The 72089-nt window shown below is 29.9% G+C and overlaps 5 protein-coding genes across 11 annotated transcripts in view; 2 read left to right on the top strand and 3 right to left on the bottom strand.

The window, feature by feature from the left end:
* Positions 1-7101, top strand: part of LOC127254494 (pleiotropic drug resistance protein 1-like) — an 11725-nt gene extending 4624 nt beyond the window's left edge. The window contains exons 5-24 of one of the 7 annotated variants that reach the window (XM_051279620.1): positions 1-111; positions 191-267; positions 342-395; positions 487-577; positions 1301-1602; positions 1686-1967; positions 2069-2385; positions 2474-2634; positions 2708-2815; positions 2971-2977; positions 3014-3153; positions 3232-3386; positions 3672-4004; positions 4088-4378; positions 4882-4965; positions 5061-5194; positions 5305-5532; positions 5718-5889; positions 6477-6731; positions 6841-7101. The exon at positions 1-111 is cut by the window's left edge and continues 49 nt beyond it. In XM_051279620.1, coding sequence (XP_051135577.1) covers positions 1-111; positions 191-267; positions 342-395; positions 487-577; positions 1301-1602; positions 1686-1967; positions 2069-2385; positions 2474-2634; positions 2708-2815; positions 2971-2977; positions 3014-3153; positions 3232-3386; positions 3672-4004; positions 4088-4378; positions 4882-4965; positions 5061-5194; positions 5305-5532; positions 5718-5889; positions 6477-6731; positions 6841-7101 — 3563 coding nt within the window. The other 6 variants (XM_051279615.1, XM_051279618.1, XM_051279619.1 and 3 more) reach the window with 6 other exon arrangements.
* Positions 7102-10214: 3113 nt separating this feature from the next.
* LOC127254513 (pleiotropic drug resistance protein 1-like) lies at positions 10215-21152 on the bottom strand. The gene is made up of 24 exons (XM_051279648.1): positions 20726-21152; positions 19833-19953; positions 19489-19577; positions 19294-19378; positions 18528-18687; positions 18372-18448; positions 18094-18147; positions 17909-17999; positions 17168-17469; positions 16804-17085; positions 16387-16703; positions 16139-16299; positions 15962-16065; positions 15619-15775; positions 13854-13925; positions 13670-13767; positions 12827-13159; positions 12453-12743; positions 11958-12041; positions 11729-11862; positions 11391-11618; positions 11038-11209; positions 10681-10935; positions 10215-10565 (listed from the first exon to the last, which is right to left on the bottom strand). The coding sequence occupies exons 1-24, from the start codon at positions 21028-21030 to the stop codon at positions 10305-10307; spliced, it is 4233 nt and encodes a 1410-aa protein (XP_051135605.1). The 5' UTR covers positions 21031-21152; the 3' UTR covers positions 10215-10304.
* An 11742-nt stretch (positions 21153-32894) lies between these two features.
* Positions 32895-42805, bottom strand: LOC127254631 (pleiotropic drug resistance protein 1-like). Its single transcript, XM_051279845.1, has 22 exons — positions 42459-42805; positions 41130-41250; positions 40116-40204; positions 39600-39684; positions 39329-39488; positions 39159-39235; positions 38477-38530; positions 37658-38050; positions 37278-37559; positions 36891-37204; positions 36652-36812; positions 36469-36572; positions 36219-36375; positions 35968-36140; positions 35553-35885; positions 35186-35476; positions 34896-34979; positions 34684-34817; positions 34384-34611; positions 34128-34299; positions 33417-33671; positions 32895-33173 (listed from the first exon to the last, which is right to left on the bottom strand). The coding sequence occupies exons 1-22, from the start codon at positions 42803-42805 to the stop codon at positions 32895-32897; spliced, it is 4293 nt and encodes a 1430-aa protein (XP_051135802.1).
* Positions 42806-49858: 7053 nt separating this feature from the next.
* On the top strand, positions 49859-52855 carry LOC127254632 (V-type proton ATPase subunit c''2). The gene is made up of 4 exons (XM_051279846.1): positions 49859-50060; positions 50154-50231; positions 52135-52305; positions 52397-52855. The coding sequence occupies exons 1-4, from the start codon at positions 49948-49950 to the stop codon at positions 52563-52565; spliced, it is 531 nt and encodes a 176-aa protein (XP_051135803.1). The 5' UTR covers positions 49859-49947; the 3' UTR covers positions 52566-52855.
* A 1750-nt stretch (positions 52856-54605) lies between these two features.
* Positions 54606-57879, bottom strand: LOC127254959 (caffeoylshikimate esterase). The gene is made up of 2 exons (XM_051280328.1): positions 57308-57879; positions 54606-55160 (listed from the first exon to the last, which is right to left on the bottom strand). The coding sequence occupies exons 1-2, from the start codon at positions 57845-57847 to the stop codon at positions 54708-54710; spliced, it is 993 nt and encodes a 330-aa protein (XP_051136285.1). The 5' UTR covers positions 57848-57879; the 3' UTR covers positions 54606-54707.
* Positions 57880-72089: the final 14210 nt, after the last annotated feature.

Raw genomic sequence — 72089 nt, 5'->3', positions numbered from 1 at the left:
CACAAAGAACTGCAGCATACATCAGCCAGAACGATGTCCACATCGGAGAAATGACTGTCCGAGAAACACTCGCATTCTCCGCCAGATGTCAGGGTGTCGGCAGCAGCCACGGTTAGCCACTCCTCCTTGTTCTTGTCCGAACTTTACCTTTCCAATTCATCGACTCATATGTACGTTTGTGTTTGTTAAGATATGCTGGTGGAGGTGGCCAGACGGGAAAAGGCGGCCAACATTAAGCCCGACGCCGATGTCGATATTTACATGAAAGTAAGTAAGACTCAGATTGAGGAATTTATAACTCTGTTCTTCGATTTTCGGACAAGGTTGTCTTCTTTGTGCAGGCAGCCTTCACGAAAGACCAGGAGGCGAGCATAACGACAGACTACGTGCTTAAGGTTTTGCACGACATTTTGATGTCTAGGATGTGCCGTATAAGGATGGAATCGATACTAATTATTTTTTATTTTTTGGCGCAATCAATTGCAGATATTGGGGTTGGATATTTGTGCCGATACTTTGGTTGGCAACGACATGATCCGAGGGATCTCGGGGGGTCAGCGCAAGCGCGTTACCACAGGTGGAACATTAGTTGTGTGTGTTAAATACTCCCCCAAAAAAGATTTATGTTGTTTAAGTCTATCCGCCAAATTAGATGTACTCTAATACTACCCCCATCCCATATATATTGTCTCAAAAGAATTTTTTAGTAAATTAAAAAAAAAAAAAAAAAATTGTTTGTTTAAAACAGAAAAGACTAAAGTATCTTTGGATTTAAAAGTATGAGATGTTATTTAAGTAAATAAAAATAAGAATGAATGTTAACTATGTAAATGAAAATGAGTTATTAAAATTGGACAATTCTAAATGGTTAGTGACATTGCTCATGTGAAACAGATGGAGTATATAGTTATAATAATTTTATCATTGTTATTAAAATACATGTATATACTACTCTCTTTGTCCTGGATAAATGGTTAGCATTATCTACACATAAATTTAGATAAAATATAATAATTAAGTAATTAACAAATGTATTAGTAAAAATGATTATTATATAATAAAAATAATCATAGATTATAATTTAATTAGAATTAGAAAAATTATGAATTTTAAAATATGATTCGTGAATCGGTGTATCAATTAAATTATTTTTTTTTAATGAATTACGCAAAATACCTCAAATGAAAATCTCAAACAATTTTTACTTTTACATTAATAGGCCATTTTTTCTCTGTTTTTGTACTTAACATAGCATAATTTTAAGGCGGACCGAGGAAGTATAATGGTCAGGACATTACAGGGGAGATGTTAGTCGGACCGGCGAAGGCGCTTTTCATGGACGAAATATCGACAGGGCTCGACAGTTCGACGACGTTCCAAGTAGTGAACTCCATCCGACAATCAAACCATATCCTCAAAGCGACTGTGCTCGTTTCGCTACTTCAGCCGGAACCTGAGACTTTTGAGCTATTCGACGACCTTATTATGATATCTGAAGGAAAAATAGTCTACCAGGGTGCGCGTGAGCACGTGCTCGAGTTTTTCCTGAACATGGGATTCAAATGCCCCGAAAGAAAAGGCGTAGCCGACTTCTTGCAAGAAGTAAACATTCTTAAAAACAACAATCGAACCATAAATTTATCTCAACCTTATGTTCATAGATCAATAAGCTTTGTCCGATGCAGGTAACATCAAGAAAAGACCAGCAGAAGTATTGGGCTGATCGCGAAAAGCCCTACAGGTACATCGCAATCGAAGAATTTGTTGAGGCGTTTAGCTCATTTCACGTCGGGAGGAGACTAATGACGGACCTATCCACCCCATTCGACCGGACAAAAAGCCATCCGGCCGCTCTTACAACTAAGGAATACGGTGTCTCGACAAAGGAGCTCTTGAAAGCTTGCGCGTCGCGAGAAATCTTGCTTATGAAACGGAACTCGTTCGTCTACACCTTTAGGCTCGTAGAGGTCTTATTACATCTTCAGTAACTACGCCCTCGACCATGTCTTCTTATTACGTTTTTGTAAGTTTAACTCACATATATCGATCTTTTGAATCTTTATTTTAGCTCGCGGTTAGGGGTATTATAGCTATGACGGTGTTTCTACGCGTAAAAATGCACCACGGCACTATGATGGATGGCCGGATATACTTAGGCGCTCTGTTTTACGCTGTCACAACTGTCACATTCAACGGCATGGCTGAAATAGCGATGATAATCCAGAAGCTTCCGGTCTTTTACAAGCAACGGAACTTTCATTTTTTCCCCGCTTGGGTTTACGCTATTCCTACGTGGTTAGCAAGTATCCCGGTTAGCGTAGTTGAGGTCGGAGTCTTTACGATACTCACTTATTACGAGAGTGGATTCGATCCAAACTTCGGAAGGTAAATAATGTGCTTGATTTCGCGATTGTAATTTCGATAACTCATACTTGATTTCGACATTTTCTTTTTTTTTTTGTGTATCGGATAGATTCGTGAAGTATTATTTGTTGCTCTTGATTCAAATCCAAACAATGTCTTCGTTGTTTCGATTTATCGGTGCAACCGGTAGGAACATGATCGTGGCGAACACATACGGGTTCTTTATACTTCTCCTTGTGTTCGCCTTGAGCGGGTTTGTCCTGTCACGAGGTAATCAACAATACGATGGATTTGTTATTCTCTTCGGTTAAATTCCGTTATTGATGAGCTTTCGACGTTGTAGATAATGTGAAGAAGTGGTGGATATGGGGCTATTACATCTCGCCGATGATGTATGCATCGAATGCCATCGGCGTGAACGAGTTTAGAGGGCATAGTTGGAGACATGTAAGTCAAGAGCTTGTGTTCATTACTCTACAGAAAAAGTATCTAATTAGCTACAATGTTTTAACTACGAAAAACTTTTATAGTTAAAACGTATAATTTAGCAGCAAAAATAAATTTTATCACTAATTACCTTACTCGCATTTTTTAAATACTCACAAGTTAATTTGTTTTTGGTTCTGGAAAAGGTTTTGCCAAACTCAAGCGTCTCGCTTGGAGTCGAGATTTTGAAGCTTCAAGGATACTTCGCGGGCTCGGAATGGTATTGGATCGGAATAGGAGCATTGCTCGCCATGATTCTTCTATTCAACATCTTATGCATCGTCGCCTTAACTTATTTGAATCGTGAGTACCAAGTCGCGTAGCTTTGATTCATCGTTGCTCTATGTTTTTAACTTAATACTCTTCGATACGGCAATGCAGCTCTTGGCAAGCCTCAAGCGGTGATATCAGAAGACAGCATAAGTAACGATAATATTTCTGAAACTGAAAACGACAATAGAAAAAGGGTAGTGCTTCCATTTGAACCACATTCCATAACCTTCGACGAGGTTTCATACTCGGTCGACATGCCACAGGTGACACTGAATTCTCGATACATTCACTACAATAAAAATAATATATTTTTAACAAAATTCTGTCTCTAAAGTTCACGTAGCTAATGTAATTTCCCTAATTCTGTCGTTAATGTTATTAGTAATAAAAAAAAAAAAAAAAGTGAATATAGAGACGAAAAAATTTCGTACAAAAAATAATTTTTTACAAAAATAATATTTTCTTAGTAGTGATTATTCGTGCCATTGTTAGCAAAGTTCGACATTGTTAGGACATTGGAATGACTAACAAGATTATCCATAATGTAGGAAATGAAAAGTCAGGGTGCTACTGAGGATAAACTGGTGTTGCTGAAGGGTGTAAGCGGGGCTTTCCGACCAGGAGTTCTTACTGCCCTAATGGGAGTTAGCGGCGCTGGAAAAACTACGCTTATGGATGTCTTGGCGGGTCGTAAAACAGGTGGATATATCGATGGGAACATCATGATCTCCGGATATCCGAAGAAGCAAGAGACTTTTGCTCGGATTTCCGGATACTGCGAGCAAAACGACATTCATTCGCCTTGTGTGACGGTGTACGAATCCTTAATTTTCTCAGCTTGGTTACGTTTGTCACCGGAAATAAATTCAGACACACGAAAGGTTTGCCCCTTTCTATTACGAGTCGAATATGTCCCTCTCTGTTTTTGTACTAATTACTCTCATTTGATTCAAACATTTTTCAGGCATTCGTTGAGAATGTGATGGAGCTTGTCGAATTGACTGCGCTAAGAGACGGACTAGTCGGGCTGCCAGGGATTAACGGTCTGTCGACAGAGCAACGAAAGAGGCTAACCATAGCGGTCGAGCTAGTGGCGAATCCGTCTATAATATTTATGGATGAACCAACTTCGGGTTTGGACGCTAGAGCAGCGGGGATTGTAATGAGAACGGTGAGGAACACGGTGGACACCGGTCGGACAGTCGTGTGCACTATCCATCAGCCTAGTATCGACATATTCGAATCTTTCGATGAGGCAAGTCACTCATGGTTAAGAAAAATAAAAAAGGGAAAAAAATTATTTTAATTCCATGAATTGCATCATTTAGGATCGTATATGTCACCCATAGTCGTTTTGACCATCTAACCTAAAAGCTTAAGTTTTAGCTATATACAATTCTTGTACAATGACGAATGAATTGTGGTGGGACTTGAACCCTGACATTCTCGCTCTAAGTTAAATGATGATTTTAAATGAGACGGTCATTTAACATATTCATCCCGAGTTAGAGTCTCATCGCCAGTCATTAGTTATTGTTTCGTATGTGGTGTATATCTACCTTGCACATGAGAGAATTTGTTGATTGACTCCTATATAAATAAATAAACTATACAAATTCTTAACACTTAAATTTTTAGGTAAGATTTTCACTTAACATGATATGAGAGCTCCGATTTTATCCGTAGAAGTCTAGGAAAAAACACTAGTTAAATGTTTTATTTTCATTAATTTGATGGGTAGTTTGTTTCGGTCCGCAGCTATTCTTGATGAAACGAGGCGGGCAAGAGATATACGTAGGACCTCTCGGCCGACATTCTTGCAATCTCATACAATACTTTGAGGTAAAATCGAGAAGACTCACAATGTCGTAGAGAAATGTAAGTACTTTATTTTCTCAATATATTTGTACGTAATATGATTATTTATTGGGACATAGGGTATCGAAGGAGTTGCGAAAATCAAGGATGGCTACAATCCGGCGACATGGATGTTGGAGGTAACGTCTTCAGCCCAAGAGATGATTTTGGGTATCGATTTTGCTGAAGTATACAGAAACTCGGAACTTTACAGGTCAGTGTTCATTCATGGACTTACAAGTCTTCAAAAGTTGTAGTAATTAACGTGTTAATATTACAAAATGCAATTCTAACATTATAGTACATCGACTGAACAAACTATAGGCGAAACAAAACACTCATTAGCGAGCTTAGCATGCCACGACCGGGTTCGAAAGATCTTCATTTCGATACACAGTATTCTCAGCCTTTCGTCATTCAATGCATTGCTTGCTTATGGAAGCAACATTGGTCGTATTGGCGCAATCCCCTTTACTCGGCTGTAAGAATTTTGTACACAGCCTTCCTCGCCCTTATGTTCGGATCTATGTTTTGGGACTTAGGCTCGAAAAGGTACAAAAATATTTGTTATAGGTGTTTCAAATTTTTTAAATGGACATAGAATTCGTTCAATTATAAGATCGAAATGAAGCAACAAACTTTCGAAAGACTTTCAAGGTTTCTTGGGCTTTCCATGTCCGTGTCGATTGTTTACTACCTATGCGATCATTGTTCCTTACTAACATGGACATTTGTAGGAACACTCAACAAAACATTTTCAATGCCATGGGTTCGATGTATGCTTCCGTGTTCTTTCTTGGCGTGCAAATCGCTTCATCGGTGCAGCCGGTGGTCTCTGTTGAACGAACGGTATTTTACCGCGAACGAGCAGCCGGGCTATACTCCGCTCTACCGTATGCATTCGGACAGGTTATCTATTGTCTTTTATGATTCGATATGTTTTTACTCCCTCCTTCCACCAAATTATGTACGTATTTCCTTTTTTTTACTATCCACTAAACTTATATACTCCCTCCGTCTACTAAATTTATTACTATTTTTTTTTTAGTCCATCCGCTAAATTTGTCATATTGCTAATTTTGGCAAAGTCAACTAATCAATATTTAATTTTTACCCTTCATTCAACACTTATTTACAACAAACACTCAACTAAATCTTTATTTTTATCATATTTTTAATAAAATATTTATTTTTCTTAATCTCCGTGTCGGTCCAAAATGTGTTAATTTTCATGGACGGAGAAAGTACTTTTTATTTATAATAATACTTAATCTACTTAAAATACTACTATGCTTCTTTTAGCTTGCAAATAATAATTTTGTCGCTAAAAAATACTCACTTATATCACTCATTTAATAAACTTTTCAAAATACTTACTTAGTTTTTACCTATTCCATTTTTATAATAAAATATTATTATTATTGGTCATATATATTTACATAATTTTCATGGACCGAGATTTGATTGTTAAGATCGGTTTTCTTTGATTTTTTTAGGCGGTAATCGAGGTTCCTTACGCATTCGCTCAAGCGATCATATACGGAACGATTGTGTATGCTATGATAGGATTCGAATGGACCGCGGGAAAATACTTTTGGTATATATTCTTCATGTTCTTCACTCTATTGTACTTCATTTTCTACGGAATGATGGCTGTTGCCGTGACGCCCAATCCTCACATCGCCAACATAATATCCTACTCGTTTTATGCCTTGTGGAATCTCTTTTCCGGCTTCCTAATTTCTCGGCCGGTGAGTTTACAATAGTAGTCAATCCTATGCATGTTTTTTTTTTCGACAAGATTATATAGATAAGTCATTTTTTATACGATTTTTTTTTCTTTCTTTTTAATATATATAGCGAACGCCGGTGTGGTGGAGATGGTTCCATTGGGTGAATCCGGTGGCGTGGTCATTGTACGGTTTAGTTGCATCGCAATTTGGGGACATAACTGATGAGTTGGAAGACACGAAGGAACCGGTTCAATGCTTCCTCAATAGCTACTTCGGATTCAAACACGATTTCGTGGGCGTCGTGGCTGCCGTCATCATCGGATTTGGGCTTGCCTTCGGTTCGATGTTTGCATTCTCAATCAAGGCCTTTAATTTCCAAAGGCGATAGTAATTATCAGGCCGTCTCGGATTTTTTCAGGGTTATGAGCAAAAAATAAATGATAGGCCCTATAAACAATTTTTTTTTTCAAAATACTATAAACGACAAATATACTAATAAATTCCAAAAAAGCAAAAATTATATTAATCATATATACAATAAATGAAATATACGTGTTCCGTAAATGATGACGTGCTGGTGTGGGGTAAACTGACCTTGATAGATATATTGATTATTATAAAATTTGACAATATCTTGATTATTATAAAATCAATAACTCAATAATAATAATTACAAATTCTTAATGCATGGAATATACAATTATTTTAGAAAAGATATTGTTAGAGTTTATTAGAATTATAATTGGTTTGTGTAATTGTAGAGAAAAATATGATATAAAATTTAAATTAAATTTTAATATATATAATAATAATAATTGGTTTTTAAAATATTTATGAATTCTAAAGGTAAAGACATGGAAGGTGGAATTAATTTTAGAAAATTTTTGTTATAATTTAATTTTATAATTAAACTTAGATCGGGTAATTATTGAAAAAAATATAAAATAAAATATTAATTAAATTTTAATATATGTAATAGTAATGGACTAAAATTTAAAAACATGAGCTCTCTTGACTAATAAATATCCATATGGTATTAGTAGAAGATATCATAGACTCATAGTGCAACTATATAACTTATGGATGAAAATTTTTCTAATCCATCCCTATTTAACTTGGTAGAATAGTGAACAAAAGAGAGAGAGAGGTGAAGAAGATTAATTAATAAATGTTCACTACCATAAATTTGATGATTCTCTTCAGAAAATTGATTTGGATATTGAATTGCTTCCGAGACAAAATTTGAAAAACTTCAGAATTTGCTTCCGAATAATATCCTGAGAGAAAAACTAATTGTTGGGATTCGGAATTTTCAAAGCTATATTAAATTGTGTCGAAATTTTCGAGACCAAATTTGAATAAGCCCACTGTCGGGCGCGTGATCAGTGCAAAGTTCAAAGACTATCGGAATTTCCGAAGCAATTTTTATTGGGAAATGGTGGATCGACAAATCTGCTTCGAACACCTTAAATAGGGCCAACTTCCATTGAAGCTCAGTTAACTCACGTAACAACAGCTCACTGACAGCACTATAAATACTTGAGCAGAAAAGCAATAAATGAGCCAAATATTTGTTAACCCAGTTCCGTTATAACAAACTACATTTGGGGATCTCAATTCAGGAGATACTCCACTATAATCAATACTGAAATTAGTACATAACAACCTTAAACTCATTTAACCCATATCCTCCATAAAGGCTTACCTTGCATTCAATGCACAGGTAGTGGAAGTCACAAACACCAGTGTATACAACAAACCTGAGTAATGCAGTCAACAAGCTGATTGTCATCTCCTTTGGATCTCCGAGAACTCCTTTCTCCGGCAACTTCTTCGGTGGGTTTTGTGTATCAAACACAGGTGAAAATCATGGAGATAAGAAGGGACTCGAATGAGAGGTTCTACAATAATTTCTCTTTTAAGGATAATCTCTCAAATGTGCTCTCTCACTAAACAGAAGGTGTCCTATGTTGTGTATGCAGCAGCCTGATTTGATTGTAAATTAAACAACAATTAATTCTTTTTGCACATAAATGAAATGGGACGATTCTCAAGATAAATCTGACATTCCTTTGACTATCCTCATTCTATCAAACTTGTCTTCATGTCTTGTATGGATATATACACATATGAGACAAAATGGATAAGACAACATAAATAAACAGCTGTTGCAGGTGAGAGTATGCCCTGCGGTCTATGTTTATCTGGAACTAGAGCTGTTAAACGAACCGAGCTGTTCGTGAACTCGGCTCGATTTGGCTCGGTTAAAGCTCGTTCACGAACGTTAACGAGCCGAACCGAACAACATAAACAAACTCGTTTGGTTAACAAACAAGCCCGAACTTTGTTCGCGAACGTTCGGGAATATTCGTTTAAATAATATATTTATTATAAATATTATATATACATATAAAATTATAATTTATAAATAAATATAATATTAATTTAAAATATATAAATAAAATAATTTTAAATTTTCTTTATAATTTATATATAAATTTTAAAAAATAAGACAAACGAGCTCGAACAAACTCGAACGAGCTTAATCGAGCCTAAACGAGCCGAACACGAACACGAGCTCAAACAACAAAAATTCTTAACGAGCCGAGCTCAAACACTACGAACGAGCTCGAAAGCTTAACGAACAAGTCCGAGCTTTGTTCGCGAACGTTAACGAACACTTAAAATTTGGCTCGACTCGGCTCGAGTCGGATCGTTAACAGCTCTATCTGCAACAATAGAATGTAACATGTTGTTTTTGGTATCCGACGATAATGGGCTGTGCAGAAAATCATTTGTCTATATGCCAAAAGTAGAAATATGAGGATTTTTTCATTTAACAATTTTCAAAATATTTTAAAAAAAATTAATTCAAAATTAGATCACCTGAGGAATTTTCCGGCGACTTCAAATCAGAATTTATACTTTTTATCTTTAAAAAAAAAAAATTAAAAAACCCAACAACTAGTGGCGTTTGTGGTGCTGTGCTGGCAAACGTCTCAGGGACGGCAGCAACATCTCAACGGCTCAGACAATCAATTTGAACATTTTAATTTATTAAAATATAGATTGTATGCAAATATTTTAATTACTTTCAATATTATTTTATGAATAACGTCAAAGTAATATTTTGCTAAATTTAAATTTTTATAATTAAAATTATAAAAAAATTATTTAGATCATTTCATATCTTAACAAATATGATATTTATATTATTTTTTTGTTAAAAAATTAATATTTAAGAGTCTTTAATATTATTATTATTATTAGTATTATAAATTTACAAACATTAATATTTAATATTCTCTCTATCGACTCCAATGTCTCATTTACTTTTGCGTTATTGTAATTAACATTAAAAATATCGTTATATTTATATATTTTTTGCACAAATATCATTATAATAGTATTATAAATGATAAAAATATTTTTGTTATTTTTTCTAAATTTGTACTAAGTTTTCATATAATAATTAATATTTAAATATGAGTACGTAAAAAATAAATGGGAAGAGCTACACGACTCGTCACTTACTACACTAAATATGAGAAGCACCCAACCTACATCGAACATAATAACAAGTACTATATATTATCGCCTTTGGAAATTGAATGCCTTGATCGAGAATGCAAACATCGAACCGAAGGTAAGCCCGAGGCCGACAACAACGGCAGCCACAACGCCGACGAAATCATGTCTGAACCCGAAGTAGCTATTCAGGAAGTGTCGAACCGGTTCCTTCGTGTCTTCCAACTCATCAGTTATGTCCCCAAATTGCGAGGCAACTAATCCGTACAATGTCCACGCAACCGGATTCACCCAATGGAACCATCTCCACCACACCGGCGTTCGCTATATATTAAAAAAAAAAAAAAAAAAAAAAAAAAAACTTGTATTGAAAAATGACTTATATGTATATAATCTTGTCTAAAAACATGCATAGGATCGAGTAGTATTGTAAACTCACCGGCCGAGGAATTAGGAAGCCGGAAAAGAGGTTCCACAAGGCGTAAAACGAGTAGGATATTATGTTGGCGATGTGAGGATTGGGCGTCACGGCGACAGCCATCATGCCGTAGAAAATGAAGTACAATAGAGTGAAGAACATGAAGAATATATACCAAAAGTATTTTTCCGCGGTCCATTCGAATCCTATCATAGCATACACGATCGTTCCGTATATGGTCGCTTGAGCGAATGCGTAAGGAACCTCGATCATCGCCTAAAATAAAATCGAAAAAAAAAAAAAAAAAACTTGACAATCAAATCTTCCCTTCCAATGAAAAATTTAAAACATATCGAATCATAAAGGACAATAAATTACCTGTCCGAATGCATACGGTAGAGCGGAGTATAGCCCGGCTGCTCGTTCGCGATAAAACACTGTCCGTTCAACAGAGACCACCGGCTGCACCGATGAAGCAATTTGCACGCCAAGAAAGAACACGGAAGCGTACATCGAACCCATGGCATTGAAAATGCTTTGTTGAGTATTCCTACAAATGTACATGTTAGAAAGGAACAATCATCGCATAGGTAGTAAACAATAGTAAACAATCGACACGGACATGGAAAGAAAGTCTTTCGAAAGTTTGTTGCTTCATTTCGACCTTATAATTGAACGAATGCTACGGCCATTTCAAAATTTTGAAACACCTATAAGAAATATTTTTGTACCTTTTCGAGCCTAAGTCCCAAAACATAGATCCGAACATGAGGGCGAGGAATGCCGTGTACAAAATTCTTACAGCCGAGTAAAGAGGATTGCGCCAATACGACCAATATTGCTTCCATAAGCAAGCAATGCATTGGATGGCAAAAGGCTGAGAATACTGTGTATCAAAATGAAGGTCTTTCGAACCCGGCCGTGGAATGCTAAGCTCGCTAATGAGCGCTTTGTTTCGCCTATAGTTTGTTCATAAAATGAACTATAATGTTAGAATTACATGTGTTACTACTAACACGTTAATCGCTACAACTTTTGAAGACTTTTAAGTCCATGAATAAACACTGACCTGTAAAGTTCCGAGTTCTTGTATAGTTCATTGAAGTCGATACCCGAAATCATCTCTTGAGCCGAAGACGTTACCTCCAACATCCATGTCGCCGGATTGTAGCCATCCCTAATTTTCGCAACGCCTTCGAAACCCTATGTCCAAAGAAATAATCATGTTATGTACAAATCTACTAAGAAAAAAAAGTACTTACATTTCTCTACGACATTGTAAGCCTTCTCGATTTTACCTCGAAGTATTGTATGAGATTGCAAGAAAGTCGGCCGAGAGGCCCTACGTATATCTCTTGTCCGCCTCGCTTCATCAAAAATAGCTGCGGACCAAAACAAACTACCCATCAAATTAATAAATAAAAAAACTTAAGCTTTAAGGATACGCATCATCTATTTATTTACACGGAGTCAACTAACGCAGTGTCTCACATGTAAGGTAGATATATGCTATGAATCTTACATGTCTCGGCTCTGATAGCATGTTAAATAACCGTCTCACCTAAAAGTATCATTTAACATGGTATCAGGGCCGAAACTTCCAATGTCTGAATCCCACCATCACATATTTGTCATCATTCAGGTGCAAAATTATTAAACGTGGCTAAAACTTAAATTTTTAAGTCAGATGGACAAAACAATCATGGGGTAATATATACTATCATAAGAGATTCAATTTACGGAACTAAAATAATTTTTTCTTTGTTTTTTTGTCTTAACCATGTGTGACTTGCCTCGTCGAAAGATTCGAAGATGTCGATACTAGGCTGATGGATGGTGCACACGACTGTCCGTCCGGTGTCCACCGTGTTCCTCACCGTCCTCATTACAATCGCCGCAGCTCTAGCGTCCAAACCCGAAGTCGGTTCATCCATAAATATTATAGACGGATTCGCCACTAGCTCGACCGCTATGGTTAGCCTCTTCCGTTGCTCTGTCGAAAGACCGTTAACCCCTGGCAGCCCGACTAGTCCGTCTCTTACCGCATTCAATTCGACGAGCTCCATCACATTCTCGACAAATGCCTGAAAAATGTTGGAATCAAATGAGAGTAATTACAACAAAAACAGAGGGGGACATATTCAACTTGTAATAAAAATGAGCGAACCTTCCGTGTGTCTGAATTTATTTCCGGCGACAAACGTAACCAAGCCGAGAAAACCAAGGATTCGTACACTGTCACACAAGGCGAATGAATGTCGTTTTGCTCGCAGTATCCGGAAATTCGAGCAAAAGTTTCTTGCTTCTTCGGATATCCCGAGATCATGATGTTCCCATCGATATATCCACCCGTTTTTCGACCCGCCAAAACATCCATAAGCGTAGTTTTACCCGCCCCGCTAACTCCCATTAGAGCGGTAAGAACTCCCGGCCGGAAAGCCCCGCTTACACCCTTCAACAACACCAGTTTATCCTCAGTAGCACCTTGATTTCTCATTTCCTACATGATGGATCATCTTGTTAGTCATTTCAATGTCCTAACAATGTCGAACTTTGCTAATAATGAGATGAATAATCACTACAAAAAAATATCATTTTTGTAACGAGGTTTTTTCGTCACTAAATCCACTTTTTTCGTTACTAATTACATTAGAGACGGAATTAGGAATGAAATTACATAGCAGCATACACTTTAGGGACATAATTTCGCAACAAATATACTACTCCCTCCGTACGGCTCTAAAGGTCTCATTTACCTTTTACTAGTTAACATTAAAAATCAATTTATATTTGTATAATTTTTTTGCACAAATATTGTCCTAATAATAGTATTATAAAATACTAATAGAAGTATTTTTTGTCATTTTATCTTAAATTATACTACGTTTTCATATAATAATTAATATTTAAAAATTAATACGCAAAAAGTAAATGGGACTATCCGAGCTGGACGGAGGTAGTATTGTTTATTTTATTTTTTGTAGTGAATGTATTGAGAGTTCAGTGTCACCTGTGGCATGTCGACCGAGTACAAAACCTCGTCGAAGGTTATGGAGTGTGGTTCAAATGGAAGTACTACATCCCTTTTCCCCCTTCTCTCGTCCCTCCCTAATTTTGATCGACTGTGAATATTTTCTTATTGAAAAAATAAAATTAAATTGAATTTTTTGGGATAGGTTTTCATGGTAAGTTACCGTCATTTTCAGTAACAGAAATATTTTCGTTTGTTCGGTCTTCTTGAAGCACGGCTTGAGGCTTTCCAAGAGCTGCATTGTCGTTGAGAAAAGTATTGGTTAAAAAAGAATCGAACATCTTGCTAAAAAATGGAATAACCGGGAAGAACTCCTGAGAAAAACAAGTTGTTTTGTTTGTTTGGAGTACTTCTACATACTTTTATTATTCATCAATTTATTTTTTTTATAATTTTTAGGGTAAACTGTTTTTAGTCCCGTAACTGGACCCTTTATCATTTTAATCCCGTAAGTAGACCCTCTCGCAAACTAGTCCCATAAGTGAAAAATTTTCGTTGTTTTAGTCCTCCGGCGCCGGAGATGCCCGCGTAGCTCGTCGGAGGTGATGTGTCAATCAGGTATCGCTGACCTGGCGGACACGTGGGTTTTTTATTTTTTTTTTCATTTTTTAAAATTTTTATTAAAACTTATTTTTAATTTATTTTAAATTTTATTTGTATTTTTTTTATTTTTTTTAATTTGGTTCAATTAAAAAAATTAAAAAATTAAAAAAAATAAAAAATAAATAAATAAATCCACGTGTCCGCCAGGTGTAGCTGACCTAGCGGGTCACCTGGCGGACACGTCACCTTCGGCGAGCCACGCGGGCATCTCCGGCGCCGGATGATTAAAACAGCGAAATTTTTTCACTTATGGAACTAGTTTGCGACATGTTTCACTTACAGGACTAAAATGATAAGGAGGTCAGTTACGGACTAAAAAACAGTTTACCCTAATTTTTATTATATCAAAAATTAATTTTAATTAGGACAAATATTATTCATCTCTTTTTTCGAACATCTCTTCCAAAGATGTTTGAGAGATTCCTATTTTTTAAATGATATGTATATGATATCAAGAGTATGTTATAAATGTGTATATATATTATATTTTGCAATCTATTTTAAGTGTGATTATATTTTAATTTTATAATATTTTTATTATCACTAAAATTTTATATTCTACAAAATAATTCTAATATTAAATATATTTTTGTTAATTAAAAATGTAAATAATATTTTCAAAATTAGTAATAAATTAAATTTTAATAAAAATTGATATGAATTTGTTACTAATTAATTGTAAAATCAGTAAAATAATAAGATTTTTTTAAAATAATATATATATATATAATAATAATAATATGGAAATAAAAATAAATAAAATATTTAGATGAATTTCTTTGTTATTGGTATAAAATTAAAAAGAAAACCGACCAATCATCTACAGTTTTATGTATTTAAACTTTTTATTTTATTATTTTAAAAGTATACTATGACTGAATAAGAGAGAGAATTATGTGAAAAGTAAAACGCACTAGAGATACTCCGACCTTGATTTGTCCATCTATATTCATGTCCCTTAATTTGTCCATTAATTTTATTTTAGTTCGTCCACATTATTTGTTTTTTTTTTTTTGAAATATAACTGGACACTTTATTCGTATTTTAAAATTTATAATTTATAATTTTTTTATTTTATTTAAACTATTTAGTCAATCTTGACGTTAATCTATAATTATTTTTACTAAATCATAATTATTTTTAATAATATACTTCTTAATCATTTACTGATTACCTAAAAATTCGATGCCTATGCTAAATAGGACAATTTAGCCGGTAAAAAAGGAGTATCTTTTTAGCGAGAGTAAACTTTTTTGCTAAAGCTTATATAAAACGAAAACAATATTGAAAACAAAGTAATCAAAGATACGTGACTCGGTACTCACGATTCAAGTATGTCAAGGCAACAGCGCATAAGACGTTGAATAGAAGCATCATCCCGAGCGAGACTCCTATTCCGATCCAATACCACTGCGAGCCCGCGAAGTATCCTTGAAGCTTCAAGATCTCGACTCCAATCGAGACGTTTGAGTTTGGCAAAACCTTTTCCAGAACCAAAAACAAATTAACTTGCGAGCATTCGAAAAATGCGAGTAAGCTAATTCGCGATGAAATTAATTTTTATTGCTAAATGATACGTTTTAACTGCAAAAATATTTTGTAGTTAAAAATATTGTAGCTAATCAAACACTTTTTTGGTAGTGTAGCGAACATGAGCTCTCGACTTACACGTCTCCAACTATGCCCTCTAAACTCGTTCACGCCGATGGCATTCGAAGAATACATCATCGGCGAGATGTAATAGCCCCATATCCACCACTTCTTCACATTATCTACGACGTAGAAAACTCATCAATAACGGAATTTAACCGAAAAGAATTAAAAATCCATCGTATCGTTCATTACCTCGCGATAGAACAAACCCGCTCAACGCGAACACAAGGAGAAGTATAAAGAACCCGTATGTGTTCGCCACAATCATGTTCCTACCCGTTGCCCCGATAAATCGAAACAACGAAGACATTGCTTGGATTTGAATCAAGAGCACCAAATAATACTTCACGAATCTATCGGATACCCAAAAAAAAAAAAAATGTCGAAATCGAGTATGAGTTATAGAAAGTCACAATCGCGAAATCGAGCACATTATTTACCTTCCGAAGTTTGGATCGAATCCAATCTCGTAATAAGTGAGTATCGTAAAGACTCCAATCTCAACTACGCTAACCGGGATACTTGCTAACCACGTAGGAATAGCGTAAACCCAAGCGGGGAAAAAATGAAAGTTCCGTTGCTTGTAAAAGACCGGAAGCTTCTGGACTATCATCGCTATTTCAGCCATGCCGTTGAATGTGACAGTCGTGACAGCATAGAACAGAGCGCCTAAGTATATCCGGCCATCCGTCAAAGTGTCACGGTGCATCTTTACGCGTAGAAAGACTGTCATAGCTATGACAGCCATAATAGCAAGCTAGATGAAGATTCAAAGAGATCGAAAGATGTGAGTAAACTTACAACGATGTAATAAGAAGATAGAATCGAGGGCGTAGTTAATGAAGATGTAATAAGACCTGTACGAGCTTAAAGGTGTAGAGGAACGAGTTTCGCTTCATAAGCAAGATTTCTCGCGACGCGCAAGCTTTCAAGAGCTCCTTTGTCGAGACACCGTATTCCTTAGTTGTAAGAGCGGCCGGATGGCTTTTTGTCCGGTCGAATGGGGTGGATAGCTCCGTCATTAGTCTCCTCCCAACGTGGAATGACCTGAACGCCTCCACGAATTGTTCGACTGAAATGTACCTATACGGCTTGTCGCGATCAGCCCAATACTGCTGCTGGTCTTTCCTCGAGGTTACCTGCATCAAACAAACTTATTGACCGATGAACATAAGGTTGAGATAAATTTATGGTTCGATTGTTGTTTTTAAGAATGTCTACTTCTTGCAAGAAGTCGGCCACGCCTTTTCTTTCGGGGCATTTGAATCCCATGTTCAGGAAAAACTCGAGCACATGCTCGCGCGCACCCTGGTAGACTATTTTTCCTTCGGATATCATAATTAGGTCATCGAATAGCTCGAAAGTCTCGGGTTCTGGCTGAAGTAGCGAAACGAGCACCGTCGCTTTGAGGATATGGTTCGACTGCCGGATGGAGTTCACCACTTGGAACGTCGTCGAACTGTCGAGCCCTGTCGATATTTCGTCCATGAAAAGCGCCTTCGCCGGTCCGACCAACATCTCCCCTGAAAATTTCCTGACCATTATGTACAATTATTTGCAAACAAATATCCAGGCATAAGTATCTCAGATTCAGCAATGTGTTGAATACCACACACGTAGCTAACAAACAGCACACCGTAATGTTAATGATCATTTATATTAATATAATACAAACTTAGTACATGAACTAACAGGACATACTATAGTCTCACACAGCACATGCAGTAGTTCATTTCAACACATGACATATACTTATATAACAACCCGTTGTAATTATAAACAAACAGCACAAATCATTATTACAAACAGCACGTGTTGTCTCTAATAAAAATTTGTGATTTTTCAGTATTTTATGGGTACTGATTTGGAAATTTAGCAAATCAGCACGATAACCTTCCCCTATAAAAAAATAAGCATAAGTTTCGCGGAAGGAGTATTTAACATGCACAACTAATGTTTCACCTGTCGTAACGCGTTTGCGCTGCCCTCCGGAGATCCCTCGGACCATCTCGTCGCCGACCAAAGTGTCGGCGCAGATGTCCAATCCCAATATCTGCAATCAATCGCGCCAAGACAAAAAACATTAGTATCGATTCCATCCTTACATCGCAAGTCCTAGACATCATTAAAACATCGTCGCGCAAAACCTTAAGCACGTAGTCTGTCGTTATGCTCGCCTCTTGGCCTTTTGTAAACGCTGCCTGCACAAAGAAGACAGCCTTGTCGGAAAATCGAAGAACAGAGTTTTACATTGAAGAGAGTCCTTATGTTCTTTTTGTTTTTTTTTTTTTGTCGCACATACATTTTTCCAAAAAAAAAATTAATACATTACATACATTCATTATTTTATATTACCTACACAATTCTCTATAATTCACATAAAAAAATATCAATTTTACAAAACAAACACACCATTCTGTCTTACTTTCATGTAAATATCGACATCGGCGTCGGGCTTAATGTTGGCCGCCTTTTCCCGTCTGGCCAACTCCAACAGCATATCTTAACAAACACAAATGTATATATGAGTCGATGAATTGGAAAGGTAAAGTTCGGACAAGAACAAGGAGGAGTGGCTAACCGTGGCTGCTGCCGACGCCCTGACATCTGGCGGAGAATGCGAGTGTTTCTCGGACAGTCATTTCTCCGATGTGGACATCGTTCTGGCTGATGTATGCTGCAGTTCTTTGTGGTATGAACTCCTTCATTCCATGTCCGTTGTACGTAACATTTCCTGAAACCTGATATAGATATATATATATATATATGTATACGTTCATCTTTATTCATATTTCTGATGAAATTAATATATGAATATTTTGAATATAAATTAACAATAAAGACTACAGAAATGTAGCATTAGTCCACAGACAATATCTACACTGATATAAAATAATGCATAAACAAATATAATTTAATAAATTTTATTATCAAACAATTATATTAATATTTATTACTCCACCATCTCTTGTGTATATATATATATTGATATATTATACAATTACCAATTAACATATGGAGAGACTGAGTCCTCAACAATATTTATTTTTCATTCAATATATTATACAAAAATTTTAAATATAAAAAAATATAACTTATTCTTTTATTTAATTTCAAAAATCACGCGGAAAACATTATTATAACTACTTTTAAACCTCAAATTCAAATGAATATATTTATAAAAAAAAAACATTCCAAATGTGTTTGTTATATATATATATATATATATTAATTTATTACTATTCTTATCATCTTTTAAATAACCCCGAATCACAATTTTTTTCGACGAGTTATATATATATATATATGTTGAAAATGAAAATAGTAAAGATGTCCATAGGCTTGACCTTGAGCTCGGGATCAATCATCCCGGCCAATGCCAGCAAAAACGTTGTCTTCCCTGAGCTCGGGGGGCCTAAAAGAAGCGTCATGCTGCAAAAAAAAATGTGAAGAACTATCAAAGGGATACAATAACTTTAGTAGATATCATAGCCCATCGACACGCAAAGTAATCTAATTTGGCGCGAATAATAGATGTGTACCGGCCTGGCTTTATGATTCCACTGACATCGTTGAGGATCGTTACCGGCTTCTTTCTACTTGGAAGAATATGAAAATAATTTGACAATCCCTTCACGACGAACACCCCGAAGGTTAGATTGAATTATTGTGAATGGATAATAGACTAAGAAAAAAAAATTAGAGCATACTTAATTTAAATTTTTTTTAAAAAAAAAAATTAAATAAGAAACAATAATTAAAATATCAATTATAGTTTTTAAGTTGACCTATTGATAGAAAGTCCTTGTTTGCATATATTTATTGCTAGCAAAGAAAAATAAAAATTGAACATTTCAAATAAAAATTAAACTTATAATTTTCTCACCTCCAAAATATTGGTGAAGAAGTTCACAAAAGAAGGCAGAGCCCGACTCCCCACATAAGCTTCTGTTTCGACTTTTAGATGCTCGAACCGAACCTCTATCGTTGGTAATTCTATCCCGACTCTTCAAAGAACCCAAAATATGGGTAAACGTATATAAACAAAATTGTGTCACTCAATTATAACGGAAACTTGTAAATTGGCTATCGAAAAATTTGTCGATTTTCACAAATTTACATATATATATATATATATTTCGAAGGCTGAAGGGGCAATCAATGAAACTAATATAAACTTTATTATTTTTTTTACTTTAAAAAGAAAAAACGTGAGGATTGGAATGACAAATTAATGAAAACTATATAGTTTTATTACATTTTACACTAAATATATAGGCAAGCAAAAATAAAAATTCTAGGATTGAAACGCCAAATGAATAAACTTATTTCTTTCATCTGCCTCTAAGGTCACATCTATTTTTTTCGTTATTGTACTTAACATTAAAAATATTCTTATATTTGTATAATTTTTTGTACAAATGCATTTCTATTAGTATTATAAGACACTAATTAAAGTATTTTTGCAATTTTTTCTTAATTTGTACTACGTGTTGATATAATAATTGGTATTAAAAGATCAAACACTCAAAAAGTAAATGAGACCGTTAGAGCCGGACGGATATAGTATAATTTATCATTCCTTATACTAAAATATATATTTTTTGGGTAGTTGCCCCTAACCCTCAAATACTTCGGTCTCGGATGAAATGTTTTGAAGCTTCAAAAATTTTTAATTAATTAAACAACGGTAAAAAATAAAATAAAATAAAATAATACAAAAGTTTGGAACAGAGAGAGTATATAATCAATAGCAAAATATGTGCGGCCGTTAGTTACCTATCAATTCGATTTTTGAGCTTCAACAAAAACTTCTCATTATCGTCTTGCGCAACCCTCACAAGCCTCTCGAGCAGCTTGGTCCGGTCGTGCAAGCCGAGGTCTTGCACGTCGACCTCATCGGCGGCGCCTCGCGATCCCACAAGGATGCCTTTTCTTAGGCGGTCAAAAGTCGGGAGCCGCTCAAGGGCAGCCCACTTTAGGGCCTCCTCGTCATCCTCGTCCCTCGACGAGCCCGAGAACAGCTCGATCCCATTGTTCCTCCAGGCCGAAGCAGTTCTTCGGAAGCTACTTCCGATCTCCATGCATACGATCGATCGAGGATATTCGGACAAGTTTAATTAAGAATAAGAAAATTTAAATAAAAAAAAATACAGAACCCTGAGATTGATGAGCACTGTCTAAGAAAGACAATCCAATCTTAAATGACACTAAATGCAAAACGGCGGACAAGAGAGACTATATATATAGAAGAGACGTGGCAAGAATCCGATCTTTATCTAATGAATTATTATTTTTCTTATTATTGTATTATATATATATAGATATAGTTATTATACATGTATGGATAACGTGTTAGTTACTGTTATAGGACGGTATGATATGCCAAAAAATTTATGTTGTATTATACTCGCCCCATCCTCAATAAAGTATTCATTTAGAAAAATTATTATTAGTCAATAATTAAAAATATATATTAATTAAAGTAATTATGGTATAGTATAAATAATGATAGACTAAAATTAAAATAATTAATTAATTAAAATTTAAAAATTATAATTTATAAAATTTTAAATGTGATTAAATTATATAATTATTTTTAAAAAAATAAATAAATTATGCGAGACCGATAGATATAAAAATATTTGACAATTTATATGAGACTGGGAGAATGTATTATATTTAGGGATATCAACCGGGCGGGTTCGGGATGGGTTCTGCAGGCCCCGAGACCCGCCCCGCCTCACTTCTACCCGGCCCCAGGACCCGCCCCGCCCCGAACCCTCCGGATTCGGAGCCAACCCGGCAAACCCGTTTTTTTAAAAAATATATAATAATAAATATTTTTTTAATACTCGAATACTAAAACAAATAGCATTAAAAGCACAAAAAAAAATCTAAAAACAATCAAATATTGATCCATAAAAATAAGATAAATAAATAAATAATATATTTTTATTATATAAATATACATATATTAGGTATAATAATTTTTAAAAATTATTTGGAGCAGACGACTAATTGAATTTTATATTTAAAATTATTTAAGTAAATAAATAATATATTTTTATTATATAAATGTATATATATATTAGTTATAATAATTTTAAAAAATATCCGGATTCGAGTCCGGGTCCGGGTTGAGGCGGGTTTTTAGTAAAACCCGTAACCCGACCCAAACCCGACCGGATTTAAAATTTTAAATCCACGAACCGTCCCGAAACATATTATTTAGACCCGAACCTGCCCCATTAAAAGCGGGTCCGGGGCTAACCCGCCCCATTTGACATCCCTAATTATATTGTAAATATTGGTATGAGAAAATATTATATAGATATTGTAAATATTGGTATGAGAAAATATTATATAGATATTGTATACAAAAAAATCAATATATCGAAATTTGCAGTAGAAATATTTTTATAGTAATGCTGCATTAATTCATTTTTCAGTGTTGTAACCTATAGAAAAAAATTATATCAAAATTAATGGTGTACAAAATATACTAGAATTAGTGGTGTACAGAAAAATTACTAGTATATATACTATAATACCTATAATACCGATATAATATCAATATATACAACTATCATGGTATATATCAGACTTTACATTAAAAATATACCATAATATATAGAATTTTATTATCTCTCCGTCCCAAAGTATCCATTTTTTCATTTTAGTCCGTCTCATAACAAAGTATTCATTTTCTTTGTTAGTAACTGTACTATCTACCTAATATTACAAATACCCTTACAACTTACAATATATTACACAAATGTCATTACTTTTATATCACACATACTAATAAGGTTATTTTAGTCATTTCTATTTTATTCCTACTATATTCTAATATAATACTAATATTTTTAAAACTACGTGCAAAAAGCAAATGGATATTTACTTATAGAACGGAGGAAGTATTGTTTTTTCATCCTAGTTGATTCATTAAATTAATCGGTACATATTAAATCAAAATAATTAAAAGTTAATATAAATAGTTAAAATTAAATAGAAGTATATCTATATGTTAACATATATTTTTTATATTCAATTATCCAATTATATTTACTTTTATCTCAATTTGCAAAAATGCTATCACATACGTTCCTCACGTGTAAAGGGATATATATTATCATACGAATTTTGCACGTGGACAACGACAATTGAAAGCAGTGGTATTTGAACACGAGATTTATGGCTATTATACCATTTTAGATTGTTAGATTTCGTAGAAAAATTATAAAATTGTATTATTCTAAAAAAATAAGACTATACAGAAATATATATACACGGGTTTGGGCTTAAATTAAGATAAATAATACAAGATATATTGGATACACATCATTGAATAGGTATTATATCAAATATATTAAATAATGAACTAAATAGAAAAAGTAGTGACAAATCGATTATTATATATTAAAATAAGAGTAATAAAATTGTGATGAATTAAATATTTGAATAAATTATGCATAAATATAGCTGATAAAAATATATGCATGACATAATTGCAGAAGAGGAGGTATTAAATTATTACTTTTACTTTTTTATCCTTTATTTAATAACGACATTATTAATTAACAGTTTTTGGTAAAATTCGACAGTACCGAAAATTATCCAATCTAATTGTTTCGACCTGTGGAGGGGAAGTAATTAATAAGCAACAGATAAATTTGAGGGGGTCACAAACTAAATTAAAGCCACCTCATTTTACACGCGCATTGGAAAATAAAAATAAAAATAAATTAAATAAAGTAATTTGTAGGGTGAGTCTAATATTTATTATCTAATAGTAGAATCTACCTAATTAATATATACTAGCTAGTATCTAATACCTATTAATTTACTATATTATTATTATTATTATTATTATTATTATTATTATTATTATTATTATTATTATATAGTTAAGTGTCTACCCAAAGCTTAGCCAATGTGTGATGATCTGATAATCTATATTTTAGGAAGAACAAAATTCAACGGGTCTGTATCTCATAGACATATTCATACATATCTTTAGTAACACCACACTAGATTTTATTTTATTTTATTTTATTTAAACACTGTTGAGGATTTCAAGAAACTAAGCCACCGCCTCCTGTAGTATTTTCTTTTCTTTTTTTTTTTCTAAGTTTCAAGATATGTTGATGAATAAATTAATAACCCTCTCCAAATAATAATAATAATAATAATCAGATTTTGAATTTGAGGTTTGCAACGACAGGGTGAGTCTGTTCATGTAGCATTAAGTAGAAGGATTATTTTGTAAAGATTACTAAAAATATACAATTTTTCAACCGAATTTAATAGGTTATGACACTGGAGGTTTAGAGGGTTTGATGTTATGATTTGATTGTCACGAGTTTATTTCGTATCGCCAGATTATTTCTTACGAAATAATGAAAAACATTTTGTAATATATAATTAGTACTTTATTTTTCCTTATAGCCAAACAAGTTGACAATATATAATTAGTACTTTATTTTTCCTTATAGCCAAACAAGTTGACGGCCGCAGTTAGGGTGTTGATTGGGTCAAATCACCGTAATATTAATTTTATCCAATCAACATGTCGGACAATTCATGTTTTTATATAGTACAATATATATTGTGTTGTATAAAAACATATGTTGTCCAATTTATATATTGTATTGCACTGTATAAATATATTTATTATCATAAAATCAATAATACTTCATCCGTCGCAAAAAAGTTATTTAGTTTTTTTTTTTTATTTTTGTCCGTCTTAAAATAATTTTCATATTTTTTTATTTAGTAATCGTGGTAAACTGTTTTTTTAGTCTCGTAAGTGGAGTCTGTCGCAAACTAGTCTCATAAGTGAAAAATTTTCGTTATTTTAGTCCTCCGGCGCCGGAAACGCCCGTATGGCTCACCGGAGGCTACGTGTCCGCCAGGTCAGCGACACCTAGCGGACATGTGAATTTTATTATTTTTTTTCTTTTTTTTTAAAAAAAATTATTTAAAATTTACTTTTAATTTTATTTGTCTTTTATAATTTTTTTATTTAGTCCAATTGAAAAAAAAAAATTAAATCCACGTGTCCGTCAGGTGTCGCTGACCTGGCAGGACAGGACACCTGACGGACATGTGGCTTCCGGCGAGCCACGCCGGCGTCTCCGGCGCCGGAGAACTAAAACAACAAAAAAAAATCATTTATGGGACCAGTTTGCGACATACTTTACTTGCTGAACTAAAATGATAAGGGAGTCAGTTACGAGACTAAAAAAATAGTTTACCCTATTTATTTATTTAGTTACCGTGGTCCTCACTATATAACAAAATTAACTCTATTTTTTCCACAACTACCGATGATTATTACTTTAATCTATTTTTTTTCAATTTGATTATTTATATTTTACTTTATAAACACTTTCAATTCAATATTATTATTTCTTAAATTTTGCGGCCACTCTCAACAAGACACCTCTTTTGCGACGAAAGAAGTATATTGTTTTACATGAAATTATATCATGTGTCGTATATTGTATTATCCTATGCTACTAAATATACATATTATATACATGTATTGACGTGATCAAATCAGCATTATTGATTAACCGAAGCACAAATTTTGTTATAATTAAAATTCGATATCGATCACAATCAATGTTCTATTAAATTATATGAAATGTTCTATTTATATATATAAAAAGAGTAATTGACATGGGAGTCCATTTAGATTGAGATCAATTATTGAATCATGAATAGAAGAAGAAAAATTGACTTTTAGAGCCCCCAACTGTTGATGACTTAAAAAGATGATAACATTCTTAACGTCACAAGGAGATAATGTTGCATATTGACCGACGGGAATTGCCGTACAACTTACAAACCACTTCAAGCTGCAATGACATAAAATGGTGTTTTTTTTTTTTTTTTTTTTCTCTTTTGGATTGTGAAGATTTTATTTGTTTTTTTCTTAATTTAAATAATATTTTTTTAGAAGAAAAAAATATATTTCAATTGTTCACAAAATTATATTTGTTTGGTTCAATACAGACTCTAAAAAATAATAATAATTTTAATATAAAATTAGTAGGATAGATAAAAAATAAAAAATAAAAATAGAATATTATATTAAATTTATTAAATAATTAATTAAAAAAATAATGAGATAAGTAGAAAAAATAGTATTATTTGTTGAAATAGGAGTAATAAAATTATTGGTGGTAAATTATGTATAAATTTAGGGTTTATTCACTTCGTGTTTTGAGGTGGCACAATTTTCTACAAATATTAGTAAAAATATAATATTTATACACATTAGTACAAAATATTATATATATTTTTATCCAATTATAAAAAGATAATAAGTCAATATAAAATACTCATTTTATCCCGTTGTCGTTTACTTTTTTCACATAAATTTTTTAATATTAATATTATATTGGATTGCAGTAAAAAGGGCAAAAATATTTTTATAAATATTGTAAGTTGGAAGAGTATTTATTACGTTAGTAAATATACAATTACTAAATTAGAAAATTATAATCTTGTTTTGGGAAGGATGGAAGTAGAAATGACAATATTTCAATTGGAGGAGAGAGTATTATTTTTTATATTACCAATATTATTCTTCATATCTAATATAAAAAAATATATTTATCCAAAAAACATATAAGTTTGGTAGATCATGTTTTTAGAAAAATGCAGGGTCTAAGTAATAAATTTTAAAAAAAAAAATGAAAAAAAATGAAAAATGAAAACACTACGCTGACTAAACTCAAATGAACTCTGTCGAGATGACAAGAATTCATCTATAGCAAGTCGGTTCGCTTATTGTTCTGATCCTACCATAATGTTGTATAAATCTATGTTGTTTGATCGTTATAATTTAAAAGGTTGAATTTTTGTAAATAGTTGAGGGTGTGTTTGTTTGGGGGATTGGATTTTAAATACACTATTCATCCCTTTTTTTTCCTCCAAAAATATCAAATCAAATACCTATTTTTTATTTTCTATATTATACTAAAAATCAATTTTACATTCAAAACATCACATCAACACCTATTTATATCACATCATACAACTATTCAAATTCAAAATTTTTACTATTCAAATCTCAATTCAAAATTCAAACCTCCAAACAAACACAAACAAAGTCATTTGTCGATTTCAAACAATATAAATATAAAAATTTGTAATGTGTAGTTAGTATTGCTATTGTTTGTTAGTTATGAATATTTTTAGGGAGAGGTGTTAGGGTGCTAATAAACAATATTATGTGTTGTGTTTCAACAATATCCGTATGTTGATAGTTTTAGAATATAGCAACTCAAAAAATATAATTGTCCGAAAAGAAATAGATATGTATCATTATATATATATATATATGTATAAGTAAATTGTGTTATATTAAAGTTTTGAAGAATTAGCCTTCCCTTTGATCCGAATTTGCTTCCACCACTGTATATATATTGTAGTCATTTTAACCAATTTAATTTTACAACCAACGATATATCATTAAGGGTGCGTTTGGTATATAAAATGGAATCAACTATTGTGTCGAGTGAGAAACAACCACGTAGCATGTATGTTGTGCATGAGGCCAACGTTTATCTGGTGATGAAAACGTGTTTCTCAAAACAGTTTAAGCCTAGTAGTTTAATTTCTCCAAGGACTTGATCTTCGATTGCATTATTAAGTTTGAACTTATGAATTACTAGGTGCTTAATTATTAAAAGTGTAGCAATATGATGACTTTTAAAACTAATGTTATCATGTAGTAATTATAATATCTCATGATACATAAACTAAATTGTTCATTCGGATTATGTTGTTTCAATTATAGCAGTCTATACTTTTTATTTATTTATTTTTCAATATTAGAGGAAATTATTACATATAAGATTTTCTATTAACTTAAAAAATAAAAATGAAAAACCCTAGATTGGGGGTATATTTGTTTTGTGAAGTAGTTTGAAGTTATTTTTTTTTTATGTGAAATATAAAAAATTGTGCAGGTAATATAAAGATAATAAATATGTGTGATATATTAATTTTTTAAAAAAAATATATGAAAAGTTTCACTAAAAGAACACACCTTGGCAGTGGCGAAGCTACTTTTATATTTTAGTATTTGTATAATTTTTAAAGTTTAAACTGACTACTCCTATAAATTTAATCAAACTATTATTATTTATATTAAATTCAAACACTTCAAAAAATTTGGTTCAAATACTTCAAATATTTAGAAATATCCGAAGAAAAAAAATCAGATAAAACAAACTAAAAAAACTTATTTGTAATTCTTTTTAAATTTTTGTTATATTATATTATTTTAAAATTATTTTTATGTATAAAAAAAAATTCGGCCCCTATCAAAAAAAATTCTGGCTCCGCCACTGCACCCTGGGTTCTTTGTCCTTTCTTATACATTTGCTCTACATATTATATATTCTAACATCATCCAAATTAATGCACAAATTTTTGGCGGGAAAAAAATTTCAGCCGAACCAAATAACATGCAAACTAGGCTCGAGAGTTTGAACTCATAATTTCTTAATCAAGACTTAATTTTTCTATCACGTGTACATTTCCATAATTATGTTATTTTTCAAAAATTTCTACCCCACATCACCAAATCATTTTTTACGGACAGGTCATCATCTAACATTTTGAAACAATAAAAGTATATGTGGTTGTTTTAACAATTCGTATATAGGCATTTTTATTTTAGTGAGTCAACAAATCATATGAAAATTAGTTTTTGCCAATTTCATACAATTGGTGTTTTATTTATGATATAAGTGTACTCATTTCCATTTTAGTCATTACTTTGGATCTTATCTAGAAATAGTCACTAATGTCATTTTGTTGAAGATATTTTCACTTCTTTGGGGACAGAAATTTGCTTGTGACGCTGGCATATGTTGACTTAATTAGACATGTTGATATGAGACCAAAATATAAACAAAGATATTCTATAGAATTTAATATGTTTATATATTTAATTTATACCATTACTATCATATTTATATAGTAACCACAGGACAACTGTGTTTTTCTGAAGTGTAAATTTCTTGTCAATTTTTAAGTTCTTTGTCATTAAATTTGGAGGACTTGGCCTCTTGCATGGTTTTCGATAACCATTTTCCAACAGATTGAAAGCGATTAAAATTGTATAGTAAAGAAAAAAAAATTGAAAAAAAAAAAAAAGCGAGGGAGCTAAGATGTTACTCCCTCCGTCCCATGTACTATGTCCACGTTGCCGTTTCTGTTCGTCCCACATACTATGTCACTTTTCTTTTTTGGAAAATGATTACACATTTTAATCTCATTTTAAACTTTTTAATTTTTTTTAAAAAAATTTTAATTAAACTAATTAGTTATCTTAATCTTAATTTATAATTATTTATATTATAGGATAATTATTTTCACTAATACATTCTTAATTATCTACTAATTACACTCCTCATAAAATACCGTGTCTACAGTGTAGTAGACACGGTATGTGAGACGGATGTAGTATTTAATATGGTTTTTCTTCAAAAGCAATATTCTGACTTGCTTTTAAATATCTTCATATATGGTTAGCATAGCCTTAGGAAATATAAGTTATATTAAATTGGAGTTTTTACCTATATATGGCCTCTCGAAAGCTAATCGTCGTAGACCTTAAAAATGAAATACAACAATGCATTAATTAAGATGACAACAAAGTCACACCATTATTAAAGAAGCTACAAATATATTTATATATACGGGTGAGTAATGGGATATATATATATAGAGAGCGATCCTGCTGATAGGGACGTTGATTTGACTCAATCAGCATATATATATATAAGACAGACTTAGCATATTATTTCATGTAATACCGTAACATTTTGTGTCATATAAAAGCATGTTGAAATTATTATATATTATACTATGATGTATAAATATATTTACTATGTTGGAGACTCAATTTATCAATTTTTTTTTTCACACTGAAAATAAAAAATCATAATAAAAACATAGTATTAATTATCTATTTAAAATAGTATCTACGTCCAGCTCTAAGGGTCTCATTTACTGAGTTGATATTTGAATATTAATTATTATATCAAAATGTAGTACAAATTAAAAAAAAAATTATAAAAATACTTTCATTAGTGTCTTATAATACTAATAGAATAATATTTGTACAAAAGAATTATACAAATATAATGATATTTTTAATGTTAAGTAAAATGACGCAAAAGGTAAATATAACGTTTGAAGACGGAAAGATAAATTATTATATAAATACATATATTTTATTTAAGATATATAGTGTGTTTGTTAGTAAGATTGTTTGAAGAAATATATTTTTATATGCGATATAGAAAATTGTATAAATAATATAAAGATAATAAGTGTGTAATATATTAAAAAAAATATGTTTATGACAAATTGTGGAAGAACAAACAATCTTTTATCATAATGAAATTTTAAGGATGAGATGGGAACAACAAATGCCTCACCCCAATTTTATCAGATTCTGAATGAATGAATTAAACATGTATTAGTCATTTAATGGATCCATGGGATCGAACCCACGGGCGGACCTACACGGGGCAGCTGACCTCAGCTCCTCAAAATATATGTATTTTTTAGTTAAAAAATAACAAAATTATGTTTTAGTAATTTGTTCCTCCTAATTTTTTATTTTATAATATAAAAAATTATAAAAAATTTTGCTCCTTTGTTAATTTACACTTTTAGCCTTTAAATTTTATTTTTTATAGTAAAAAATATTAAATTTTATTGTAGTTTTGTTGAAAATTTTTTTTAAACATAAAAGTTTTCCAATTTTTTTTTGTCCGGGTGTGCTATGAATAAAAAAAAATAATAACATTGAATTGATAAAATAAAATTAAAAAAAAATTGATATTTTAACCCGGGATTATTACTATTGGTTCCGTCACTAATCGAACACCCAATGTCTAGCATAACAAGGAATGATTCAACCGCTTAAACTAGAAACTCTTGACAAGATAATTGATATAGTTAAAAATCAATCATTCGGACATTCAGCTTGACTTGGGTCATTAATAAATGGATTTAAAAAAGTAGATAATATGATCAAATTAAAATATTTAAGAAGAATCTTTAAAATAGTACAAATTAAAATATTTTATATTAATATTTTGTGATAGTAAAAAGTATATATCATTAATAAATAGCATAAAAATTTTCAAAAAAGATTTATATCAACGGAGTCTTTCGGGAAATACTCTTTTCAATACCGGCATGCTTGGAAAAAATTTTAAAGTGTGGTTTAAATTTGAAATTGATGTTTTCATTTAAGATTTAAATAGTGTTTTAATTTAATGTTTTATAAGAAAAAACTAGTATATTTTTTTATTTGAAATTGATATTTTTATTTAAAATTTGATTTAAATAGTATATTTTTCTTGACTTTACCAATAAGTCTTACTCAAATTGACTTCCCTTGTTAGAGCACAAATAGTGCCCACCTTAATTAAATATCTCTACACTTCTCCTCCGACAACATAGAGGGTTTGAACCCATTATTTCACGGTCATAAGTTCATTGATCACATCACCGTATCATTCCTTATGAAACAATTCTGAATATTTTATTAATGTAGTAAAATATGGTTAACGGATAGATGATGTGTTTTCTTCAATACTCCACTAGCAAAGAGTACAGTAGTCTACAAGTTGGCATCTTCAATTTCTCCTTCTTCCGGTAACACTTACAGCGAATGTAAGAAGTATAATACTTTTTAGAACATGAAGAATAAGTTGGACAAAGTTGAAAGCAAGAAATGGATTTTCTGTCACTAGAATAATTTTTCATCCACACCCACTCGTCAACTTTGTATCTCAAACTGATTAAGCAGCCTCAAAGCTGACTTTGTACATCGAGACAATTAATTTTCTTTGCATCAAAATGACATAAGGTGTTTTCAGGGTAATTCAGACAACGTTCTAATTAATTACCCCAACCATAGATCTTGTCTCTTTTGAGCACATATACGATGGGACAAAGTATACACTAGAGTCGGTTTGCAAAACTTTCTCTCCTCTTGCACCAACGAGGATAGACTGTATAGAGTTGTTGTTTTTGTGCAAGTCCGAAAACACATCAACAAAGTGGGAAAAAGAATAAATGTTAAAATGAAAAATAAGAGACATTTTTATTTTATAATAATATAACAATGAAAACCCGCTATAAAAACGGTTATATATTCCCCCAATCCGCCTCTAAAGGTCATATTTACATTTTGTATCGTTGTATTTAATATTAAAAATATCATTATGTTTGTACAATTATTTGTACAAATATCTTTTTATTAATATTATAAGACACTAATAGAAGTATTTTTGCAATTTTTTCTTAGTTTATACTACGTTTTGATATAATAATTAATATTCAAATATCAACACGTAAAAGTAAATTGGACCCTTAGAGCCGAACGGAACTAGTATTATCTAAGGCAAATAAATAATATTTTTCTTCATTCGTCAAATGTATTCTCACTTTTTTTAGTTTGTCTTTTAAATTTACTCGATTATTAATTTTGGCAAAATAAAAAATCAATATTGAATTATTATACTCCATTCAAACATTAATCTACAACAAATGACCATTTTTTTATTACATTATTTCTTCACTTTCTTTTAATTATTAATTAAATTTTTAAAAATATCCCAAAAATCTTATTATCTTTATCAAGTTTTTAATAGAATTTTCATTTTTTTTAATCGGGTTTAACAATACGATTGTCATACATCATATAAAAAATTACTTCAAATTAAAACGCTAAACAAAATTACCTTTCTATACCAAAAAATACACTCGTTAATAATAATAACGAGTTAGGTACATTTAAGCTCAAATTTCGAACAAAAAAGAGAAAATTGAAAAAAAAAAAAAATCCTATGATATTGCAACTATGGTTTTCTCCGAAGATTAGTGAACTACTATTCTATCATCGCTTTTGAAAATTAAATGCCTTAATGGATAGAGCAAACGAGATGGCGAAAGCAAGTCCAAATAAGAGAACTATAAACATTACAACACCAAGAAACTCGTGTCTGAACCCAAAGTTACTTCTCACAAAATCTGCAACTGTTTGTTCAGCGCTTTCGAGCCCGAGCTCGAGCTCGAATTTATCTTGCAGATCGCCGAATTGGGACGCGGCCAAACCGTATAAGGTCCACGATACGGGACACACATAATGGAACCATCTCCACCATACCGGTGTTTTCTACACCAAAGTTTCGATTCATAATAATTTTCCAAAGAAAAAAAAAAAAAAAAACGAGTACTTAGGGTGTGTTTGTTTTGTGAAATTGATATTTTTATGTGAGGTATAAAAAACTATGTAGACAATACAAAAATAATAAATATATGTAATGTATTAATTTTTTTTTTAAACATGTGTATGAGAAAAAAAAACAAAAAGAACACACCCTTAATCAAAACTCGAATAGAAAAAAAAACGACTTACCGGCCTTGGAATGACGAAGCCGGAGAAAAGGTTCCATATCGAGTATAATGCACTTGATATGATACTTGCAACTTGTTGGTTCGGCGTGACAGCCACATCAAACATGCCGTAGAAAGCAAAGTATAACATCGTGAAGAATATGAAGTAAATGTACCACAAGAACTTCTTCGCCGTCCATTCGAACCCAATCATAGCGTAAACAAGGGTACCGTATATGATAGTTTGCATAAAAATGTACGGTATCTCAACCACTGCCTACACAATAATGAGATGTGACTAAAAATTGGAGCTCGAGATTATAAGTATACCATTTAAGTTTGAGGGGAGGATGTCAGAAATATTTTCTATATTTTATTATGATTACTTATATAAGTGACTTTTATTTGGTTATCTTTATTAGATTAGAGAATTATTATTTGAATCTATTCAGTTTGTACTATACTACTCTATTCGTCCGCCTCTAAGGGTTACATTTATCTTTTACGTCATTATATTTAATATTAAAAACATCTTCATATTTTTATAATTTTTTGTACATATGTCCTTTTATTAGTATTATAAGACACTAGTTGAAGAATTTTTGCAATTTTTTCTTTATTTGTACTACGTTTTGATATAATAATTAATATGCAAAAATCAACACGCAAAAAGTAAATGAGACCCTTAGAGTCGGACGAAAGTAGTATTATTTATATGCCTCTGATTTCATACCTGCCCGAAAGCAAAAGGCAAGGCGGAGTACATTCCGGCCGCCTTTTCTCTATAAAAGATCGCTCGCTCCACGGCGACCAAAGGTTGCACGGCCGATCCACCTTGCATTCCGAGAAGAAAAACGGATATGTACATCGATCCCATGGCGTTGAAAATATCTTTTTGCGTGTTCCTACACGGATACGGTTTTTGTTAGGACGAGATTGTTTCACGGTCAGGTACAAGATCTTGAAGGATTTTTTCACGCGCAAATTACCTTTTCGAGCCGAGATCCCAAAACATCGAACCGACTACGAAGGATAGCAAAAATGTATAGACGATTTTTATCGCGCTATAAAGAGGATTGTGCCAATAGGACCAATGTTGCTTCCATAGGCAAGCCTTGCATTGAGTGAGGAAAGGTTGCGCGTATCGCGTCGGGAAGTGAAGATCGCTCGATCCCGGCCGAGGTCGACTCAACTCGCGAATCAAAGCTTTGTTTCTCCTATAGTATCGAAGCATTGTTAGGAAGTACACAAACTATTATGTTGTTTTTTCAAGTGTAGTTTGAGCTCACTTGTAAAGTTCCGAGTTTTTATAAATCTCCGCAAAATCGATCCCCGTGATAGTTTCTTGCGCCGAGGATGTTGCCTCGAGCATCCACGTAGCCGGATTATATGCATCTTGGATCTTCGGCACTCCCTCGACCCCCTAATCACAAAATTTTGATCAAGATCACGACGAGAAAAAATTTTAAGGGATCACAACTCATTTAACGCCTAAACTTGCCTCGAGGTAGTTAATAAGATCACGAGAATGTCGCCCCAATGGCCCGACGTATATCTCTTGCCCCCCGCGCTTCATCAACAATAGCTGCACATTTAAGAACGATGTTACGATCAAGTTAACTATTCATCCACTACAAAAATTTCACGTTAATTTCATCCCTAGTTATGTCTCTAATGTCATTAGTAACGAAAAAATTGATTTAAGGACAAAAAAACTTTGTTACAAAAATATTATTTTATTGTAGTGATCAATGAAGAAAAATGTAGCTAATATTGTCGATCTTATCTTGCCTCGTCGAAAGATTCAAATATGTCGATGCTCGGTTGGTGAATGGTACAAACTACGGTCCTTCCCGTGTCCACGGTGTTTCTAACCGTTCTCATCACAATGGCTGCAGCTCTAGCATCGAGCCCTGAAGTCGGCTCGTCCATAAAGATTATCGACGGATTCGCTACCAACTCGACCGCGATAGTAAGCCTCTTTCGTTGCTCGGCTGACAAACCACTAACTCCCGGAAACCCGACTATTCCTCGCCTCAACGGCGTTAGTTCGACGAGCTCCATCACCTTCTCCACAAACATCTGTAATAATGTCGTCATTACTCGACGTTTATCCTTAGAAAGTTATAACATTCGACGAACATTGTAAGAAATGAACCTTTCGAATTTGAGCATCGACATCTTGTGGCAAGCGCAACCACGCTGAGAAGACGAGCGATTCGTGCACTGTTAAATACGGCGAATGAATGTCGTTCTGCTCGCAGTAGCCAGATATTCGAGCGAAAGTTTCTTGCTTTTTCGGATATCCCGATATCATGATGTCCCCTTCGATATATCCACCTGTTTTTCGACCTGCAAGAACATCCATAAGCGTCGTTTTACCCGCGCCGCTAACTCCCATTAGCGCAGTCAAAACGCCCGGCCTAAACGCCCCGCTTATGCCCTTTAAAAGAACTAATCGATCCTCGGTTGCACCGCATTCTTTCATCGCCTACATTTAGTTCGAACGATAAACATATAAAAAATTCATCGAAACAATTTACGATAAGTAATAATAACTCGCTCTCGCTCACTTGAGGCATGTCGACTGAGTACTTAATCTCATCGAACGTGATCCAATGTTGTTGGAACGGAAGCACAATTCGTCGACTTCCATTCTCGTCGCTTTGCGCATCTAAAACATTGCTTGCATTCTCGTCGCTCGGTGAATTATCCGTCATCAATATCGACTGAGGCTTTCCCAAAGCTAAAAAAAGATCTAACATGTTACTCGACAAAACCAACACATTTTCAAAACTCGGAAGTTAACCGTTTAAGTACTCACGGTTGAGATATGTTAGCGCGAGTACAAAACACAAGTTGTACAGAAGCAACAAACCGATCAACGCCCCGAAACCGATCCAATACCAATACGCGCTCGAGAAGTAGCTTTTCGACTTCAAAATCATGACGCCCAACGACATATTCGCCTCCGGGACAAACTTTACATACGCAAAGTTACGCGCATATATTAGCTCAACTTATTTCAAATCATCAAGGATTTGTAACTAAAGATCAATAGAAATCGAACACACCCGCCCCCATTTGTGCCCGGTGAACTCGGTCACGACGAGTGCATTTTGCGCATACATCAACGGGGAAGTCCAGTACGACCATAACCACCACTTCTTTACGCGATCTAGTCGAAATACAAAGAAGTTAAACAAGCTTCAATCACGAGCATACGAATATGTAAAGCATATGTAGTATAAGAGTACCTCTTGCTAGAACATAACCGCTCATTCCCAAGAACAAGAGCAACACGAAAAAGCCGTAAGTGTTTGCCAGAACCATGTTCCGACCAACTACCGCAATTACTCGAAACGTCGAGGACATGGTCTGGTTCAAGACAAACAACACCAAGAACTGCTTGAACAATCTGCAAGATCGATGAATTCTAATAACATTAGCCAAATCACGGTAAAGATTCGAGCAAAATTTGTACTAAGAAACCTACCTCCCAACGTTTGGATCGTATCCTACTACGTAGTAAGAAATCACCACATAGACCGCGGCCTCAATAGCTTGCGCCGGAACCTTAACTAGCCACAAGGGAAGACCATAAGCCCATGGCGGATAAAAGAAAAAGTCGCGCTGCTTGTAGAAGACGGGAAGCTTTTGCATAGTCATGGCTATGTCCGCGATACCACCAAACGCGATCGTGCCCACCGAGTAATAAAGAGCTCCGATAATTACATACGCATCTCTTACGTTGCGATGAAACCTCGTCCGCAAGAACAGAGTCATCGCGACGAATCCCATGAAAGCAAGCTATAAGGAAAAAGCATGTAAGATTACTACAAAGTAGCGATGTATTCGAGCATGTGTCCGAATGTGAACTAACCCGACAAATCCTGAAAATATATACGAAGGAGTTACGCTTCATCAGCAAAATTTCTCTTGCGAAACAAGCTTTTAGAAGCTCGATTTTGCCTACGCCGTACTTCCCCGTTGCCAAAGCAGCCGGATGGCTTCGACTCTTGTCGAACGGGATCGACAATTCGGACATTAGCTTTTGTCCAATGTGGAAGGATTTAAACGACTCAGCGAATTCCCCGACTGCGATGAACCGGTAAGGCTTGTCCTGATCAGCCCAATATTGCTGCTGATCTTTCTTCGATATAATCTATGTTAAGAAAATAAAGTAATGTAAGAATTATAATCCAGAGCGCACACGAAGAAAGAGCAGGGTAATTATTGAAACTTATGAGAATTGTTGTCTACTTCTTGCAAGAAGTCGGCGATGCCTTTTCTATCGGGACATTTGAACCCCATGGATTCGAAGAACTCGAGCACATTCTCGCGAGGGCCTTGATAGACAACCTTCCCTTCGGATACCAAAACGATGTCGTCGAATAGGTTGTATGTCTCGGGCTCGGGCTGTAAGAGGGAAATGATGGCCGTGCCGTCGAGGATGTGGACGAATTGTCTGATGGAGTTGACAACTTGGAAGGTGGTGGAGCTGTCCAAACCGGTCGATATCTCGTCCATGAAGAAGGCCTTTGCCGGGCCGACCAGCATTTCTCCGGTCGTGACGCGTTTCCGCTGGCCGCCGGAGATTCCCCGGAGCATGTGGTCTCCGATCAGGGTGTCAGCACAACCTTCCAATCCTAAAATCTACAGACTAAGTATAGATTAGTAGAAAGAAAATTTGTTTGTCTTTTTATTAAAAAAAAAAAATTATATTGTATAAAATATCTATTTTTTATTTATTCTATTATATTCCCTCAGTACCATAACTAAGTATCTATTTACTTTTTCATGTTAATTTTTGGATATTAATTATTATATCAAAACGTATTACAAATTAAGAAAAAATTGGAAAAATATTTCTATTAGTGTCTTATAACGTTAAGTACAATGACGCAAAAGGTAAATAGATACCTTGTTATGGAGCGGAGAAAGTATTAAATTTTTATTTTGTATTCTTAATAATATATTAATATATTTTTATATTTAAAATAATTATTTTAATTCAAAGTTTTACTATTTGAAATGGTAATCCGGTCATTTTACTATTACAGCAATAAAATTAAAACATACCTTCATGATATAGTCTGTGACAACATTGGCATCTTGTCCGCCCATAGCTGCAATCTACATAAATTATATGAATATAGGATTTCTACTCACAAAATATCACATTTAAATCAAGTAGTCAAACAAGATCAAAACAAATCGAATCATATTACACTTTATTTATATATTTTTTCAAATTATTTTGGATATATTTATTTACTTTTAAATTTTATATATATATATCATATTAAATTTTTATTTTTTTTTCAAATATATCGAATCAAATATTCATATTTTATTATTTTTAAAAAAATTCAAAACTCCTAGCATTCTCTAATATATATTTAAACGGATTATTAATCTTTTCTGTTATTTAACAATATTACTAACAACCATTAGTCGGCGTTGATGATAGGATGTATATTACGGATGGATTTTTCTCTGTAGGTGACGGTATCTTTGAAATAAAATGGTTATTAAATATAATATTTTTGTATGAAAATTATATACATTTCTAGAGAGAATGAAATCTAAAAATTTGACTGTCTAGAAAAATGATCACTTTATATAGAATTAATTTTCTTTCTATTTTTAATGATTGAAAGAAAAAAATATAAATCTACAAATATTGATTTACTTGGAAGTGAGTCGAGTAGCATTCGAAATATTATGTATGAACAAAAAATAAAATAAAACAAAATCTTACTTTCATGTATACGTCGATATCAGGATCGGGCATTACATTCGCTGCCTTTTCCCTTCTCAAGAGCTCCTCAAGCATTACTACATGTAATTTTTATTTTGTTATATCTCTCTATCAATAACATAACAAAATTAAAGTCGAATTTATATATATATAGTTGCGAACTAACGTACGAAGGTTGTTCCCAACTCCTTGACATCTTGCTGAGAATTCCAATGTTTCTCTTACGGTCATTTCACTTATATGGACATCGTTTTGGCTTATATAAGCTGCACTTCTTCGGGACACAAACTCCTTCATATTATGCCCATTATAACTCACACTGCCAGAAAACTGAGGAATCGAACGAATATTTATTCCAAAAAAAAATAATAAAATAAAATTACACGATATATTGTCATATTTTGTTTAAAAAAATATATATATATTCTTCGACAGCCGAACCTTTAAATGAGGATCGAGCTTCCCAGCCAAAGCTAACAACAATGTTGTCTTCCCCGAACTCGGAGGACCTAAGAGAAGCGTCATTCTGCCGCCAAATATATACAAATACATGTATATAAATATTTCATCGATATATTATTTATAGATACATTTAAATTTTCTCATATTAATTAAAAAATAATAATATTTTACATACGGTAAATATGTTAAGTAGTGTATAAAGACTAAAGTACCGTTTAGTTGTACTAATAAAAAATTTATTTTGAAATATTTGTTTAAGTATTTTTTTATAAAATGATGAGAATTATTATTATTATTATTATTATTATTATTATTATTATTATTATTATTATTACGAGATTTATATATATTGTGAAACTAAACTTGCAATCATTGGCTTTATCTACTTTGATTTTTATTTTATTTTTTTTTTACTATGCGATAATATTACAAGTTAGATATGATTATGATCATTTTAATATATTGGGAATAAAATTAAAAAAGAAAATTATATACCTGCCAGGCTTCACAATTCCGCTGACGTCATCAAGGATAGAAATATGCTTCTTTCTACTTGGAATTATATGCAGATAGGTAGCAATTCCCTCGAAAAGTTAATTAAAAGAATAAAGATTTATCATATATTAAATTAATAACAACAATAATAATGTTGATTATATATAATATATATATATATAGAACCATATAAAAATTCAATCAATGTTGAACTAAGTTTAAATATATCAAATCATATTATGAATCTCTTTCAAACACTTTTATTAGTATATTATAACATAAAAAGTATTGAACAATTAAAAAATAATGTTAAATAAAATAAATAAAAAATCGAATGTCCGAAATATATTACACATACATTGATCAATAGTACTGAATACCTTATTGTCTATGCATAATGGTGTGCTTGTTTGAGAGTTTGGATTTTGGATTGAGATTTGAATAGTAAAAAATTTGAATTTTAATAGTTGTATGATGTGATATAAATATGAATTTATGTGAGATTTTGAACGTAAAATTGATTTTTAGTATAATATAAAAAAAATATAGGTATTTAATTTGATATTTTTTGGAGAAAAAAATTGTGTGAATAGTAGAAACCTACCAAAATCCTTCAAACAAACACACCCTAATAGTAAAGCAATTTTTTTTTTTTCAATTTACCATGTAATGGACATCCTCTTATAAACTAATGGAAGAGTTATATATACACATATTTATATATTATTGTGAATACAAAAATTAATTATGTAATAAAATTTCTGTGAAAAATTTATCTTAATTTAGGCGAAGAGTTACTACAAAAAAAATAATAATAATATATTTGTAACATAAATCAGAGACGGATAATATTAGTTATTTGAATTTTAGAGACATAATTTAATAAAATCTTTCTCTAATTACGTCTTTAATATCATTAGTAATGGAAAATATAAATTTAAAAACGAAAAAATTTTGTTACAAATTTGTTACTTATTTTGTAGTGAGTAGAGAAGATGATTGAGTTTTTCTTACCTCAAAGATGCCAATAAAGAAGTTCTTGAAACTTGGCAAGGCTCTTTTCCCAACATGAACTTCCGTGTCAACATTTAAATGTTCGAACCGAACTTCTATTTTCGGTAATTCTAATCCAACCCTGAAAAGAGTATTAACATATGTCCGAAGTTGTATGTATTACACTACAAAAAAATAATATATTTGTAACAGAATTATGTTCTTAAAGTTCACGTAGCTAACGTAATTTCATTCCTAATTCCGTCTCTAATGTTATTAGTAACGGAAAAAATAGATTTAGAGACAAAAATATTTTGTTACAAAAATAATTTTTTCTTGTAGTGTTAATACGATGGCTCAAATAGCTTTGGCTTTGTTGGCTTGCAAGTTTCCAACAATTTGTTTTCATTTTTTATATTATATTAAAAATTAATTTTACATTGAAAACATTACGGAACAAATAATTATATCATATTGAATAATTATTTCAATTTAAAATTTTATAAATCAGAATCCAAACTCCATGAACATACACATCATTGTAATTTTGATTTCAATTTAGAACACGGGTTTTTATGCTTTGAAAGGGAAAAAAAGAGATTTGAAATTACATATTTTTATATTGTATGTATAAGATAAAATTTAGAGTGAAATATATAAATAGAGTTACTTTATAAAATATCATACATAATATCTATGTTTATTAAAAACTTTATGTTAATTTTTTCTTTTAAAAGATTAATTTAAAACAATTGTCCTTTAAAAAAATAACAATAACAATTCCGTTTAATAATATTTTTTTCCTTCCACTAATTTTATATTTATGTGAGTTAGACACAAATTTTAATAAATATATATAATACGATATTAGATGATTGTAATACAGAGTAAAAGTTTTTTGGAAAATATATGTGTGAGTTAACGAGATGAGAAAAAAAAGTTTAGATAAATTAAGTATGTAAATGGTCATGATATTTTGTAAATAAATATAACGTTAAATAGTACTCCCTCCGTCCAGCTAAAAAGTATACATTTCATTAAATATCTTACTTTTTTCCACAAATACTTTTACTTTACATCACATCATTACTTTTACACCAAAAAGCAAGAGCAAAAATATCATTACACTACTTTTAACTACCCACTATAATTAAAATACTATTATTTCTTAAATACCGCGCCAAAAATAATTGTATACTTTATGAATGGACGGAGGGAGTATAAGTTAAGAAGTATGTAAAAAAAACGAAAAATATTTATATAAATAGAAAGTGCATATTTTAATGGACAAAGGAAAAAAAAATAATAATAATAATATTTAATAGACATGGAGAATATATATATATATACCTGTCGACTCGATCTTTGAGCCTTAGGAGAAATTTCTCGTTGTCCTCTACAACAACCTTAACCAGCCTTTCGAGCAACTGCTTTTTCTCCGAAAACCCGAGATCTTGTACATTGACCTCGTGGATGGCTCCTCCCGATCCGACCAAAAGGCCTTTTCTTAGTCGATCAAAAGTGGGGAGCTTTTCCAATGCTGCCCATTTTAGGGCTTCATCGTCGTCCTCTTCTTCATGGACTCGCGACGAACTTGAGAAAACCTCAAGAATGTCATTCCTAAAGCTGGCCGCGATGGATGCATTTCTTCCGAAGCTATTGTTGGCGCAGCGAACAACATTATTGCTCGCATCCATTTTGATCGAGTGCCAAAATTGATTAGGTAAAATAGCATTGCCAAAAGAAAGATACGATCATTTTTATAGTACCATTAAGCTCATTTAATGACTAGTGTCTATATTTTGAACTTATTTTGAATTTGTTTGAAAATGATAAATAATTCAATAAAAATAGCTAAATATTTGATGTAATATTTTGAATTAAAAAAAAATATATGTAAGTATGTGAGAACAGCATCAGCAAAAATATACTCTCTCCGTCCGTCCATCTCCAAGAATCACATTTACATTTTGCGTCATTGTATTTAACATTAAAAATATCTTTATATTTGTATAATTTTTTATACAAATATTCTTCTATTAGTATTATAAGACATTAATAGAAGTATTTTTACAATTTTTTCTTAATTTAAACTACAATTTAATATAATAATTAATATTCAAATATTAACACTTCAAAAGTAAATAAGATTCTTGGAGTCCGCCAACACACTATACTTATTTCTATATCCAAATATTCTTCATTAAAAAAATAAAAAAATAAATCAAATAAAAAAAATATCCTAAAACACAATTAAAATAGTGAAATTTCAATAAAAAAATTAAGTGCCTGAGTGTTGTAGCTCCCAAACTCCTATATCGAAGGTCATTTAATTAATAATTAAATTAACATAAATTGATTTGGCCAAAATCTTGAGTAATTAATTAAAGGAGTGGATAGGGCATACCCTATGCGTGGCAGGTGATCTAAGATGTTGGGATTTTAAACCTATGACCTTGTGGTCACAAGTTCAACTCCTACACCACCAGGCCATCTCTTATGGGACAACTAGAATTGGATTTTCTTCCAAGGTAACCTAAACACAATGTTAAACTATTAATTAGTTTTTAATTTAGTACTCATTGGATAGAATGATTATAACTTTTGAAAAATTGTTAGTTTGAACATAGAGTAAACATGTTGGATTATATTAAATATATATATAAATAATATTAAACTATACTAAATACTTGTTTAAAGTACACAGAATGTAAAACATGAAATGTAAATTAACAATACAATATATAAATTAATATAATATAAATACGACACATAAATTGTCAATAGTTAGCATAACACATAATATAGCTAATCTCATTATACAATATATTTTAATACAACATACATATAAACTAGAGCAGACGACACATGCTTGCAATACATACAATATGTGATTTCTGATGTATTTTTATGTGTTGAGTGAGTTAATGAGTATGATTTTGATTATTCTCATTCGGCATTTTGATCATTCCGTAAATATTTATTTGTTTAACATGATAAAACCACATTCGAAATTGATAAGGATATTTAACTTTTGTTACATAAAAAATTATTAAAGGTGTGTTTGTTTGGGAGTTTGGATTTTGAGTTGGGATTTGAATAGTAAAAAATTTGAATTTGAATAGTTGTATGATGTGATATAAATAGGTGTTGATGTGATGTTTTGAATATAAATTTGATTTTTAAGTATAATACAAAAAATAAAAAATAAGTGTTTGATTTGATGTTTTGAAGGGGGTGAATAGGATAAACAGTAAATTTAAAATCCAATCCCTCAAACAAATGAATTGAACAAAAATGAGCAATCACCAAATAGGATCAAAGGTTGGTTTGTTCAAGCATAAATAAAAGTCAATAAAAATATACAAAATATCGTTTCTTATAATAATTTTACGACTGACTCTCCGTACCTCACAATAAAAACACTTAAAACTATAGATAATAAAATAAATACACTTCTCTTAGGCTATGATTGCATATTGAGAAGGAAAACTCTAGAATAACAACTATCGATTAGCTAGAACTTATATGCCTATAATGTACAAAAGACGATCTAGCGTGTATCCACCATTTAAATCTTTTGTAATATTTGGATTCGGATTGAGATGTGGATTTGATCGTCTTGAATGGATCTTTGAGGATTTGACGAATAATTTTTCATCTTTATTTAGCATCTTTTTCATCTATATTTTGTTAATTTTATCTTGTTTTTATTGTATCCATGTAATAATATATGTTTAATTTTAGTACACATAAAAACTAAAATAAAAATGCATGTAGTTCACTTTATCTCTTGGACAACAAATCTTCATCAAGAGTGAATGTAGAATTATTTTGGATTCAAAACTCTTAAATCATTAAGTAAATATTAATAACACAATTCTCAATGAATATTAATAACAAAATTATAATACATATACATGAATCCATATAATATAAATAATAAATATAATATATTCTCTTACAAAATATAAACAATTTAATAAAATATCAAATTTTATATTATTAACACAATTGTTTATAGCTAACATAAAAAAGAATACATCAAATTAAAACACTAAATAAAAAAAATAAAAATAAATAAATAAATAAATTATACATAACTATTATTGAAATCATTTTTATTGTGAATTCATTTAATTATGTTATTTAGCCGTACGTATTAAGAGTGTGTTTCTTTGTTGGCTAGTTCTAGGGAGTTGTAGTTGAAAGTTGGATTTAATAAGATTTATTTAATTAATATATAATTGAAATAAATTTAAAAGATATATTTAAGTGTTTTATAATTTATCTTAAAAATTATTAATATGAATATTATTTTATATGTAGAGAATAAATTTTTGTATAATGAAAATAAATAAAATATATATTTACATATGATGAATATAAATTAAATTTTCAAAAAAAAAAATAATATTAATAATGTATATTAAAATATTTGTTTATTGAGTAAATAAATAAAAAATATAGGGTTTGTTTGTTTAATATTTTTTGACACTATTTTCAATATATATTATCTTTTCACAAAAATCAATATTTAATATTATTTTTATATTATTGATACGATTTTCTATATTTCATATCAAAGAAATTCTTCAAATCAAAACACTAGTGAATGTATTTAAAAACTAATAATAATTAAAAATAAAAACATAATACGAACATGAATTTCATGAAAACTAACCAAATAGACTCTCTATTAATTTTATTTTAATACCAAAAGCTGCTGTTGGTACAATAATATGGTTAGTAATATTATTACTACTACCACTAAATAATAGTAATAATAATAATAATGTTATATAATAAATAATATAATATATAAAATATATGTATACGGCTAGTGAATATAATGTATCTATATATATTTATGTATGTAAAGATATAAATTATTATTTATATGTTATGGAAAGTAGAGAGGGATGGTAAGATAGAAGTAACGAAGAGTAAGTGTATTTGATTTGATTCACATCAGGACCTATTTATAGGCAAAACAAATTACAATTACATGAATACAAATTAACTGCCTTATCTATCAATAAGGAAATGACAAGTATACAAATTAACTGCCTTATCTATCAATAAGGAAATGACAAGTATCACATGGAAATGGCATCCATCAATATAGTTACAATGTAATTACGTGTTTCTTTATTTATTCCATTAGATAAAAAAATTTCTAAAAAAAAGTTATGATTTTGTATTTATAACGTAATTATTTACTATTGATACATGTGGACTTAGTGTATTTATTTGCGAGAATCAGATTTGGTGTTTATTTTAGTGGTAGATTGAGTAATCGTGGTGGATATTGTGGCCGTGGATTTATTCGATACGGATGATATTCCAGTCATGTACCATTATTTAAAGGATTTTTGGGCTCTTTGATCGTTGCACAACTCATTGTTGTGGTTGCTCCCACTGAAACGGAACTCTCTCATGAACAACAAGAAGATGATGTTGGAATTGCAACAACTCAAACTATTGAGAATCTTGATTATATTGCTGGAATAATATTGGTGATGCAGAGGGGTTGCTTTTGCAATCATTTCTTAACATATTGAAAAGTTTGTTATTGAAAAGAGGATCGTAGAAACTGATGTTAAACTTCTATGAATTGATAATAGAGTTCAAGGTGATACTAAAGAACAAATCAACCTCGTTATTTATATTGATGGAAAGACCAACCAAACCAAATATAAAGGTACGGAAATTAATTTAATTGTTTCCAATGAAAACTTAAGTGTTGAGATAGATGAGCACGTGACCGAACTTACTGCTTGAATGACTGAATGGTTGTGAGGATATCAAAGTGATGGAATTGCGATAGATACTCCACCAATAATTGATGATGATGGATCAAAAAAAATCTCAAAGGCCATGTTAAATGAGCATGCATAATCCTCTTGAAGGTTTGTCATATGCTCCCACAAATGGAGAGTAATACAAGAAAAGGAAAATTATTTTTCTACGGGAAGTTGTTCAAGTTTTGTTGACTGCTGCTTTAATGATTGTTGATTTTTATTTATTGTTGTTGATTTTTTTGGACGTCCATAGTAATTACAACCAACGTATCATTTTGGGAAGACTTTATGTAGCCTTTTATATATATTGACATGTAATATGTGGACTCACTTTTGAATTGCTACTTTGATGATTGGGTGTGTGAGTGGCTCAATTTCTACAGGTTAATTTTCTGGTACCATATGTCAAAAAATAGGAGAATATCAATGAAAAATACTCCTTTTACTTTTGTTGGCGTATGAACAAATCTATTATCTCCTACAGTCATTGTGATCAATTTTTTTTACAGTATTTAAGTTGCAAACAGTCCGAAAGTCTGGTTATATGTTTAACTTTGTCTTATCCCTTCAAATCCATACAAAAGATGAATTGAATTTTTTAAGGAAGGTCAACATACATAGAGAAACGTTTCATTCCATATCAATACAAGGGAAAATTAATTGATCTGATTTTTTTAGTCAACAAGATGGTTGTTCAACGTTGTTTTTTATAATGAGCACATTTAAGAGACAAAATTTAGAGAGAGAAAATATTGTTTGTGCCCTTAGTCATATCTTTTTCCATCTCCATGTTTTAAACTCATGTTTAACACATAAATTCGCCGAAGAAGTTTCCGGATATTGGAGTTATCGGAGATCCAACCAGAGTTGTGGAGGTATTCCAAAGTTGGCCATTGTAGAGGAAATAGGTTGAAGAAGCTTGTGGTTGTTTTTGTTTTGTAATTAAGATTTATTATAGTTGAACTTTTTTTTAAATTGGGATCTCAAATATTGATTGATTTATAACCTAATTGGATTACCAAATACCTATCTCATTTATTGCCTCGGAGTTCAATATGTATTTCGTTAACAAAATGTTGTTATTATTATGAATTAACCATATTTCCGAGAATTTGCCCTTCTATTGATATTCGAAAGAAATTTGATCAAACCTCATTTTTCAACATACATTGTACAAAAATAATTTTTATATTCAAACTGTCATATATATTAATATTTATTTATGTTAAATTAATAACCTGTTACTTTTCAGTTTAATTTTATTATTCAAAATTTTTAATTTAAAGCACAAATCCCACAAACAAACAATCCATATTCTCTTAAGGGTGTGTTTGTTTGGGGGTTTGGATTTTGAGTTGGGATTTGAATAGTAAAAATTTTGAATTTGAATAGTTGTATGATGTGATATAAATAGGGGTTGATGTGATGTTTTGAATGTAAAATTGATTTTTAGTATAATATAAAAAAATAAAAAATGGGTGTTTGATTTGACGTTTTTGGGGAAAAATTTTTGGATAAATAATAAAATTTTATCAAAATCCTACAAACGAACACACCCTGTCATTTTTATTTTATTTTATTTTGTAGTTTTAATATAAAAGTGAAATAATTGATAAATCTATTTGCAAGGAACATATATGTTAAATGTAATATTTTAAGAAAAATTGAGCAATTAAATAAATGAGCATTGAATTTATTTGTGATATTATATGCATCTAGTTAGGCAAAATTTTTATAGGATAATTAACTCCAAATTTGAGCTTAGACTAGAGATTGTGAGCTTTATAGGATTCCTATCTCTATTGGATGATAATAATAATAATAATAAAAGTTTTATCTTCTTTGTATTTTTTTTATCTTTAATAGTATTTTCTTTTTTTTCAATTCAATATATTCTTTTATTTTTTTTATCTTATTTAAAAACTTTCATTGTTATAAAAGTATCATTTTTTTTGTTCTTGCAAGAGCAAAACTGTCAATAATATTTTATATATTTTTATTAATTAATAAAATATTATTATTTTTTAATTTACTCTAAAATAATAAATAAATTTGATATTTAAGTCAAGGCGTATTCAAAATTCTACGAAAAAATATACTCCCTCCATCCCACATGCTATGTCCACATTATCGTGTCTGTCCGTCCCACGTACCATGTCATTTTCATTTTTTGAAAAATAATTACACATTTTAATGTCATTTTAAACTTTTAATTTTATTTTTTTTAAATTTTAATTAAACTAATTAGTGAATGACTTCTGCTGCATCTCTACGTCTAGGTCAACTCTTTACTGCAATGCTTACTTTCATTATTTATTATTTTAAAAAAAAAAAATTAAAATATAATTTAATATTTATTATAATTATAGGGGAAAAAATATATGTAATATATATATATTATTTTGTAGAGAATAAAATTTTTTATAATACAAATAAATAAAAATTTAAATATATATGTTAAATATAATATAAATTCATAATTAAATCATATAATATAAATTTTATCAATTAAATTTAATACATATTTATATTATTTTATTCATTATCTATCAGATCAATACATATCAAAACTCTCCAAACTCTAACCAAACTCAAACACAAAATAAACAACAAAATTCAAACTCATTCCAAAATTCAAATAAAAACCAAATCCAAACCAAAATTTCCCCAAACCTCCCTAAATTGAAAATAATAAAATATGTGATTTTTAGTTAAAATATATATATGTTTGATATAATATTATGTAATATTAAATAGTACAGAAGTCTCTAGAATTAAAACACAGAACAAATACACAATAAGTCTTATTTTACAATTGGGCTTAAAAATGGGGCCCAATAAATGAAATTTAAAAGCCCAAAATGCTAAAAGACCTGAAAAGTAATAGTAATAATTATTCAGCCCAACTACGGTGGCCGTGAATCTTGATTGGTTTTCTTCTGTAATCTGAAATTCGTTTGCGAATTGGGATTGATAGACTTTCCGATCTCAGGAGGAGGAAGAAGATTGAGAGACAGTGAGTGAGAAAAATCACGATGGTGGCTTCGTCGAGCTCCTGGTCGCATGCTTTGGTGCAGATTTCTCCTTACACCTACTCCGCCATTGGAATCGCTATTTCAATCGGCGTTTCTGTCCTCGGCGCTGCTTGGTATATCTCCGCGATCGCATCTTTTGGTGATCTTTTTTTTTTTTTATTTTGCTGCGATATGTTTTTCTTAATTTCTTTTGTCATGATGTGCAGGGGGATTTATATAACAGGAAGTAGTTTAATAGGTGCTGCTATCAAGGCTCCTCGCATAACTTCCAAAAACCTAATCAGGTACGTTGAAATATGAGTTCATTTGTTATTGTTATGCTCTATTTGTCTACGGAGATGTGGTTCATTAAATCAATTTCTATTTATCCATTTGTGTGTTGCTTTAGATTGTTTAGGGATTGTTTTCTGAAATCTGATGGTGATTGGGAAATTCTGGTTTTGGTTATATATTGAGGTTAAATTGAAATAAGCAGATATGCCAGGTTCACCAAAACTTATTGATGCTTCCAAGAGAACGTCTATGCATTAGTGGTGCAAATTTTCAAACTTTAAATATATAAGCTTTTAGATTATTTCTAAGATTGAAAAAATGAGATCTAAGAACAAGGCTTAAAGAATTGTTCTACTGAAAAATGAAGTCTAGGAAAATATATGAAGGGAAGAATTGGATAATATTTGAATTCACTAATAAGACTCGGCTTAATATACTTTTACGAAGAATAAATTGGATTATTTATTTAGGTGGACTTTAACCAAGGATTCCCAAAATGGTGCTAATAAATGGGATGTCTTATGGAGATTTATTTAGGAAAGCAATTGAGGGGTTGAAGACTAAGGATGCAAAAGACTAGAAAACATCTTGTGAAATAGAGCAACGATGAGTGAAGGGTGTTTGTTGTGTGTAGTAAGTAATTTTCTAGATTGATTTTTCGTGTGTAGATGTAAGTCTCCGTAAATGTAGGACGAAGTGCCAAATTGTATAATTGTTTCTTGTTTTGGTGTTTTATTTTTATTCCATTTTACTCATAGTGTGTGTTACCTCATAGTAGACTATGCAAATCACATCATTTTAAACTTATTCTCTGTAAATGAATATTGTGCGTAGTATGTAACATGCGAGAGTTGGTCATTTTATGTAGTGTATAACTTAAATTTTAAGTTTGGATTTAATGGAATTGGCCAAAATATTTCCGTACTTGTAGAACAGAGTGCTGAGCAAGGTGAACAATTCTTGTTTTGTTGTTTTATTTTCACTTTTACCTAAACAAATAACAAACTGCCTAAGATTTTTCAGTACCAAATGATATGTCGAGACTCTATAGAAAAGCATGGAAATGAACCTTAATTCTTCATTATAATACTCCATTCAGCTCCCATCGTGAGTAGCTCACCTACTCATCTTTGCAGATGTATCCACTTGGGGTCAGTTATGCAACTATATCTATTTTCATGTCTGTGTAAGGAATGATGGATGTATTAATGCTACTCTCAATAATGTCTTCTCTAGCCTTTCTTTTATTGTTTTTTATATTTGCTTATGCAAAATCTTTGATTTCCCTAAGCATAGTTTATTAACGCAATAAATGTCTGATATGTGGACGACAAACTTCATCTTTCAAACTGTCATGTCAAGCAAAGCTTTTATATGTTGAAAATTTCTTACCCTAAAGTTGATGGTTACCATTAAACCATGCTTTGAATGAAGATTAGTCTGCATAATTATATTCCAAATTCTAGTTATTTTCCAATATTGATGAAGCATATTCTTTTAGGCAATGTAATTGAAGGCTTAAGATCTCTCCTGTTTCCCATGTTCAATGTCCATTTGAATTTAGAACTTGTGGTAGAAAAATGACAAGCTTATGCATTAAATCACCTGATTATTGTCCATGAAGCATTGATATGCAACAAAACTTTGGCTATTGCTACTTTATCATTAGACATGAGCATATTAAAGAAATTTCTGTTTGTGCGCGGATTACTGGATGTAAATATGTAATGTCTACCTAATTGATAATGCCAATGGTCATTGACGTGCCCATGAAAGTAATCGGTTCTATATGTACTTGTGGAGCCAATTTACTTGATGCTCGAACTCGAGAGCTAGAGATGCATTCCCTCATAATTCTTCACAATCTGTTGCACGAATTACGGCAACATTTTCTAACTTCCATTTTACTCTCAGTGTGATTTTCTGCGAGGCTGTCGCCATATATGGAGTTATCGTAGCTATCATTCTTCAGACAAAGCTTGAGAGTGTGCCTTCTTCAAGGATGTACGATGCCGAGTCCCTTAGAGCAGGCTATGCTATATTTGCATCTGGAATAATCGTGGGATTCGCAAACCTCGTCTGCGGGTGAGTCTTAACATTACAGAGTTTAATCAATCACCCTCGAATTCCAATCCACATAATTATATATACACTGATTCTCCCCCGCCCCCAAAAGGCTATGCGTAGGAATAATAGGAAGCAGCTGTGCATTGTCGGATGCACAAAACTCAACCCTTTTTGTGAAGATCCTCGTCATCGAGATATTTGGCAGTGCACTCGGACTGTTTGGTGTCATTGTGGGCATTATCATGTCCGCTCAAGCAACTTGGCCTACCAAGGTGTGAATCCTAACTCCATCCGAACCTTTTCATCGTATAATTTCATTTCATTTTCATTTTGCGGGCTGTTAATACCTATATATATTATTGTGTTTTCATTTTATTCTTTTTGTCGTTAGTATGGGGCATTTTATGCTATGGTATGGTTCTTGTGATATTTATGTAAACCTGTAAGTGGTAAAAACTTGATGGGTAGAACAAACGAGGGAACTGAAACTCCCATATCATCATCTCATGTACGTATCAAAAACACAAATTGCTGCCCACTATTATTAATAAGCCTTTTCCCACTTGAATCTATATGCTTCTTTTTCCATAGATTGATTTATAATATCCTAATTCATGTTAAGTTTTTGGGTTTTATCTTTTTAGATGTTATCTTTCTTTTCTTTTTTTGTATGTACTACGTCCGGCCACCGAATAAAAGCCTATTTCGATTGAATATGTGTTTTAAGTAATATAGTACTATATTGGTTGATACTTGATTATAACATAAAGTAGGGGTTTTTTTGAGTTTAGGGCATATGAGTGAGTTAATGAAGTAAGGAGAAGTTTTCGATAGATTAAGTGTGTAAATAGTTGTGGTGTTTTTTATAAATAAGAGTAATATTGAAAGGGTATAAATTAAGGATTGTGTAAGGGCTATTTGTTATAAATAAAAAAATGCATTTTTATGTGGACAAACAAAAAGAAAAATAGGCATAAATTTGGTGGACGGAGAGAGTATTATTTTTTAATTAATTTTTGTTTGTCATACGATTGGGTTTTATACAAACATTTTATTTCATATTGTGGTAATCGTATTGTGTTTGGTTTGTGTTTAAATAATGGTCGGATATGATGTTATGTAAGAGGAAAATATTCAACAGAGAATTGTGAAGATTGTTGAGCCAAGGAAAAGAAATGCCTTAACAGAATTCAGAGTGTGTAGTAAATGTTTTGTTTTGTAGTTTTGGTGACAATAAAATGTTGGAATAGAAAATGTGTAAAATGTGATATAATTAAGTATTTTTTGTGATGTTTTAAATTAATATTTTTGATATAAAATTTGAAATTATAAATTAGTAGTATAAGATATAATAATGAATAGTAAAAAAATAAAATTAAAAATATTTTGTTTAATTTTGATTTGAAATTGAGTTCTGATTTAAATCGTATTTTAATGTGATATTTTGTAAATGTAAATATAAATAATATATTCTTATTGGGCACATGTGAATTGAATAATACTCCCTCTGGTCGATTCTAAGGATTTTATTTATCTTTTGTACGATTGTACTTAACATTAAAAATATCTTTATATTTGTATAATTTTTTTTTTGCACAAATATCATTATATTTGTATTATAATACAATAATAAAAGTATTTTTGTGATTTTTTCTTAATTTGTATGACGTTTTTATATAATAATTAATATTCAAAAAATAATATAAAAAAAGTAAATGAGACACTAGAGCCAGACGAATGTAGTATTAAGTTGTGTTTGAAATAATATTAATATATATATATATATATATGTTAGAACTTATTCTTACTTTATTTAGCAAAGTATCATTGCACACTTCACTCAATTCTATTAAATTCAATAGTATTTTATATTTTTTTTTTTCATTTTATACAAACCAACAAGAGTATTATTTTTTCATAAAATATAATATTAAAAAATTATTAGAAAAAAAAAAAGGGAAAACTGGAAGCCATCCATGATCCATGTATGTAAAAAATAATAATAATAAAAAATAAAATAAAAAAAAAAATTCTAAGAAAATTAAGGATTCCATGCACATGTTTCGGTTACTTGGGAAAATGCTTTATTCGCGAAACAACAAAAATTCAAACTTAGACTCTTCCTTATTATCTCTTCCCATTTTAATCCGTTTTGGAGCTTATTTCGACTCACTTGGGCCCACACAATCCAAAATTCCATTCTAACAACTCTTTCCTAACTTAGCTTATTTTTCAAACATTAATTGTACTTATTCGCACCCATCAGGCTTCACCACGACTTCACTTGTACTTACCCAAGTCTGCTTTCATTCATTCAATTGACAATACATAAGTCCAATTCATATATATATATATATATATAAATATATATGTCCGATCAATTCACATCACAAATTGGTGGATCATATCCAAACATCACTTTAAATTTGTGTGGTGTTCTTTGGCCCATACTTTTCAGCCCTCTTATCGACCCACTCCCTCATATCCGACAAAACCCGATCGGAACAATCGTCGGGTTCGCCCTGTATGAGGGAGTGGGCATAGCCTTCGTAGAGCTTGAGCGACTTGTCGTCGCTCTTGGCCTTCTCGTAGAGCATTTGGGATCCCGTCGGGGATGTCACCCCGTCGGCCGTTCCGTGGACCGTCAAGAACGGCACCGTCACCTTCTCCATGTTGCTCTGAATGATCTCGGTTTGCCTTATGAGCTCGCGCATTGTCCCCACACGTGGCTTCCCCGTGTAGCGCCGGGGATTGCTCGCGATCAGCTTCAGCTTCTCCGGGTCCCTTATCGCCTTTCCCACCATTTTGTTGTCCGGCAATGTCGCCCATGTGTCGGCGAGCCCGAATAGCAGTCCGTACGCAAATAGGTGTAGCTGTGTAGTTGAATCGAAAACACAAGTATTATAAGATAATTATAAGTCAACATATGATATCTTGTAACACAAATTGTGTTATATAAAAATATATGTTGAAATAAGATCAAGTCTAACATATGGCTAATTTGATTGGATCATAACATAATCCGTGGCCTAAATTTGGATGTACTAAGTAGTAACAAGTATCCCTTTTAAAGAAACATGTTTTTACTCTTGAAAAACATAGTATTAAAAAATTAATTTAATATAAATTTTTAGTTCAAAATCAACCTGACCTGTTGACCAATTATATCAACTTTATTATTATCTTTTTGAAAAAAAAGTATTTTTTGGACTTATTCAATATTATAATTATCAACTTTGGTCTCATTCAAAATAATTTATCAATTTTGGTCTCACTCAAATAAAAATTTATCAATTTTAGTCCCAAATTGTAGATTGGGACTGAACATGGCCATGTTGGATGACTCAGAAGGTAACTGGGCGTCCCAAACAGCCAACACGGCCGTGTTGATTACCCAGCCATGTTCTCAACATTCATGTCCATGTTCTCATCACGGACCTACAATAATTATATTGAAAACATGGTCGTGAATGAACATGGCCGTGTTGAGAACAGCCGTGTTTAGTTCCATTCAACTATCTTGGAACTAAAATTGATAAATTTTTATTTAAATAAGACCAAAATGGGATCAAAAATAATTTTTGCACTATTTTTTTTTTTTTAATCTCTTACACACTTTGTGTATAATTTAAAATTTTTTTTTAATATTAATTATTCTTCTCTTTCTAGCATATCCAAAAGTAAATTCTACTCTACCTTTTAAAAATATTACATAAGTATTTTTATTTTTTATTTAAAGTATCATATTATCTCACTATTATATTGCATCAAATTATATTTTAACTCCAAATTTGATTGTTTATAAATACCACTGTGTGTTCTGTTTGGTTATAATTTCACCAAATTATACCGATAAAACACTAAAAAAAATACTTCCTCCCTCCCAGATATGTCGATGTTACCGTTTCTGTCCGTCCCACGCACCATGTTACTTTCCTTTTATAGAAAATAATTATACATTTTAATCTCATTTTAAATTGTTAAATTTTTTTTTTTATTTTAATTAAAATAATTAGTTATTTTAATCTTAATTTATAATTATTTATATTATGATAATTTTATCTTTAATTTCGTCTCTAATGTCATTACTAAAAAAAAAAAATGGAGTTGTGGACAAAATTACTTCATTACAAAAATAATATTCAGATAATACTAATCAAAAGTACAAATAAGGTTCTGTTTGTTTTGTGAAAATGATTTTAAAAGATTTTTTTTTTTTTTATGTGAAAGGCAGAGAGAATTGTATAAAAAAATATAAAAATAATAAATAAATTATGATGTGTTTTTTCATAATTCATCATGTGATATTCAACATCATAGCCTATTTGTTTGTTGATTTCCAACTAGATCTTTAGTATTCATTAACTTTTTTATAATTAGAATTTTATTTTTTATATTATACTAAAAAAATAATTTTATATATTTATTTGTATAACATCAAACATATTTTGCATGCTGATAATACATCGAATATACAAAATTGTATCTCAACATAAATGAAACATATCCCTTAAAATATATATATATATATATATTATAGATCCAAAATATTCTAATCACTACTTAAATTAAAACAATGAAAAATTCAAAAGAGAAACATGTGTATTGAGTTTGTAATTTTGTATAAATAAATAAAAAATCAAATCTAAATAATAATTTGGTACGGTACAAATCAATATCAATATCATATTATAAATTTGATTTAATTATTCCAAAAAATAATTATAAACGGCGAAAACGTGATCTAAAACCTATAAACCAACACACCCAAACCACCGACCTAACCTGAGACAGCAAGACACAATTTATTATTCTATAAAATATAGCATCATTATTTTTTTTATTAAAAGTTTTAATTAAATATTCAACAAACAGGAGGCAGAGTTCAGTGAAGAAGCATCCAATTTTGGGGGTATCGAAGGTTCTAGATCTAACCACAAAAAACTCATCAAAAAAATTGGCAGAAGCGAACACTTTTCAGCAACAATTCGATTCATCAGAAGAAGAAGATTTGATTTACCTTCGGAGGCATCATTGCGTCGGGAATGACGAACAGTGGCGCCGAGAAAATCAATCCAGTCCACAGATCCTTCTCCGACTGAAAATACATCATTATCGTTGCCAATCCGCCCAACGATTCGCCGAACATGAACGCCGGTAAATCCTTATACTCATCGCTAAGCCTCACGCTCCTGAAGAAGCAGAGAGAAGCGGCGGCGACCTTGTTCATATCGCCGAGGTAGGCTCGAATCCCCTCGGATCGGCCGTGGCCGAGCAGATCGGCGGCGAACACAGCGTATCCCCAATTGGCGTATCTGATGCAGATTTTCTGGAAGGACCAACCGGTATCGGATCCGTAGCCATGGCTCATGTAGACAGAGCCTTTGATGCGTAGGTTAGGATCAACAGGAAGGAAGGATTGGGTGAATAGCTTTCCGTGAGGAGTATCGAAGTAGGATTTGGTGTTCCGAACGCCTTGAGAGGCGTAGAACTCCTCCTCCGGCTGGTCTCCCCAGTAGTTGGCAGGCGGCGGTGCGGCGGCGACTTTCTCCGGCGACATATTTGAAGCGTGTGTAGGGCGGTTTGTGGAGAGGGGTTTTTATACAGTGGTTTTTTCACCAACCGATGGTTAAGATTGGGAAGGGAGTAGGTAGACCAACTTTGTGTGGGCCCTATATATATATATGCAATTATTTTATTTAATATTTATTTCTTTATTTATTTATTGGTTAATAATAATAATAATAATAATAATAATAATAATAATAATAAAAGGGATAGTGATGATGATATTAGTGTAGTGCTTTGGAAGATTTGACGAATTTTATTGCGCATGGATTAGGTGCCGCAGCACTTTTTAGATGTGTTGTCTGATATAAATACATATTTAATATTAATTTCGTCTGATTTTAAAGTTTTATTTATTTTTTATATTTATTTTTAAATATTAAATATTATTTTATATTATTTTATAATACTAATAAAAGAATATTTGTAAAAAAATTATGTAAATATAAAAATATTTTTAATATTAAATACAATTACACAGATATCTTTTTTATTTCATATTTTTTTGTATATTTTTTTATTTTATATTTGGTGAGATGGAAAAAATATATATTTTAATTATTTATTAATTATATTATTTTTAAAATTTTGTTTGTTAAAATATACAAAATATAACATATAAGATGGAGAGAATATATGTTATATTTTTAAAAAATATATATATATTCTATGAAAAATTATTGTCTTTTTTAGTAATTCGGTCTCACATTTAAAAATATATATTTTCTACGTTCTATTGAAAGGTTATTATTTTTTTATTTTCGTTCGTTCAAAAATAAGATTATCATTTCCTAATTTAGTAACTATACTACATACTTCACATAATAAATACTTTTTCAACTTACAATATATTACACAAATATTATTACTTTTATATTATATCATACTAATAAGAATATTTTTGTCTTTTTTACAATCTAATATAATACTAATATTCAAAAATATACGTGTAAAAAGCAAACGCCACCCTTCCAATGGGAGGGAGGGAGTATTATTATTACTCCCTTTGTTTCATAAGTAAATATACATTTGCTTTTTTACGTAGTTTTAGAAATATTAATATTATATTATGATATAGTAGAAATAAAATAGAAAGAATTAAAATAACTTTATTAGTCTGTGTGATATAAAGGTAATGACATTTGTGTAATATATTATAAGTTGTAAGGATATTTGTAATATTAGGTAGATAGTACAGTTATTAAAAAAGAAAATTGATACTTTGTTATGGAACGGAGGAAATATATTTTATACATTATTACAATAATATTATTGATTTACATATAAGATATTATTAATATTTTAGAAATATAATTGTTTATTAGAAAATAAACAAAAGATATACATGGTATACCATGTAAAGGGTATTTTTTTTAATATATATTTTTTCGTCTATCAAATTTATATATATGTATATATATTTGTAAATATTAAGAGTGTGTTTGTTTCGTAAAAATAAAAAAATAGATGTATTTGGCTTTTTAGATGCCGTATTTGTTTTTGTTAATAGATTAATGAAAATTAGTAATGTCTCCATTCACCTCAATGCAATATAGTTTATTTTTTATACGTTGAATTTGAATAATTGTATGATGTGATATAAATAGATGTTGATGTAATGTTTTGAATATAAAATTGATTTTTAGTATAATATAAAAAAATAAAAAATATGTGTTTAATTTAATATTTTTTGGAAAAAAAAAATAGGATGCATAGTATATTTAAAATCCAATCTCTCAAACAAACACACCCTCGAGTTAAACATATTAAAACAGCAAAATGGATACATTAAAAATGGACAGAATATGTATTATATATATTTTTTTTTTATGACGTGAGAACCCGCAGTCGCTATCCGAAAATGTGCTGTGGATAAACCCCGGATCGAATCTAATACCCTGCAAACCAACCAGACCCGACAGAAAAATCATACTAGGCAAACCATGTGTAACAGTTTCACAGGTGACGTGAGCCGTCAGGAATTTGTGTAAAATAAATATTTAAAATATTCTCAAGACTTAGTGGAGTAAACAGTCAAATGTATGATGATATTTTAATATAAAAAAATAATTAAACGGTGACCACTCAAAACTATTTAGGTAGAACAATTCTAAATAGTAGATAAGAGATTAGATAATAATAATAATATTATTATTATTATTATTATATGTTAAATCAATTTTGTTGGTGAGCGGTTACAAAATCAAAATTTATGGATGAAGCACAGTACAGTCGTGTTGAGTCAAAGAAACACGTAACGTAAAATATATATTATGAGAAATTTTCTATGACAGAGATACATAGCGTGTTGAATTTAAACAATAAATTATTAACAAAAAGCACCTAAATAATATATAAATAAATAAATAAATAAATGGATAATATATTTATATATATATATATATATGGTTATTGGTGTGGTGCATTGCCTAACGAGTGCAACTTTGCATACAGATATATATAGTACAACCGCCCTTACCTACCACTGCCACTACCAACAAATACACACCAATTCCATTACAAAGTAAAGAGAACCCTCTCTCATGTCCATATTGTCATTTTTATCTATTCCGTATATTATGTCACTTTTTTTTTTTTGTTGAAAATAATTAAGCATCTTAATTTTATTTTAAATTTTTTAATTTAAAATTTTTTAATTTTAATTAAACTAATTAATCATCTTAATATTAATCTTAATCTACAATGATTTATAGTATATGTTAATTATTTTCACTAATATATTTTTAATTACCTACTAATTATATTTATCTTAAATTCTCGGGTCTACAGTAACGAAAACACCCAATATGGGACTGAAAGGAGTATCATTTTGGTCTGGCTCCATTCATCATTATTTTTTATTTTAAAAACTATAAAATTAAATATTTATTTGTATTGTATATTTTTTTAAAAAATAAAATAAAATTTGTATATATAATATTAATTTTTATTGAATCAAATAATTTGTTAATTCAAATCTTTATTATTTTCAAACGCTATCATTTAAATTCAACTTTTGAAGAAAGAGTTTTGTTTAGAAATGGGTTTTGTTGGGTTTCTTATATTACATTAAAAATATTTTATTTTTTTTAATTCAAAATATCAAATTAATATTTTTTATATTATTTGAAATAATTATTTAAATTTAAATTTTTACTATATGTTCGAGAGTTGAATTTGAGATTGAAAATAATAAAAATTAAATTAAATTATTTATTTAATATGATATATATATATAATTAAGTATAGACGTTAGATTTTGAATAAAATCTTATTTTTTAATATAATAATAAAAATAAGTACTTATTTAATTTGATATCTTTATGAAAGAAATTAAAAATTAGTGAATAACCGAAAGTCTATACAAAAATCGACAACCAAACATAGCCTTAGAGTTTGTTTGGTCGCCAAGTTAGTTTGTAGTTGGAAATTCAATTTTGTTGGAATGATATGTTGTATTGTTGATTGAGGTATAATGTTATATATATATTTGATTAAAAATAAATTTAGAATGTATTTAAGTTTGATTTAGTTGGTTAGAATAAGATGTTTGATTGTTAATTGAAGTATGATATTACAGTTACGAGTCTATCCTCATACCACTGAATCATTCTTTAGAAATAAGATGTTCTTTGATTGTTGAAGTTTTAGTATTATATACTATCTCCGTCTCTTAACAATCTATCCATTTTTTTATTTTAGTTTGTTCCATAACAAAGTATCAATTTTCTTTTTTTTTTTAAGTAATTGTACTATATACCTAACATTACAAATACTCCTCTAATTTACAATATATTACACAAATGTTATTATCTTTATATCATACAATACTAATATGGTTAATTTAGTTTTTTTACCTTTATTTCTAGTTTATCCTAATATAATATTAATATTTCTAAAACTCCGTGCAAGAAACAAATTGATATATAGATATGAGACGGAGGGAGTATTTAACTAAAAATCAATTAAAAATGTATATTGAGTGTTTTAAAAAATATATTTCAATGAATATTTTTTTAATATAAATATTAGATTGTAAAGAATGAAATAATATATACATAATTAACATGGATTATTTTCATAAAAAAATATAAAATTTTAAATTTATATATATATATATATTTAAGAGAGAGAGTGTTTGGTTTGCTTTAATTTCAATCGAAATCATGTACAACATGCTAAGAAGTGACCAACCGCTTGAACTAGAAATCCTCGACATATTTGTCTTAACTTGATTCATTTTAAATAGGTAAAAGCTCATTTTATTGTATTAAAATAGATAATATAAATAAAAATGTTGTGTTTGTTTTCTTTATTTTTTACAGGTGTTTACTAACTATAGAATTTTTCTTCTAGAAAATATCAAATTAAATTGCATATATAAATAATAAAATAATTCACATATTTTTTACATGCAAAAATACACAATTTTTTTTGTTGTGTTTTGGAGCTCCAAGTTGGAGCATGGAAGAGTACTACTCCTTTTGTCCCATAAAATATGTACATATTATTATTATAGATACAAAAATTTAGAAAAAATATCATTAACAAGTAATTAAAATTCGTGTATTATTAAAAATAATTATAAATGAAGATTAAGATGACTAAATAATTTAATTAAGATTAAAAAAATTTAAAATTAGAAAATTTAAAATGTGAATAAAATGTATAATTATTTTTTAAAAAAATAACAAATTATATGGGACAGACAAAAATAAAAAAAAAATAGCATTTTATGTGAATATTCAATTATGTATTTAATTATGTATTTATGGATATAAAATATGAGAATAATGACTTTTTATTTAATTAGTTACCTATATAATATTATAGGAAAACTTTTTTATTTAATTAGTTACCTATATGATATTTTAGGAAAAATTATACTTGTGAAAAAAAAAAAAAAAAAAAATTATATGTTAAGGATTATATTTAAGGGAAGTGTTTTATTTATTTAGTTACCTACCTAATATTCTAAGAGGAATGTTACGAAATTTGAGAAAATCAATAAAAATATAAAAATGCACAAAAGAAGATGATAATTTGTTAATTAAGTTCAATAGTTAGATATTTTCACTCGTATGTATTTATTTATTTTTTTGTGTATGTTGCAAATACAATACATCAAATATTTATAAATGTCAATGATAAAATCCTAAGCAAACCCTCGGACATGCAACCCAAAAATTGTGCGAACAAGCCCAAAAATTGTATGAAAAAGTCGAGGAACTGAATGTATAGTACTCCTTCAATCTCACATAAAATGTTCATTTTTTTTCTATAATATTAATAGGTAACTAATTAAATAAAAAGTCATTATTCTCATATTTTATATCCACAAATACATAATTAAATACATCAATCCTCTTAGGCCATCTCCATCTCCAACTCACGCCAAATCCAATGCCATTTCTTGGTGTTGCTACTGTAGCAACACCATTTTTTTGCGTTGTGTTATATATATATATATATATATTTAATTTTTTTAATTTTTAAAATTATAAATTTGATTTTTATTTAATTTTTTTTAAATTTTATTTTAAATTATAAAAATAAAAAGTTGGTTAAAATAATAGCAAAAATTGAATATTTGAAGAATAATAGCAACTGCATATTTAGAGTTAAAATTAGATAAATGAAATTGATGGGTTAGAAATGGTCTTATAATATGAGATAGGTGATATATAAAATATATCTTTTGAATCTTTCACATATAAAATAATTTTCAGATTCAAAATTTAATCACCAAATAAGTCAGTCAAAACCTATGCCAAATAAATACAAGACTAAAGTAAATAAAATAATTAAATGTCTAGTCAAACATACACAATATATTCAACTGAATCAGCATAAAAATCAAGTTCACATTTATAATGTCTCCAATAATATTAAATAGGTAGCTAAATAAATAAAAATGCATTATTGCCTTATTTTATATGCATAATATATATAATTAAATACATAAAATTTCTTATAATATTGAATGGAAAATCAAACATATAAAATATATTGTTTGAATCTTTAACATATTAAAATATTTTTCACATGAACAATTTAATCACTAAATTATTAACCCTAAACCTATGTCAATTGTATGTAAGAGTGAACTAAATAAAATAATTAAATGATTGATGAAACCTAAACAAAACATGCAATCAAATCATCATAAAAACTGTTCTTATTTATTATAGATCAAGTGGTGAGCTTTCAACATGTGTGTGTGTTGGGGGGGTGGGGGGGGGGGGGGTGTTGAAAAAAAAAAATAGCATAATAACCAAGTTTATCTTGTAAAGGCAAATAGTTTCTAACCGCAAACATCATGCATTATAAAGCTACTGCTAACCGCAAAACCTCTTGTAGTTATGATAAATATATATATATATATATATTAAAAATTTTAAAAATAAATTAAAAATGGTAAATTATACTATAAGGCTTCATTGTTTTAATAAAAATACACAAAAATATCATGCGTTTTATTTATTACGTGAAACTCACTTGTTTTTAAGATAAAGTTTGCACGAAACATTCTCATTATCCAAAACTGATGTTTGGTTTTAAATAAAGACTTAAATTACACAAAGTTTTATATAAATAAAAAATATAAATATTTTAAATAATTTTTTGAATAAATAAATAAATAAAATAATTGATTAATCATTTATTTTTATAGTTATTTTGTAAAAAATAGATAACAATTTGTCTCCAAAAACTTATAAAATGAAGGATTAATCAATTATTTATTTATTTATTTTATTCAAAAGAAACTATTTAAAATATTTATTTTTTTTATTTGTATAAAAGATGCATAATTTATATATTTATTTAGAACCAAACATTAGTTTTGAATAAAGAGAGTGTTTCACGCAAACTTTATATTAACATAAGATGGTTTCACGCAATAAATAAAATATAATATGTTCTGTGTATTTTTACTAAAAACGCAATGAAGTGTTATATAATTTACCAAAAAAATATATCGAAACTTTTCTTTAAACAAAAAAATAAACTCACATCGATATATTGTCGTGTAACACATGAAATTACATGTATATAAACATTCTTATATTTGACTATCTTTTTTTATAATTTTTTATTTTTATTTTTTTGCCTTCTTATTCCTTTTACCTTTTCGTTGGGTTGGTCGTGATCTTGAAACTTACTTTCAATTTATTTTTATGTGCGTTACGAGGTGTTTATTTGAGGTTAGATGGGTGAATGAGTTTCCCATTTTGAATTTTTCACGTAAATTTTGTGTTCTTTTTCATATTTTGCAATATTTAGTTTGTGCTTCAATTGTGTTTTGATCCGCTTCCGCAATTTCATCGTACATTTAGACGCTAAAATCCCTAACATGACTAATAACTATCGAATGCAAGAGACATGTCTACACATATATATCAAATAGCGACGGGTATGGTGCAACACCATACTGATTTAACCAAAACAACAAACTAACATGATATAATTAGCAAATCATTACATGCGGATAGCATATTGTCAAGTTAGCACAATAATTTTAAATAATTAGTGAATCGTCACAAGGAAAATAATATATGTTGTGTTATATAAAATACTATATATTGTTATTATTAACATTTGCTACTTCTTTTTTTTATAGACATTTACCGATTAGATCAAATTACTATTTGGTTGAAATCATAATATATTTTGTTACATATAATTATATAATGTGTTATTCAAATATATTTTATACTACCTATGTCCGGCTCTAAAGTTTTATTTACTTTTTGCGTGTTAATCTTTGAATATTAATTATAATATCAAAATGTAGTACAAATTAAAAAAAAATTATAAAAATACTTCAATTAGTGTCTTATAGGTTTAATAGAATGACATTTGTACAAAAAATTATACAAATATAATTATATTTTTAATATTAAATATAATGACGCAAAATGTAAATATGACTCTTAAAAGCGGACGAAGAGAGTATATTATATCAATATTTACTATTTACTATTTTTCTTTACATGCATTTGTTAATTAGATCAAATCAGTATCACGTTGGTAACCAAAGTCGTATGTTAAATATATATATAATAACTATTCATAATTATATTATATATTATTTTTTATTATAATTTTATTTTTTTTTAACATCACATCACCCCTCCTAAAAAGTTATGTTTTCAAAAAATTTACTTCATCGATCAAAAGAGATATGGATGGAGACTCAACATGTATTTTTTTTTTTTAAATTTTTACATGTTTTCATCCCATCCTCTAACTCTACCTTGCACCCTTTAAGTATTATGTTTATTATTGATATTTTACCTCCAAGAATTATAAGTTTACATAATAGTTCACCTAGTATTTAGATATTCTATAAAATAATTTAATTTCTAGCAACTAGGAAGGTATAACATCACAATCAAATAGAGTCGTCTATGTAACTATTTATGGTAATGTTACATGTAACAAACTCCTATATATTCTCCACATCTTTTTTGGTCATGAAAAATATTTCACTCATTTTTTTTCCCATATGATCGGTTTAAAATTTTTCTTATATATGAATGATTTGACATATTTTTGTTGGCATGTAGAGACCTTATGGTCCACAAGGACACACAGGACTAAAGCTGTTAACGAGCGGAGCCGAGCCGAGTCGAGTTGTAAGTATTCTTGTTCGTTCGTTGACGTTTCTGAACAAGGTTCGTGTTCGTTCGTAAAGCTTTCGAGCTCGTTATTAGTATTCGAGTTCGGCTCGTTAAAAATTTTTATTGTTTGAGCTTGTGTTCATGTTCGACTCGATTAACCTTGTTTGAGCTCGTTTGCTTCACTTTTGTAATTTATATATAAATTAAAAAGAAAATTTAAAATTATTTTATTTATTTATTTTAAATTGATTTTTATTATTTATAAATTTTAATGTTGTATATATATATAATATTTATAATAAATATATTATTTTAACAAGAATTCGCAAACAAAGTTCGGGCTCGTTCGTTAGCCATACGAGCATGTTTATGTTGTTCAACTCGATTCATTAACGTTCGCGAACGAACTTTAACCGAGCCGAACCAAACTATGTTCACGAACGACTCGATTCGTTTAACAGCTCTACACTGGACCGTGTAAAGACCCTGTCCTTATAAAATTAATAAATAAAAGCAATGAAAATGTACCAATAATCCCACTATACATCCACTTAGGTATGTCTTTTTAGCCTTAAATAATGCAGAGACTTAATTAAATATTGGTGACACAAAGGGTCTCATACAAAGACACCAACACTACACAATTTTATAAACATAACCCAACAAAAAATCGAGACAACAGATTTTGTGCTAAAAATAAAATATTGACAAATACAAACAAAATGAAAATGATGAGTAAAGATGTCTTGTCTAATTCATGACAATTTTTTATTTTAATTTACAAGAATTATGACCACATAAAAAATTTTGCTAAAAAAAAAAAAATACTATATGTCTATGCCAAGATTGAATAGGATTGAATTGGGATAAGAACTATTGATGAGCGCTAATAGTCGATGTTATAGAAGCTTCATTTTCAGATAATCAATAAAATGATCTAATGAGATTAGCTTTAGCCTTTTAAAATATTGAGAAAATTACAAAAAATATCAACCACGTATACCTCATTATCACTTTTGTTCTGTATTTATTTCGCTGACAAAATATATCTCACATGTTTGCAAAAGTCGCTATTTATATCCTTTGGACGCTCGTGATGTGAAAGTCACGCGCTGCTAAAGGATATAAATAGCAACTTTTGCAAATATATAGGATATATTTTGTCAACAAGATAGATACAGAACAAAAGTGATAATAGGGTATACATGGGGATAATTTTTTTGCAATATTCTATGAAATATTTATCGGATATCTTTATCTTCTGTTTCTAAACCTCATTACGGAAATAGGGAATGGCAAATAAGAAAATTAATCATTTGTACATTTATCTAGTCTATAAAATAAAAAAATAAAAATAAGAGGGAAAATTGCAAAAAATGTCATGTATGTACGTAGATCTAATTATCATTTTCGAATATTTCTTTTACTTTCGTATTTTAGAAAAATATGTATGCTTCGGGTATGGTTTTTACTCTCTGATATCGGAAAAACGTACGTGACTGTCACGTGCGCCTTCGTGCCGTTGCCGGCGTAAATGTGAATATCGTTGATGTTATGTTGTCGCTAGCGTGGAATATTGATATGTTTTTTTCCAAGTGAAAATACATTTAATTGTTATTATTCTTATTATTATTATTAAAATAAGTAAAGTCAAAAATATGAAATATATTTTTTTAGGTTGAATATTCTATTTTTTGATTTTTTGTAGTGATTATTTGACTTTTTGATTTTTGTATAGAGTGTTTTATCTTTTTTTATTATTATTTTTAGAAAATTACAATAAAATAATGTTAAGTGAATAAAACGAATATTTTATGGATGTATATAATAATTATGTGCTTATATATAATTTAATATAGAAGTACATCATAAATTTTTATATACATAATTACATACATTAAAGGCTGGAGACAAAATTATTTGCAGGAATTAGTACACAAATAAATTATTAAAGGGGTGGTCATGCCAACTTTTTAAATCAGGACTAAACTATATAATAGATATTTAAATCAAGTATCCCATAAATAATAAATAATGGATAAAAAAAACATATATTTGATCTAACTCACACAAAAAAAAAAAAAATTTGGGTTTATGTTTTTATTTTTTTTAATAAAAAAAATTATAAATTTAAATAAAACTATATTACTTTTTTATAAAATATAATATAATCTATTATTGCATAAATTCAAACCAAAACAAACATATTGATGGCTTGAAAATATTCACTCATACAAAAAACATTATTAAAAAACCAAAGTGAATACAACAAAGAGTTTGATTGCAACTCTAATGGGAATATTGCAAAAAATATCCATACGGATACCCCATTATCACTTTTGTCTTTTATTTATCTCGCTGGCAAAATATATCTCACATGTTTGCAAAAGTCACTATTTCTATCGTTTGGCCGCGCGTGATTGCGCGTAAGGGCGCGTGTGTAAATTTCACGCGCGAGCAAATGACATAAATAGCGACTTTTGTAAACATGTGGGATATATTTTGCTAGGGAGATAAATACACGACAAAAGTGATAATAGAGTATAAGTGTGAGATACTTTTTGCAATATTCTCCAACTCTAATTGAGATTATTATTTGAATACTTACAAAAAAATAAAATATATTCTCAAAAGTTTGTATCATAAAATAATATAAATAAATAAAATATTTGAAGATAACAACAACAATAATTCAACAATAAATACACATATAATTGTCCATTAGATATTAAATGTGTGTAAGCATTAAAATATTCTTAAGTTATAATAATCTACATCTAATAATGAATTTGCACTGAATGACAATATATTTTATTAATAATGTGGAGTTTATATTATGAGACATGTCTATTGTTTACCGTAGGTTATATGATAAAAATATATTTATTATATTGTTAATGGATTGATTAAGTATACGATAACATATTTGGATCTCGTTTGAAATTGATTTGAAGTGAAATATTAATTTGAATTTTTATGTAAATAATATTTTGATGTTATATTATGTGATATGAAATAGTGTATTTTGATTAAAAATTAAACAGCTTGAATTTTGTAATAAATTAAAAAATAATAATATTTCATTGGTGAGTGACAATATGTAAAATGATTTTGATATTTTTATTTTTTTTTGTACTTTATATATAAATTAAATTATACATGTAATTATATATTTGTAATTTATGTAAAATTAAGTTAAAAAAATATTTTAGTATTAATTTGTGATTATTTTTATTATAATAAAAAAATTGATACTTTTAAATAGAACATACGAAAAATAAAAACAATAAGACTTTGAATTGAGACGAAAAAAATATATTTTATAACATGAAAATTTGCTTATCATTATTTTTCAAGCATGAATTAAATAAATCCTCAAACCAATAGCAATAATCTATAAACAATGCCAACCCGCCCTAAGTTTAAAAATTAATACTCCATCCGTCCACTTACAAAGTTTACATTTACTTTGGCGCTGTGTTTAAAAAATAATAGTATTTTAATTATATTAAGTAGTTAAAAGTAATGTAATAACATTTTTGCCCTTACTTTTTTTGTGTAAAAGTAATGATATGATGTATAGTAAGGATATTTATAAATAAAAAAAAAAAATGGGTATTTAATGAAATGTTAACTTTGTAATTGGACGTCCCAAAATAAAAATATGTAAACATTCTAAATGGACGGAGAAGGGAGTATATTACAAGTACTCAATATTTTTATATTACTTACATAATTCCTTATATCTTATGATAATGGTCCATATCCTTAAAAACCCTAAAATATCCTTAAATGATAATGGTCCATATCTAAAAGAACAACAACAATGATTCAACTATAAAAACATCCACATAATTGTACTCTCCTTTCCACTACGTATTAAATGTGTTAAAATTATATTTTATTTTATTTTTTTTAGTATTTTGTGTGAAATAGCACGAGTGGACAAAAAAAATTGAATCGATTCGAATTTTCGGTTAATCAAATAAATTTGGTTCGAATACAAATACTCCATATTTAATATTTGTTCAGTTTGATTAGAATTTTGATATTTGATATCAATTTAGATATTTGAAATATTTACAAATATTTTTATTTAATTAAAATTTAAATTATTTTTTAATATATATTATTTCCAGTCCAGTTCAAAATATTTGTAAATATTTTCGATTAACAAAAAATTCGATTAATCGAAAACTTTCAGTTCGGATACAATTCACGGTTTTAGGTATTTGTTTGATTTTATTTGAATATCAAATACCTCCGTATCTGCAAATATCGAAACCGTACTCATCCCTAAACAGCATTAAATTTATTTGTTAATACTGTAGGCCCAAATTTACAAATAAGAAAATATGTTTATTATTGGTGAAGATTTTAAATGACAAAATGCATTTATTATTAGTGGACAATGAAATACTCCCTCCTTCCCGGATATGTTGTCCTCTTTACTGTGAATACGGGAATTTAGGAGATATATAACTAGTAAATAATAAAAAATATATTAGTAAAAATAATTATTATTTAATAAAATAATTTTAAATTAAAAGTGAGATAACTAATGACTATAATTTTAATTTAAAAAAAAATTATAAATTAAAAATTTTATAATGAGATTAAAGTGTATAATATTTTTTCAAAAAAAATGACATAATAAATTGAACAGACGGAAATGTAAATATGAAAACGATAATTGTGACGGAGAGAATATATATTATAGTAAAATAGATGTGTTTCTTGTCTTATGGATCTTATATTTGCATGTTGTAATTAACATTATGTGTCATTTTTTTTTTTTAGTATTTTAAAGTGAAATAATTATTAAGTGTCATGTAAAAATAAATTTATTTAGTTTGAAAACGAATTTTAACTTGGTGTTATGTATTTTTTTACTTTTTATAGTAAGAAAAAATAAAAAGTGGTAAAAAAATAGTAAAAAGTTGTATAATTTTTGGGACATGTATCACGTGTTTTTTTTAATCGAAATACAAGTTCAACAATTATTTTTCACTTAAATAAAAATATTATTTATTTATTTATATTTAAAACAAGTTATTAGACGTGGGCCAATAATATCAATAGTAAAATCCAACCAGAAAATACGACATGTAAAATGTATTTAAATGGGCCCACTATAATAATGCTACCCCCATCAATTTCGTATTAAATGGGCCTACTTATTAAAATCAGGCCCGTCTGCTTTAGTCCAGTCATATTTAATAATAATAATAATACATTGTACTATTATAATATCTCAATTTGTTACTAATTTATACTCCCTTCCGTCCAATTTCTATTGTCCTAAAGTATATTTGCACGATTTGTTAGGTGATTATTTTTTTGTTATTTATTGACAAATTTGCCTTTAATTGTATAGTAGAGATTAAAAGTACTAAATGAATTAAAGGTAAAACTATAAAATTTGTGTTTTAAAAAAAAATAGGACAATAATTTATGGACGGAGAGAATATAAATTATACTACTTCATATCACTCATAAAGTAATATATATATTTCTATTTTTGTTTCTAAATACAAACTAATAATTTTTTTTTAGTAACTGTAGACCCATTTTTTTAATAATATTTTTATTTTACAATCAAATTATTAT

Source organism: Andrographis paniculata, unplaced genomic scaffold, assembly GCF_009805555.1.
Source record: "Andrographis paniculata isolate CXL003 unplaced genomic scaffold, ASM980555v1 Contig52END, whole genome shotgun sequence".
Classification (NCBI taxonomy): domain Eukaryota; kingdom Viridiplantae; phylum Streptophyta; class Magnoliopsida; order Lamiales; family Acanthaceae; genus Andrographis; species Andrographis paniculata.
Note: the sequence above shows the minus strand (reverse complement) of the source record. Positions and strands in the feature narration are given on the sequence as shown.

Bases quoted from the DNA above. Each gene is read 5' to 3' on its own strand.
- LOC127254513 (XM_051279648.1), bottom strand. From the start codon at position 21,030: ATGGAGATCGGAAGTAGCTTCCGAAGAACTGCTTCGGCCTGGAGGAAC. The intron at 17,470-17,908 runs GTGAAACATTAG...GGAAATTTTCAG, and splicing joins GCGCAAACGCGTTACGACAG to GGGAGATGTTGGTCGGACCG. The intron at 10,936-11,037 runs GTAATTTATTGT...ATTTTATTTTAG, and splicing joins TACCGTATGCATTCGGACAG to GCGATGATCGAGGTTCCTTA.
- LOC127254631 (XM_051279845.1), bottom strand. From the start codon at position 42,805: ATGGATGCGAGCAATAATGTTGTTCGCTGCGCCAACAATAGCTTCGGA. The intron at 39,236-39,328 runs GTACGTTAGTTC...AATTACATGTAG, and splicing joins AGGAGTTGGGAACAACCTTC to TAATGCTTGAGGAGCTCTTG. The intron at 34,980-35,185 runs GCAAGATAAGAT...TTAAATGTGCAG, and splicing joins TATTTGAATCTTTCGACGAG to CTATTGTTGATGAAGCGCGG.
- LOC127254632 (XM_051279846.1), top strand. From the start codon at position 49,948: ATGGTGGCTTCGTCGAGCTCCTGGTCGCATGCTTTGGTGCAGATTTCT. The intron at 50,061-50,153 runs GTATATCTCCGC...CATGATGTGCAG, and splicing joins TCTGTCCTCGGCGCTGCTTG to GGGGATTTATATAACAGGAA. The intron at 50,232-52,134 runs GTACGTTGAAAT...TTTTACTCTCAG, and splicing joins ACTTCCAAAAACCTAATCAG to TGTGATTTTCTGCGAGGCTG.
- LOC127254959 (XM_051280328.1), bottom strand. From the start codon at position 57,847: ATGTCGCCGGAGAAAGTCGCCGCCGCACCGCCGCCTGCCAACTACTGG. The intron at 55,161-57,307 runs GTAAATCAAATC...TCAACTACACAG, and splicing joins ACGCAATGATGCCTCCGAAG to CTACACCTATTTGCGTACGG.